The sequence below is a fragment of the Triturus cristatus genome, chromosome 5_1, assembly GCF_964204655.1.
Source record: "Triturus cristatus chromosome 5_1, aTriCri1.1, whole genome shotgun sequence".
In the NCBI taxonomy this organism is placed as follows: domain Eukaryota; kingdom Metazoa; phylum Chordata; class Amphibia; order Caudata; family Salamandridae; genus Triturus; species Triturus cristatus.
The window spans coordinates 96,477,666-96,549,754 of NC_140587.1; positions in this window are offsets into that span (position 1 = coordinate 96,477,666).

Consider the following 72,089-nt stretch of genomic DNA (forward strand, 5'->3'; position numbering starts at 1 on the left):
GATTGTTGGCTGATACTTTGATTGCCTTCTAGTGATGTAACACTACGACCTGTTATAATAGTTGTTGGCGTTTGACCTCTGGCTCCACGTAAACAAGTAAATTGTCTTTCCTTCTCGCTTATTCCTTTTTTTGGGTTGTAAGGTTTTTCTAGTAAGGGGTAGGGGTATCTTGGACGCTTGTGCTGCAACAGGATTATACCCCATACACCAAACTGGGTTCTTGCAGAATAAATCTTGTCGGCCAGGTCCTTTGTAGCCCAAGTTGTTACGGTTTCCTCGATGTCCATGTTGTGGGCACTCGGTTGGAATTCCACGGATATTAGATCTTGGGTAGTGATCTCTTTGAGATCTACTATTTCCTTAAACAGTTTTAGGAGGTTGCCTCGATTAAGGGTGTCTTGGAGCCCCTTTGTTGGAAAATCAGGCACAAATGTCACCTTGGATTCAAATGCCTCTGAATGGTCAGGAGAGTCTTAATGTTTTAAAGAAGCTGATCTTTGGGGGAGGGCGTCATAAGTTGCCAGATTATTACCACTCCTTGGAGCTGATTGTTGCTCTTGTTCATCCGTCCTCTCCACAGAATTACCGTTGGTTGTTTGTGTTGATCCTTTCTTTAATACCGTTTTTGGAACGCGGGGGAAACCCCATGAGATAGTGTACATTTACGTTTGTTTCCCATAATGGTAACACTCAAGGGGTTTGGCCCGATATTGCTTCGTGGGATTATATCCTCCTCATGTATTACGGTTATTATATTCTCCGATTGTTTTGGGGCTTGCTGCACGTTACTAGCTTCCTCTCCCTGTCGGGGCTTCTCGCAAGTTGCGCTGGCTTTTCTCGTGTTGCCTACCAAATGCGATGAAGGTGTTGATTGGGAAGGACCTGCATGACCAGGCTCCATTTTGTGGTCATGTTTGACTTGTTGTTTTCCATGACACTTTTTCTTGGGAGCCGGGGGTGATGAACTCTGTTGGTTTCCATATATAGGGGAAGATTTAGATGTTATGCGTTCTTGTGAGGGCGGGCATGCGATTTCTCTAGAACCCTGCCAGCCTTCCCTTAATGAGTTTTCTAAAACTCCCTTGGTTGATGGTGCCTGGGCTTCCTTTGTTTCGTCCGGAAATCTTCGACGTTTTTCCACCTTTGGGGTGACTAGTTTGAATATGGGAAAAAGGATTCCATCATCTGTTTGTTGTTGCTTTTTGTTCTTTAATCTGGCCTTCCTTGCCTTTTTCCTTTCCTTCTTGGTTGGTTTTCCCGCAATGGGGCTTTTGTTTGTGAGCTGAATTATATGCCTCTCCTTATCTTCGCTTCCTGAAATTATACCTATTTTTTCTTGCCCTGGGGCTTCTGAAAGGTTGCTTTTAGAGTCACCTGACGTGTCGTTGGTGTTTGGGGTTAACATAACTTGCTTGGCGTAGATTTCATTGCCTGGTTTGCTTGATCGAGTTAGTTTAACCTCCTCTAAGATGTCTTTTAGTGTGTCCGGGAGACTGGCTAGTTTTTCAATGATGCTCCCACAACCGCAACTGACTTGGAGTTTTTCGTTCGCAACACAGGACTCTGATTTCTCCCTGTTAATCAAATGGGAAGACAGTGTATCCAATTTCGAATTTATTCCAGAAATGTGGCCTGCTATTAGATTGATGAGGTCTATCTGAACCTCCAATTTGTCAGATTGATAGTTCAGCACCTTTATAGCTTGATCACGGGTGCCTAGGAGGGATTGGGCCCATAAACTCGAAGGATTCGACGGCTGATCTTTATACCAATTTTGCGTCTCGTCCGGCTCTGGGACTGGGTCCATCGTGCATACTGACGAGATTGTAATTGGAGCTGTTTGGCTGCGATGATTTTGAAGATTTTGTTCTCTTGGCATAATACCACTGTCATCCAGGGTTAGCCTTTTTTGCTTTTTGTTGCAGGGAGTCGAGATCACTATTCCTGGGCTTATCTGATTGTCATTATTGCCTGGATCTGAATTTGAAACTGGCTCTTGGCAGTCAATATTTTTTTATAATATTTCCATCAATTCCTCAAGTTGACAATCGGAAGTCAAAGCAAAAGAGTTATGCCAAGAGTCAGACTTTTTGGAAGACAAAGTTTGTAATTTGCTTGGCTTTGGGCTATCCTCCTTTGAGCTTTTGGATTCCCTTACAGGCATCATTTCTTTACTTTTCACTGCCAGTGATGGTAGTCTGCTCCGGTTTTCTTGATTTGCATTTACTGACAGATCTTCTATACATTCCTTTATTCCTTTGCTCTTTATTGGTTCCGTCCCCTTTAAGGGAGATTTGTTATGATGCACTTGAACTGTCGCTATGGCCTGGTTTGGGTGGTTTGTAAAAGTTAGCTGAGGCTGAGGCTGCAAGATTTGGGACCCCGTTGCACCGAAATTGTTGCTAATCCCACTCTTGGTACTGGGCGGAAACACCGTGTGTGGAATAATGGGGGTTGGTAATTTGCTAGCCTCAACTATAGGTGTCGACGAATAAATTGCTGACAGCGGGTCCTTTAGGTAGAAAAAATTATAAAGACCGGCCTTCCGCCTTGAGGTTGAAGATAGTTCTGGGGTAGGTGCTGAGACTAGTCTCTCTCTGGGGCACTCTGGTGCATGGTAAGTCATTCTGCGACAGAGAGTTAGGCTCCATCAGATCTTTTCTACAGTTTAGCTTTCTTTTTGTTTTTTTATTTTCCGTCGTTTGCCGTACTTTTCCTGATCTCATTCCCGGGTTAGGGGGGAGAATCCCCTAGTTGCCTCTACTGCACCCCCGCAACTAGAATGTAGGATACGGGCTGATTAATCAGGCCGCAGGTGCTGCCCACGTGGCTCCTGGTGACTCCGAATGTCCTCGAGTACCTGAGGGGGGCTATACACTGCTGCCCAAACGCTGTTATCCAACCAGCCCGCTCTGTTTACACTCCCTCCTGACCCCCTGACCTGGTTGGTCTATGATGGCAATGATAAGATGATTTATCCTATATTCTGTGGAAATATGGATTTTTCTGATCAGTTATGTCCCCTATCTTGGACCCCAACGGTTCCATGTAATGAATCACAAATACATGTATGTTCCCTCCAGTTCCAGTTATGAAGACGCAAACACATGTGCGTCCACCGTCAACATGTCCTCTGTCAGATCCGCCATGAATAGGCCGGATATTCCATTCCTAAGTATGAAAGGCCACCGGTTTTATATGGTTCACTTATGACATTTTTACAGTCCAGGCAAGTAGGCCCTGATTCTGTCATCGAACTCTTCTTGCCTTCTGCCTCTGAAAGCTCCAGTCTGAGCCTGCATCTGTGACCATGAACTTTGTCTCATTCTCTGCGCGGCTCACGAAGCCTGACATCAGCCTGCTGCCTGCCAAAAACTGTATTTCACCTTCGAAATTATCTGCTCCGTTCCCTGCCCAATGCATTCCTGTCTAGTAGTTTAAGTAAACATTCTTCCAGCTACCGAGCAAAGGCCCGGCTTCTCTGTCTTTACGCAAGTAATTCATAGCCCTATTACTACGGAAGATTTCCGCCCTCGCATCTAGTGTAGACACTTAGACGCTTGTACACGCACTAACAGTCAGTATAGTCAGTATAGAATAAGATTCTACTCGAAGAAACCTCTCTTTTGGATAACTTAGTTCTTTAAACATAGGATGTTAGATATGATTTGGGATTAGGTTGACTTGACCCTCCAGACTTCTGTCGCCACATGTAGAGCTAAATGTCAAGTCCCCTTCACCCCCTAGTTGCACGTCAATTACACGTCATGCTGCTGCGCGCGCATTTCTGCCAAGTATTTCTGCTGACATCGCGAAATTCTTTCATGTAACCACCCTCTTATGACATCACATCTGATGACGTTCTTTCATCACTCCCAGTTACGCCTATTTTTGCTACGCATGTGAAATGTTATCTTTGCTATCAATTGTTACGCCTCTTGCATTGGCCTCACTGTAATGCCTATTGTATAAAAGTGAATAATTATCAATAATGTATGTACTTCACTTCCTGAACCTTCGTGGTGATGGAACTTGGAGCAACCGATTATAATCGACCACTGGAATAAAGCCCATTCCGAACCTCTAATACCACGGATTCTGCCTCTTATTTACTGAGCTATTTTTTATTATGTTTCTGTATCAAATTAAGTCCCGGTAATTAAATTATTTACCACAGGAATGGCGCCCGAACAGGGACACTTTCTCATCTCACGCGCCGGCGGTGCGTTGCAGGCCCGGTCTCCTGCCACAGCTGGACGGACAATAACGCGTACCAGCAGGATTTCCTGTATCTCCCTCCGGTCAAGCGGGGGCGACTGAGGCTGCGATCAACACCCAGACGAGGCGGTGAGAAGTGCGAAGTATCCCGACCAGAGCCTAGCTGAGAGAGCAAGATCCGAGGTATACAGAGGCCCACCAGTTTCCGAAGTCCCAAGTCGAGTCCAGTGTCCGAAGTGTTCGAGTCGAGTCCAGTCCGGTTCAAGTTCAGTTCAGTTTCCGAGGCCTTCCGTTTCCGAGCTACCCGGTGAGTACCATTACTGGGGAGGCGTTCTGACGTGCACATAGGTTGTGCCGGTCAAGACGGGTTTGGGTACACAAATCCGGTCTGCACTGTTTCAGCAGTGTATCTGTACTGTTTAGCAATATATCTAGTATATCAAGTATATAAATTCAGAATAATTCAGTTAATGTCGAGTATCATGTTTAGTGATTAAGTTTTCCTTAGATCGTCATCATCATCGTTGCTCAGTTAAATGTTAAATGTTAAATGTTTTTAGTACGTTCTGCATATTGTGGTATGAATGACTGTTCATTATTGTGATTACTGTATTAAGTTTGTTCAAGATCAAGTATCAGATCAGTTTTCAATATGCCGCTCTTTTCGAAATTAAGACAGAACACAACAAGAAAAGGGGTACTCGAAGAAGCCGTTCCTATTCCTCCTAGGGACACTCCAGGGTACTTCATGTATCATAAACATGGCTTAGACGCTATATTATTTCTTGATTTATGGGTAGACTACACTAAGGAATTACCAGAAAGTCAGAGGTGGCCCACAGCGGGAACCTGGGATGCAGAGTGCATCATGAAAGTAGAAGAAGAGTTATGGAAAAGGAAAGTCAGACAGTCACAGAAAGACGCCGTTGAGTTATGGCGTAAAGAATCTCATAGACGTACAGAAAAAGCACTCCGACAGGAAGAGAAGAATAAAGAGAGTTCAAATAAAGTTCGAGAAAATCTATTAATTGAAGAAGGTATCCGAGTGAAATCAGAACAAGAAGACAGACAAAGAAATGCCCTTATGAATGGTATGTATCCCCTTCTGGCCGAAGGATTACCTAAGGCTACTCCGGAGATACCAAAAGACTTGCCACCCCCATTATTTCCAATAAAGGTACACCCCAAGGGGCATCCTAGAACCGCAGAGGACGTTTTTCTTTCCTCATATTTAGATGACGCAGCTCCCGAGTATGCTAATTCCGCCCCACATAGACCGCCTGCCAGGGAGGTTCAACGCCAAGATCCAGTATCTGTATCCCTACAGCAACAAGTTCTGACACAAGTTCCGGCAAGCACATCTGTTTCTGCATCTGTTCCTACAGCCACTTCTATAGCTGTGTCCACACCTATAGTTGCTGTATCACGTTCAACGAACCCTTTCACACCCGATACCCCAGACGGGGCTACCGGAGGTGCTACCAATATTTTCTCTACGCCACCCAGAATAAATAAACTTACTTTTCAAGAATCTGCACATTCACGTACCCCCAAACTCATAAATGCCCGTACGCTTAAAGAACTTCTTGTAGATTGTAGATATGACCCTGTGCCCGGCAAAGAGGACGAAATGATCATGGCATCATTACGTATCAGACGAGCCGCGGTGTATTTAGGGAAGTTACCAGGAATGACTGCGCATCTAGATAATATATACCATTTTGTCCAAACAGGGCGAGATTCTGAATGTATTAACAGAGCTATGGAATACCAGAAAGTGGAGATACAGGGGGAACTGTTACGTTTCCTCATAAATTGTGTGATCAGAAATCAAGACCGACCGGGGGTAGACCCGGAAGCAATGCAAATTCTTACCAGATGGAGCCAGAATATATCAGAAGGGAGACATGATAAGCAAAATTGTATAATAGCCATGTGCCGAAAGATCCGTAAAGAAATAGAACGCCTACACGAAGAAAGATTAGCGGTAGACCAGTTCGAACAAAGCGAGGAAGAAGGATTAGGACTGCCCACAGGACAGTCAGACACCATAGCCTATGTAGGTAAAGGAAGATCTTGTAATAGTAATAGATGTCTTATTGACCCGATACGTCCGATATGTCCAGATAATAACAGGAATTTCCAAACACCTATAGTTCATATAAGGTCTAACGAGCATTCATTCCAAGCAGCTGACAAATTACTCCGAGAACGAAGGGGTTATCATTTTCTCGATTCTATGGATGAACAAGAATTAGCCAGGTCAGCTGTCCATTGGATTGACAGTCCCGGAAAGTACAGTGATGATGCAGTAGCACGCACATTTTTGAATCTCACCCCAGATGAACAGCGTTTAGCTGGGATTTATATGATTCAACAACTTCTTATACTATATCAGAGTCAGCGTTCGGACCCTGGTCCCTTACCTGACATATTGACTGAATTACTCACGAATAGATGGAGAGGTTCAGGTACTAAGCTAATTAAAGAAATACTAGAATCAAGAAAGCAGTACATTCTTTTTGTATGCTCAGAACATGTCTCATTGCCCATTAAGGAAAGAACCACGTATTACATGGACAGACAGAATCCCTTACGAGAAGTACACCCAATAAAAGGCGAGGACAATGAGTTTAAACGTGTATTTGTATATACGCCCATATCGAAAATAGAATTGTTAGAAATGAAGAAAGTGGTACCCAGTCATGACAAAGACCCAGCGGGTTTTCACCGAGAAATTAAAGACATGTTACTCATGGGAGAGTATACCTATCCCGATATTATGACAATATTAAAGGTATTAATGCCTGCTGGCATTTATGAAAAACTCAGGGAAAAAGAGTGGGAGGTAGGAGACCAAAAGATAGACTGGTCAGCATTAGAAGCAGAGGAAAAGGCCCGAACTGCAGGAGCAGGGCTTGGGGATAAAACTAAAGCACTACCAGGTTTACTAGTACAGGTACTGCCACGTTTATTAACCACGAAAAAGGAAGACTGGGGTACAATTTCAGCCTGTAAACAGAAGCAAGATGAAGACACTAGTGATTTCTATGCCCGATTTGAAAAATGTTTTGGTATAAATAGTGGCATAAAAGCAAGTAGTGAATCATACCCACATCTGTTCGTGACAAAATTAGTTGAAAACGCCTTGCCTCAAGTAAAGAACAGAGTATTAAAATTCGAGAGTACCTGGCAAGGTAACACTCCATCACAAATGTTACAAATGTTACAATACCATCACAATAGAATTAGAGAGGAACAAGAACATGAACATAGACGCATGAAAGACACGAAAATGAAAATGCTAGTTTCCCAGACAGTTCCAGCTGAAGGACATAAAAAGGGTACGACACATTCCAGTGATTCAACAGGACCTATAAAAGGGACATGCAATTATTGTAAAAAGCCAGGTCATTACGTACACGATTGTCCAGTTTTAAAACATAATATCGCCATAGGTAATACAAAAGAAAGACCACGGCCACCTAGACAGGATCAGAATGAACAAGGAGCCCCGCAGCATGCACAGTCCATGCCAGCTCCACCACAGTCTATCCAGTTTGTGCCAGCTGCACCAGCGCTGCCTGTTGCTGCCACACAAACCACGACACGACAACTGTACCAGACCGCACAGTACGACTATCCTGATTATCAACGATACGCATGAACCAGCCCAGAGAGGGAAGTTGACTTACCCCTTATCGAGATCCCTGTAGACCAAGAAGGACCTTATGTACATAGTGAATTATTAGGCCAAGACAGAAAATTTTTACTCGATACAGGGGCAAGTCGAACAACTATAAAACGTAGTGAAGTTCCAGGGGCACCCCTCTCAGGCTCACAGAATATTTCCCTTGGTTTCTCAGGAAAACCTATTGTTAATGAAGTGTCACAACCTCTTCCACTTACGATAGGACCTTTGACCCGAACTACAGATTTATTGCTTACTAAATCATGTCCAGAAAACTTGTTAGGAATAAAAACCCTGAAAGCTCTAGGAGCTATAATATGTTGTTCTCCGGAAGGAGTACGATTGTTTTTACGTGATTTTAAAGGTCATTATGTGTCTAGAGACATGGATCCCCGATTGCAGACTTTACCTACACATCTATGGGCACAAGGCCCTACTGATGTTGGTTGCATGAATATTACACCATATCGAGTCACACTAAAGGCAGGAGTGGTACTACCACGAATGCGACAATACAAGTTACCACCAGATGCTGTAGTGGCTTTACTACAAATCATTGACGAGCTCATTGCCCAAGGAGTGGTTGTGGAAACAGACTCCAATGTATGTAATTCCCCGATAATTCCGATTCTTAAACGAACAGATCCGAAGGCCTCGCCAGTATATCGATTGGTTATTGATCTGCGCGAATTGAACAAATGCATTGTGCCACAATTCCCTGTGGTCCCAGATATCTCATCATTACTGACAGCTATTGATTCCGAAGCAACATTCTTTACTGTAATTGATCTCAAGAATGCTTTTTTCAGCGTCCCAATAGATCCGGAAAGCCAATATTTGTTCGGATTTAGTTTAAATGGACGTAGCTTTAAATTCTCACGCGCACCTCAAGGATTTACAGAAAGCCCCAGCATCTATAGCCAAGCACTGAAACGAGAACTCGACAGTATCCACATGCCAGTTAACACTGCTTTGCTTCAATATGTCGATGATCTGCTGATCACCGCGAGAAGCGAACCCGAATGTGAGAAAGCATCACTGACAGTTTTACAATTTCTAGCCGAAAAGGGGCACAAGGTGTCCCCTTCTAAGCTGCAATTCTGTGTCCAGCGAGTTGTTTATCTTGGACACTCGCTGTCCAAGGAGGGAAGGCAGCTTACACCCGACCGCATTCAGTTAATAGCTAACATGCCAATACCCAAGACACAAAAGGAGGTGCGGGCTTTCATAGGCCTCACTTCATATTGTAGGCAGTGGATCCCTCAGTATGCATTTCTAGCAAAACCACTCATTCAATTGACAACACAGGAGGCAGCCACATCGACTGTTCTCCCTTGGACTCAGGAACATACACAAGCTTTTGAAAGCCTAAAGAAAGCTTTATGTCAAGCACCTGTCTTAGCAACGCCATGTTACAGTAAACAGTTTACACTTTTTGTTACAGAACGTGAAGGTACTGCCTTGTCAGTACTCGCACAGGAACAAGCAGGAGCACACAAACCATGTGCTTATTTTTCTAGTACATTAGATCCCGTAGCTCAGGCTTTGCCTGCGTGTCTGAAATCAGTGGCAGCGACAGCTTTGGCAATCAGACAAAGCGATGCCATAGTGTTAGGACATCCATTGACAGTTCAAGTACCACATGCAGTAGAGGTTCTTGTAAATAGAACGCAAACACAACACTTGACTATAGCACGACTTACAGGGTATGAACTAACATTGTTTCAGCCACATATAGAAATCAGACGTTGTAACACATTGAATCCTGCCACACTTTTACCTGTAAATGGAACAGACCCACTAGCCCATGACTGTATTGAAGTTATTACAATTACGACGAAACCCAGACAAGACTTAACCGATGTCCCATTGTCAGACCCAGACCTGACGTTGTATGTAGATGGTTCATGTATGAGAACAAGTACAGGAGAGTTAGTGGCCGCTTACGCAGTCACAACAGATACTGAGATCATTGAAACAAATCGCATAAATACCTTGTCAGCTCAAGCCGCAGAGCTCATCGCTCTGACACAAGCCTGTATTCAAGCCACAAATAAAAAAGTCAACATATACACTGATTCACGTTACGCATTCGGAGTTGTACATGACTTCGGCGTGCTGTGGCGAGAGAGAGGTTATTTAACTTCCCACGGTGCCCACATTCAGCACGGACCCCTCATTCATGCCTTATTAGAGGCAATACATCTACCCACTGCAATATCAATCATGAAATGTAAAGCTCATACGAAAGTTACTGATATCATTTCTCAAGGCAATGATCTAGCCGACAGAACAGCTAAACAGACTGCTCAAACTCAAACATCCGACATGACAAAGACAATAGTTCCGACGCTGACACATTGTATGACAGTTAAAGATCCTACTCTTGACGTAATTGACATACAGACACATGCTACACCAGACGAAATAAAGAAATGGACTGAATTAGGAGGGATCCAAACGGATCAAGGATGGATGATGAAGGAAAAGTCTGTGTGGTTCCTTCCTGATTCAATGGTCCAGGTTATAATTAACACTGTACATAGTCCCGCACATCTAGGAGAAAAAGCTATGCTAGATAGTATTCAACACATTTGGTTCAATAAACATTTACGAGCAGCAGCCAAACAAAAAGTTCGTACCTGTATGATCTGTTGCCAGTTCAACCCAGGAAAAAGCGTTCCCGTAGAACAGGGTGGATTTCATCCTCCTGATCACCCTTTTGAAGTCCTCCAGATGGATTATATCCAGATGGAACGATGTCGAGGATTCAAATATTTTCTCGTAGTTGTTTGTGCTCTCTCCCGTTGGACGGAGGCATACCCGGTTTCAGATTACACTGCCCCGACTACTGCCAAACAGTTGGTTCGAGAATTCTTCCCACGATACGGTTTACCACGTGTTGTTCACTCAGATAACGGCCAGCCGTTCTCATCCGAATTAATGAAACACGTTTCACTTTTGTTAGGCTATCAGTGGAAATTCCACTGTGTCCGACACCCCGAAGCAGCAGGTCTCGTAGAAAGACATAATCAGACCCTGAAAATTAGGTTGTCCAAAATATGCAGGGAGAAAGGTGTCGACTGGGTAGTAGCACTACCAGTTGCACTCTTTTACACAAGAATGGTAGCACACTCTCGAACAGGGCTATCCCCGTATGAAGTGATCTTCGGCAGACCACCAAATATGTGGGGGACGCCTATACCACGCAAAATAACTGATATTAACTGTAATATGCTGACAGATTACTTGGCTTCCTTGATGTCTGCACTACAATCTTGTCGTTCACAGGTAGCTGCAGCTTTTCCTGACAACACTGAGGTGAAACCCCATGACGTAGTTCCGGGAGACTTGGTCCTCGTGAGGAACTTTGATCGAAAGACTCAGCTGGAACCTAGGTGGAAGTTGCCTCAGCTGTTGTTGCTCACCACAAGGACAGCCGTGAAGATCGAGGGCAGGAAAGGCTGGATTCATTCAAGTCATATCAAGAAATTTCATGGACTACAATCAGATGTGAATACCACACCCTGTGTGTCTTCACCCATTGACTCAAAACTTCCTCTTGTTGAAAGGAGTGATTCTGAACATTATAAACTAAAACTCAGGCCCAATCAGTCGAGCAATTTGATTGTTTAAGTCCTCTCCAAGGTGAAGCGGTTGAATTGTCTCTGACATGTATCCCTTGGACCTGAATAGAGAAAACACCCGAAAAATGTTGAAACGACAGGCGTACTGTAAATCACTGCGTAGTCATTGCATAGTGACATTAATAATTTTGTTTTTCTTAAGTCTTTTAATAATTACTGCAAGTATATTGTTGCACATATATTATCCTATTTCTAGACATGTTTACAATGTTACTACTGAACATTCTTTTAGTGAATTACCTCCGCTTGAGTTGTCTTATAGATTTGCGCTGCGCAATAACACGTTTATCAGTATGTTACATCATTCCCATCAGGTTAGCAATGCTACAAATTGTTGGATATGTGGCCGACTCCCTCCCTATCAGAATTATAAAGGAATTCTACCTCTCTTTCCATACCCGTTCACACACAACGGCTCCTGTGGAGCATGGTTCAGCTTAATTAATTCTCTAGATTCAAATTCTGCAGTTTATCAAGATAACTGGGTATGGGGAAATTTGAACTTAGTTTTGCTTAAAGTCTGCTATCCTAACAAGGAGGGACTTCCCCAGAGAACAGGAACTGATCTAGAAAATGAAGTGTATGGATTAGGTAATTTTACGCTTAATCTTATGATCCTAAATGTCGAATCCGAAGCTACTCCAATTTTGCCCGCTATGTCAATATTTCCAGTAAAGGGTGAACTATGTGTAAGGAAAAATGGTTCCATACATATGGGCCATAGTAAATGCACCACTGTAGTAGAATTTAGTGATCAAGGCAAGTCTACATTTAAAGCTTCCCGCCATTCCTATTTCATATGTGGTCAGACGGCATATGTACGTTTGCCTCTAGATTGGGATGGTACTTGCTACATTGGATTTCTTTTGCCACCTGTTTTTCTAGCTCCTCCTGATTATCACAGAAATACTCATTTAGTATATAATAGAGTAAGGAGAGATCTCCCGATAGTCGATTACACTGAAACAGCATGGGAAAAATACACAGATTTCAATAAAGGTCTCTTTCCCTATATAGGTACCGTTACTAATAGTAAGCTGATACGTAGATTAACTAGAACCCTTGAAGCAGTAGTGAACGAAACTATTTCCGCCTTAGGCAATTTAACAGAAGAGCAGTCTGCTATGCGGATTGTTGTGCTTCAAAATCGTCTTGTCCTTGACGTCATCCAGGCCGATAGGGGCGGAGCTTGTAGGGTCATCGGATCAAGCTGTTGCATTTTCATACCAGAAAATTCGCCATCTGTATATAAAGCCATAACTCGCCTTCATAAGATTGTAAGCCAGATACACCAGAACCCAGGCACCTGGACTTGGTCCGGTTGGTTTTGGAGTATATTATCTACCTTTGGATGGAAGGTCCTATCTTTCCTAGGTATTGGCCTTCTCATACTATTCAGTTGCTGTCTATGTCTACAATGTGGACCAGCGATCTGTGGTCTGTGTGCCACATCGTGTATTCCACCACCAAGATTTCATTCGTCACGGAAGAAGAAAGAAGAACAAATGATGTTATATGAACAGATCAATGGATTGATGAAGATTGATATCTCTTAACGGGCAAGTAGGGGACAAGGAGGGAATGTGGAAATATGGATTTTTCTGATCAGTTATGTCCCCTATCTTGGACCCCAACGGTTCCATGTAATGAATCACAAATACATGTATGTTCCCTCCAGTTCCAGTTATGAAGACGCAAACACATGTGCGTCCACCGTCAACATGTCCTCTGTCAGATCCGCCATGAATAGGCCGGATATTCCATTCCTAAGTATGAAAGGCCACCGGTTTTATATGGTTCACTTATGCCATTTTTACAGTCCAGGCAAGTAGGCCCTGATTCTGTCATCGAACTCTTCTTGCCTTCTGCCTCTGAAAGCTCCAGTCTGAGCCTGCATCTGTGACCATGAACTTTGTCTCATTCTCTGCGCGGCTCACGAAGCCTGACATCAGCCTGCTGCCTGCCAAAAACTGTATTTCACCTTCGAAATTATCTGCTCCGTTCCCTGCCCAATGCATTCCTGTCTAGTAGTTTAAGTAAACATTCTTCCAGCTACCGAGCAAAGGCCCGGCTTCTCTGTCTTTACGCAAGTAATTCATAGCCCTATTACTACGGAAGATTTCCGCCCTCGCATCTAGTGTAGACACTTAGACGCTTGTACACGCACTAACAGTCAGTATAGTCAGTATAGAATAAGATTCTACTCGAAGAAACCTCTCTTTTGGATAACTTAGTTCTTTAAACATAGGATGTTAGATATGATTTGGGATTAGGTTGACTTGACCCTCCAGACTTCTGTCGCCACATGTAGAGCTAAATGTCAAGTCCCCTTCACCCCCTAGTTGCACGTCAATTACACGTCATGCTGCTGCGCGCGCATTTCTGCCAAGTATTTCTGCTGACATCGCGAAATTCTTTCATGTAACCACCCTCTTATGACATCACATCTGATGACGTTCTTTCATCACTCCCAGTTACGCCTATTTTTGCTACGCATGTGAAATGTTATCTTTGCTATCAATTGTTACGCCTCTTGCATTGGCCTCACTGTAATGCCTATTGTATAAAAGTGAATAATTATCAATAATGTATGTACTTCACTTCCTGAACCTTCGTGGTGATGGAACTTGGAGCAACCGATTATAATCGACCACTGGAATAAAGCCCATTCCGAACCTCTAATACCACGGATTCTGCCTCTTATTTACTGAGCTATTTTTTATTATGTTTCTGTATCAAATTAAGTCCCGGTAATTAAATTATTTACCACAATTCTATGATCCCTACCTTCACAATCTCCTGTGTTCTCTTGATGGGCCCCAGGTATTGTGAATTTTTTTTCAGATGGCCTCTCTCTTCATATACTGCACTTTTTAGCTGACATGCACAAGTTCATATATGATCTCCAAAGGATCATCGTGGGAACTTCTGGACTATCGCATATCTTTGCATTGTCGGTCCGGCCAACTAATGACCTAATATCACTGTGCACTATTGCAGGACTTTGACTTTAGGCTCTTGAATGAAAATGCTTTGGCATTTAATGGCAGCTGTGTTTTAACATTGTTCCAGGTGTTGAAAGGTTTTTGACATCATACGCTGCATTTATTCTAGTCCTTCTTGCTATTTTGGATGTGGGATGATGATCATTGTACAAGTATTCCACCATTTTTGCTAAAAGGGCGGTGGCGCAATGCTGGGGGTAAAAACGTCGCCCACTGTAAAGAAGTGGCTCCGGGACCTGGTGTTCTGTAAAACTCAACTACACACTTATGAGGAGGAACTGCCAGAATCCTCTCGTCCAAAGGATTTTTGGGCCCCCTTGACGGAGTACCTGATGTCCCATCCTGACATATTGTGAGCCCCTCAAACGTCTCCCATAGCTTCATTAGAATGGGGGTGGGCCTTTGGCTGATAGGTACACAGCTATGTGGAATGGGCTCCGCCTAATGCGGACTCTTACTTGGTTTATACTATCAAATGCAGATTTGCTGTCCACAGTGTACTGTCTCTATGCTGCTGTTCCACTAGGGATGGATGGGGGACGGTAGGGGGGATGTTGTAGGAGTTATATGTTTCCTCTGTCTTCAATGATCCTGTATCGTAGAATGTATGCCTTATTTGAAAATTCAATAAATACATTAAAAAAAGTATTCTACCATTTTAAGAATTCATTTCTCACTGCTTGGGATAACATTGTATCCTTAAGTACTTCCTATGTCTGTAATTCACCAAGGTCAGTCCGGTCCTGATTTCACTACTGGTGATCCATTGTTGCACGAAATTTTACCACAGTTTTACGTATATTTATATATGCAGGACCTTCATCTTTCACAGAATAGATGCTAATTTAACCCTGGTGTCTGTTCTTGAGTGACAAACTGCTGCTTGTTGTTCCCAGTGTTGACAACCGCTGTAAATGATTGCCTGTTTTTTTTTTTATCTAACACTCAAAAGGTAGTTCTCTGATGTTTGAAGACAGGCTTCGTGGGGAGCTTCAAGCCGCAATGAATGTGCAAGCGGGGAGGAGTTTTTGAGGGGGCAGGAGGCCAAACTTTGAAGCACCAACTAGAAGAGGCTGACAGTGCTCCGTTACATACAAAGAGGTAGGTATAGTTAACTGAATAAACTAGAAGTCGCGTCCCCACCATTCACAATGTTGTCATCAAGCGTCCTCAGTAATGTTATTCGTGATGTTATACAACATATAATGAGATGTAGTGTGTGAGGTCATAAGGAGTGCATGGTGAGGGCACGAGTTAGTTTCTTCAGTTAACTAGAACTGGTGAATATCAGTGGTTTTTATTGTTTAAAATGTTTTGTTTTAACTGACATTTTCCCCAAGTATAATGCTACTTTAACATTTGTTGTTTTATTCAGTGTATTTATAAGGTTTTTTTTCCATGCAAAGAAAGATATCACTATGCACAACTATACTATCACTATGACGTTTGTTTACTTCACTGATTTCAGCATTTAAAAGAAAAATGTAAAGTAATAGATCATTACCATACCTTGCTATACTAACCCCGCGCAATGCCTTCAGCTGCACCCAACCCTCTGGACAGCCAACTCGCATGGTTGAGCAATGCCCTAGCTCCACCTCTTTTATTTTTTGTGTACTCCGCTTATCCGCGGTTTCCCCACAAATATACATGGGGGCCATGCTGGGCTTTGTAGTGGATCTGAGGTTCCACTGAATCGAGGGGTAATTTACCCCCTTGGACTCCCCTACAAGGCCCAGATGGTCAGGGTACCTACCCTAACCCCTTACATTTTCTTTTTACTAGGAGACTGGTACTGAGTGCTAAAATGGGGCAGCAGCGTTTTCTTCAGGATACGGTCAGCCAATCAGATCGTATAGTTTGAGCTTGCAGATTTGTAAATCCTCACGGATCCTTCATGAAGGTACAGCGATGTGAACCATAGACACATTTTGACCTTTAATTCCTCAAAAGCTAGTGAAGGGACTTACACCAAATGACAAAAAGTACTCTTTTTGGGTATAGATCTAGCTTTCTGCAAAATTTGGTGCAATTGCATTCAGTCGTTTTTTCTGTTCAATTTTCCTATGGAAAATTGCATGGGGATCACGTAGGACCACCCCTTTTCTCACCCCCTGATTGACAGATCACCCCAAAACTTCACAGGAAGGAGCTTATGTGGATGAAACATTTTGGGGGAAGTTTTGTGAGGATTCGTCAAATGGCGCCACAGTTACCAGCAAAAGAAAAAATACATTGTGTGTGATAACGTGGTCCTAACTATATCTACCCAGTGGCGACCGCCACTGGGTAATATATATAAATATATATAAACACACAAACACACCCTTATATACACATACATACTTGGAGGGAATGTGGGTCAATTCCCTCTTACCATTTGTCATTAGTTTGTTTGAGTGGCATTCTTTCTTGGCTTCCATTCATAACAACATACAGCATGGAGAAATGGATTAGCCCACTTGACCCATTGGCTGTGTTGCCCTTATGAGTGACAGCATTTTGCCTGATCACTTGCACATCACCTGAAAATGAGTGTGCTTTAGTGCCTTGGCATACCCGCATAATGAGAATGAGTGGTTTTGAATGCACACAAGACATGATCATGCATGCACACACCAATAGAATGACACGGCCACCAGCAGAGTCATTGTGATTCACAGACACTGCAAAAGTATTTTGCTTTTTACGAATGCTGCTCAACATTGGCAAAAAGCATTGGCATAGCCAGTAAGTATAAAAGCCAAGACCTACTGGGTTTGCCAATGTTTGTTTGTAGAGTGAGGATGACAGAGTGAGTGTAAAGACTTACTTAGTTCAACACCACATGCTAATTTACCCATGGTCACTAGTGGTTTGAACTGCGGTTGTTTGTTTCTAGCTGGAGGTCTGCAAGTTTGTCAAGAAATGAATGCAAACAGTGAGTGTTTTCCAAAATCCAAGTCTAACACTGGTTTGTCTACCGCCTGCGGAGGCAAAGGTTTATTTGGCCAAGCAGCGGAGATATCCAGAGACAGTGACTTTTTCTTGGCTGACCCATTTGTGTGGTTTCTCTTGGTATGTTTGTGAGACAGAGGGTTTTGAAGTTGATTTGTTCATTCAGTGGGAATATATGTGGTGTTCTCAGTTTGGGATTTATTGGGTACTGGAGTTTCTTCACATCTACCAATCTGACTGCAGAGTGGTGGATGGTTAAAGCGTCATGAAGTTTTTCTTTCTCGTGGGTTGATGCAGAGCTTGCGATAAAGGAAGTGCCCTCTACTCCTTGCTGAGAGAAACATGATGATTTGGGAGCTGGATGTGTGATTTGACACTCACCTCGCCATCCTGGAGTTGCAGGCTGACGAGGTGAGTGTATGAGCGAGAAGGAGAGAAAGCTGGGTCTTTCGTGCACTTTCCTTGAACAAAATGGACTAAGTGTTTTTTAATACGCCCAGGGAAGGGGAACAGCGCTATGTTTATACGCGCTATTCCCAGTTGCTTAAAGACAGAAGTAACGGTAACAAACCCTAGGGGGGAGAAAGGCAACCCCAGTAGTCAGGATAATAGTACCTTTGGAAATATATGTGAGGCTGAGCATGCGACGATTGAATGGTGTGATGGCCAATATAATATACAATATTTTATCAAGATAGGTATGACGAGATACTTACAGTAATACCCAACAAGCAGAAGAGATGGTTGTGGTTAAATTGTGTGCTCATTGATATTAATGTATACGTTGTGATATGGTTTTTAATTGGACGTTTTCGCCCCTTAGAGTTATATACCCGCAGCCATTGGGCGACCAGGAATAGAGTGGACGAGTACACTCTCATACAACATATACCCAATTGTTAGAGGGGTACAGGTATGCAAAAGGCGAGCAACCACGTGGTAAATATTCTTGTTTTGCTACAGGCACCAGAGTTCAATAGCACATTCTTTTAAAAGAAACATATCTTTAAAAGAAATATGGATTAATGCGGTGGAAATGGCTGATTGTGTCTCCCTCTGGTGCAGACAAAAAGTATATTGGTCTAAACAAGAGGTGCAGTGTGGCCAGTCTACCCTAGCCCTGATGAAATTGCCGCAAGCTTTCTGCGGCAATGAAACATGTTGGTTTTTAAGTGAGCAAACACACAGCACGGAATAAATATTAGATAGCTAGTGTTGTTTTGCTCGGTTTTAACGTGGATTGACGAGGATTCTGATCAGACCCCGTTTCTCCTATAAGGGTTGACTTTGTTTTGAGCACGGATACACATACCATAGCTCAGTGTTTACACACAGCACTACATGGTGTTTATTTACAAGAGGTTTTTGATTATTTTCTGGGTGGCAGTTGCTAATGATGAGAACGTGAGGTAGCAGGCGAGTACCTGTCTGCGTATCCTCCATGGTGTTACTTCCGTGAGGCACTGCCATCCTTTTTCAGTAGATATTATTTGCACATGGTCTTTTCTTTCCTTCTTACACATTCCAGGTAGAGGGAAAGTGGGGGAGGCACTTTACACACAGACACGAAGAAGGTTTTTTTTAAATATGAGTGACACCAGACCCTATCTTTGGACGGCATAAAGGTTGGCCGCCTTATGATAATTTGAAACAAAGATGTTTTGCTAAGTAGACCCACCTGGAACACCGACAGGCCGATGGAGGACAGTCCTCTCCTCCGGGTAGGTGGCTGCCACTACAGGTGGGCTGCTCTACGGGGCTACGTCTCTACTGTCTCTTACACAAACAACATGGCAAGCAACAAAGGACTCAAATCTCAAACACAAAAGCAACTGGCAAAATTTGCCTGGTCCAGGCAAGGGGAAGATGTCGCTGCAACACCTGAAGATGATCCCAAAACCGCACAACCCCGCCCGTCAGCGAAAACTCCTACCCTTGATGACGTCATGGAGGCAATTGCGGGAGTACGTACATCCTTAGAGACACGAATAGACTCAGTAAATATCGAAGTAACTCTTCTACGGGTGGACCTCAAGAAAATGGACTCTAGAGTCAAAGATGTGGAATCCACAACGTTGGCCCTCGTCTCTGACACCTCTGTGCTGCAGCGTCACGTTACTCAACTCAAGGACCAGCAAAAACAGATGGAAGAGCTTCTGAACGACTATGAAGGGAGGGCAAGACGCAACAACATCCGAATCCTTGGAGCCCCGGAAAGAATGGAAGGGCCTGCCATGGACCTCTTTGTGGAAGACCTAGTGTTTAACAAACTCCAACCTAAGCGGCTCTCCAGCTATTTTTCTATTGAAAGGGCCCAAAGAGTTCCCGGAGGACGTCCAAAGCTGGGAGCTCCCCCACGCCTCATCTTTGCAAGAGTCTTCAATTTCCGCAACAGGGACGTCATCCTGCAGACTTCACTAAAAATTGACAACGCAACATAACCCTTTTCCCAGATTTTACAGTTAAAGTCCAAGCCCAAAGACGCAGCTTCACAGCGGTAAAGAAAGCACTTCGGGACAAAGACATCAAATACTCCAGGATGTTCCCGGCGAAACTTCGGATAGAATCTGAAGGTAAGACCTGTTTTTTTCTGTCCCCGGAGGCACCTTGGGAGTGGCTGGACAAATAGGAAGGCCGTCAGCTGGCCGCAACAACAGAAGCCCCAGCAATGGCCAACATGCTCCCCCGTGCCCAGAGAGCGGCTCCCGGAGGGAGATTCAGATGGAGCACATTGACCTGGGTTATGCTACCTCACAGTTCTTGCTGTTTTATTTTTTATCATTTATGCTCTCTTTGGGTTCCAGAGACCTGCGGCATAGGGACTACACCAATCTGAGTACCTATGAACACTATCACCGGAGCAGGACTGTTCATATCGGGCATACACTTCACAACCTTCTATCCGCCTAAAAGCCAACATAAGGATGGGACTAGAATTGCATGGCTCTAAGTATACCATGAACACATTAAGCAGACAAGGCGAGGGGTGGGGGTGGTTAGTCAGGCACCTCACACATGGAGGGGTGGGCGACAGGCACTCAGCCTTGTTGGGGGGTGGAAAGTTTGAACTCCACTGACAGGGGGGCAGGGTGGGGGACTCGGAGGTAGGGAGGGGACATAGTTGGGGTTTTTATTGTTATTTGTTTTCTTGCACAGAACGTACCATTGAACGTATATCCGCCACACTTAAAAGCTACTGTTCTCATCAATATATTCTGGAAAGTGGCCCAAGAGAGGACCCGCCAACACTGTTATAGTGTCTCACTTCTCCCATAAAGGCCGGTCATATTGGCCTCCCACAGCAAAACAGCACGTCTCCTCCCGTTTTCTCTTTTCAAATATCACGATATGGCAGACTCCACAGTAACGGGGTTGTCAATAAAGAGATGGAATGTCAATGGCCTAGGTAGCAAGATCAAGAGGGGAGTGGTTCTACAATACCTTAAGCGACAATCACCAGATTTAGTACTTCTACAAGAAACCCACTTGGTGGGTAATAGTTGCAAAGCTCTCCACAGATGTCGATACAAGCTTGTGACACACGCAGGGTTTACATCAGGATCCCAGGGAACGGGAATTCTCATTCGTAAAAACTTAGCAATTACACCTACACATATATGGACAGATCCACAGGGTAGATTTGCGGTTTTAGAGGCACATGGGGAGGGCAAATCACTGAATCAGCCTATCTTCCTCCGGCTCTGGGGAAAATTGCATTGCAAGACCTGGGTAACACCGGGCACTCTCGTACTAGGGGGAGACTTTAATACGATAATGGACTAAACGATCGACAGACAACCCCCAAAACCTTCCCCCCGATGCAGTACATACCTGGCTGACTTCTCCCAGGCTATGGGTATGGTGCACATTTGGCGAGTACTAAATCCCGGGAAAGCTCACTTCACACACTATTCCAAAGCACATAAAAGCCAATTTCGGATTGATTATTTCTTCACTTCCCTTGCAGATATAGGCCATTTCCAACATCGCCAGGGGCTCCCAAGGGGTATCTCTGACCACTCTCCCCTCAGGGCCGACCTCACCTTTCACCAACAGAATACTCGAGGCCCCATAATCATCAATCCCTGGATTCTTACTTTCCCCTGACATCAAAGAGGACCTTGTTGAGCAGACGGAACATTATTTCACTGATAACGTTGGATCCGTTGATTCAGCAAATAGGCCTATAATCAGTAATTAAGGGGCGAGCTCTGGCACTAAAGATTGGCTACATCCGTAAACAAAATGAACAATTGACCCAATTGGAAAGTGACCTGCTCCTCTTAGAAACGGAGCACAGTACCGCTCCGAACAAGACCACAGCTCACAAACTCCGCAACAGCTAGAATATAAGGCTCTAGCCCGTGAAAAAACCCAGGCGAGACTTCTTCACACACGCCATCGAATCTATGAACTCGGGGAAAGAGCGGGACATTTTTTAGCGTGGCTAGAAAGGCGAGATCAGGAGACACGATGGGTCCCCGAGCTTTTGCTTGATGACGGAAGGCGAGTAGTAGACCCCCGCGAAGTATCAGAGGTATTTGCGGACCACCTGGAGGCAGTCTATACCTCCAAGACAACCACCTCCTCTGCCGATTCCCGTGAGCTGTTGGAGGAAATTAACCTCCCCACTCTCTCAGAGGCTGATAGGGATGCCCTAGACGCAGACCTAACTGCAGAAGAGATCTGCAAAGCCATCTATGCTGTCAACTCCGGGAAGGCAATGGGACCAAACGGTCTTCCGATTGAGTTCCTCAAGGGAATGGCTATCAAGTTGGCTCCTCACCTCAAAAAAATGTATGACGAAAGTCTAAAAAGAAGAGTTCTTCCCTTAGACCTATGGTTAGCCTCTATAGTGGTCATACGAAAATCCGGTAAACCGGCCTATAGCTGTAGCTCATATAGGCCCATCTCCCTCATCAGTTCAGAAGCAAAGGTGTTAGCCAAACTTCTTGCATCTCATCTAATTGCAGTTCTTCCATCCCTGGTCCACGAAGACCAATCGGGGTTTGTACCAGGCCGAAACACAGCCTTAAATATTCGACGGGTTCACAACGTCCTGGGTAGAAAGCCATACCTATTCATGTAAATAATTATAGCAAGTGAATGAACATAACTAGGTGCATAGTAAAAGAATAACCATTAACCACCATCAAATTATGAGAAAATGAGAATATTTTCTTCCACACACAAATATTAGTTAGAAAAATATATTTAATGTTGATCTTTTCACTTTTTATCCATCATTCTTTTTTTACTTTACTTTTTTTACATATAATTCATCATTTGAGCATTTATATAGACAATATAGATATATAAAGTTGATAGAAGCAATGCGGTAGATGGAAAACTACGCGCGTTTCGGTTATACAGCCTTCGTCAGGGAACAGTCTATTGCTTAGAGCTGTGTAAGATAAATAAACAACATATATTGTGATGGTTACAGTTTTATCATTATAATGCATATACACCTAGATTTCAAATATTTATAGTCTTTTTACATTTTTATGGACACATATATACATATATACATATAATACATTTATTGCGGCTAGTACTAGATCCTACTTTTCAGCACAAAAGAAGAGAACATAAGAGAAATCATCATATTTATCTTATTTTATAGGACATAACTTGATGCATTATTATCAAATTATACTAAACAGACATAACATAGTACTACATCAGAAAACAACAAAAAACTGAAAAACAAACCAACGATATATACAATATATACATTGATTATAACCTATGCAAATTAAGTTATACAAATCTGTACATAATGTCCAATCCTATTGTATACATGATATAGGAACAAAGAAAAAATTAAAATAAAAATTAGAGATATTTATATTGAAAAGAGAATAAAGAGATAGAAAATAATGAGAATCAACATTTACAACCTACAAAGAATGTTAAAGTAAAATGAAAAATATATAAACACAATTAGCGTGATGTAAATTTAAGTAATGAAAGATAGCATAAGAAAATAAAGCATCTCTGAAAGGAATAGCTGTAGTAAGTTGGAGACATAGAAAAACCAGGGAGGAAAAAGGAATCAATAACTACGGACCACAATGTAGAACTGAAAATAGACAGTCTCAAAAAACCCGTCTCAACAAGCACATATTAACCAACAGTGCAGTTCCATTTTACTCACTTACTTAATTTAGGTATAGAATTCTTATAAATGAAAGTTCTAGATGGAACTTCGAATATAAATGGCTCCGAAGTGATAGTGGGACAGGGCAAGTTCAAGGAGGACTTTCTGCATAAACAATTGGTAAAAACATATAGAAAAATGTGAATGATTAAATTGGGTACAGATACCCAATACGATGTATTATGAATAAAAAGAAGAACAGGGGGCATATAGGCAATGATTTATACTTACTATTTAGTGATTGCTCATTTGTATCAGTCATCTTATATGTGTGCTAATCTTATTTAAATCATTACTCCCGGCAGCTTTCCGATATGGAAATTCAGCAAAGATGTCAATAGGTACTCTATATAACGGAAGGGATGAAAAGATAAAGCCAGACCGTCTCGTTAGTTCATATGGTGAGAGTATGTAACTAGATATAGCTAACCATAATTATATCTATAAATTAACTTACACAAAGGATGACTCCTGATAAGTCCCAGTATGATTGAAAGCTCTGTAGCGACAAGCAGCCAAATATGAATGCGGTAATAATTATTAGAGAGAGAGGATAATATAGATATTACCACCCGAACCTAAAGACAAAATAATATATATATAAATAAGTGAATATGAAGTAAACCGTCTATTAGCTAAAGTTTTAGCCAGACTATGTGCCAGGCGAACGTACCTCGAACTGTTTCCGAGTAGATATATGAACAACTCCGGTATGATTAAAGGCTCTGTAACGACAAGCGGCCAAATACAAATGCGGTAGTGGTTTTTCAAAGAAGAAGATAATACAAATATTGCCACCTGAACCTAAAGACAAAATAATATATATATAAGAATAAATGAATATAAGATAAACCGTCTATTGACTAAAGATGTCGCCAAACTCTGTGCCGGGCGAACGTACCTCGTACTGTTTCCGAGTAGATATACAGACAACTCCGCTCGATATGGGAGAAGTGCTTCACTAAAAGGGTATGTATGTGATATCGTCCTATATAAGCGTCTCGGCTAATTCGCGCGCCAAAACAACAGAGTTAGCATAGAGTCCTCGAGGGCAAACTGTATTCACTAGAATAGATAAAGAAAACAAAAAACGGACACAAAGTATCGCGTGGAACAAGTCTTAAACATTTGTTTGTGAATCAAACAAAGACACATGCCTAAAAATTGCCAATATACAGGCTACAGGAGAATTGTACTTATGTTCCCCGAATAAATAAGGCTCATGATTTATTATTATAAATGATAATAAATAAAGAATGTGAAACGAATAAATAATCTAAACAGATAGAATTTAATATATAAAAAAATAAAAGAAAAGAAAATAAATAAAAAATGAATGAAAAAGAAGAATAAAGCTAAATAAGAGATGAAGCGTATTTGACAACAATCGGTGAATAAGCTACATTTGGGACAAAAATAACGGACTACAAAATGGAGTCCTTTTTGCAAAGATGACAAATTCCTGTATATAACCATAAGGAACGGGCCACACATTGATTAGATAGAATCGACTTAGCAATGGGTAGATATATGTACACAAATAGAAATGTGCACAATCAAACCACCTGCCGAGTCTCCAACAAAAAAACAATAATACACATATAACTCGTTGTAACCAATATGGGGACATCATGATGTATGGCACAAAAACGGCGCCATATTGAAATGGAGCAGGATTATGCTTAATGTAAGGAGATTGCTTTTATGCTGTAAATTACATCTAGCCAATATAAACTTTGTGCTTTCTGCAAGATATCAAACAAAACACTAATAACATCTAGATAGAAGTGAGATGTTTATCAGTGCTTAACGCTAGAGAGTTATGAACCCATTCTCTAAGGATTAACCATAAAGAGAAGAGTAAATATTAGCCTGCTATAGTCGAGTGGCACGCTATTGTAGATAGTGTAACCAAGTCAATATATATAAGGCCAAAACATCTGATTAGATGATAGCCTGGTCCCAGGGTATCTCCAAATTCAGGCCCTTTTTGACTGTATCAAGGTAAAATATCCAGAAAACTTCACGTTTTTTTCTTATTTTTTCCGAGCAGAGTCCTTCTTTGTTTGTGATTTTTTCCAAAATAAACCAACGAATATTATCCACATTATGGTTATTTTCTAGAAAATGCATAACCATAGGGGAGGTTATTTTTTTGTTTCTGATGGCGGATCTGTGTTCAGTCAGTCTGGTGTTGCGAGATCTAGACGTTTCGCCCACATAGCCTTTGTTGCATGGGCATATTAGTAAGTAAATAATGTTTTTGGTCTTACAATTGCTCATTCCCTTGACCATGATAGTTCATTCATTAAAAAGGAGTTCTTTTGATTCAATTGCAAAAGGGCAGACTATGCATGTTCCACATTTATAGTTGCCCTGAATAGGTAGAATGTCTTCAATACTTCTCTGTATTGGCTTTTTCTTAATAGGCATGCGAGATCTTACAATGAGATCTTTAAGATTTTTATTTTTCCGGTAGGCAAAAAGAGGTTTTTCCACTGTATCAACTTTAGTTCTATTAATGTTGAGTAGATACCAGTTAGAGCAAATAATTTGGCGGATCTGCTCATTCAATAATGAATGACGTGTTATAAATACCAGATTTGCTTCTTTTTTTCGACTGTTATCTTGTAGCAAGTGCTGGCGATCATAAAACCTAGCACGTTTATACGATTCTCGTATAATTCTGTGGGGGTAGCCTCTATCAAGAAACTTCTTTTTCATGTCAGTTGCTTTTACATCATAATCCTCAACATTAGTACAGTTGCGCCTAAGGCGCAAAAACTGACCAAATGGGATGCTACTTTTTTGTTTTGTTGGATGAAAGCTTTGGTAATGCAACAACGTGTTGCGGGCAGTAGGTTTTACAAACAGATCAACATACAACTGGCCATATTCATGCTTTATTAGGATGTCCAAAAACTCAATATGGGTATTGCTGATGTGAGATGAAAATTTAAGATTTGGGCCACAAAGGTTCAACCAAGCGATAAATTCGCCCAAGGTGTCTTCATTATCATCCCATCTGAACACAATATCATCTATATACCGAGACCAGTGTAATATAGATTCGAAAAAAGGAGCTACTTCATTAAAAATGAATTGTTGTTCGAATTTAGACATACAGATGTTTGCTATTGTAGGGGCGCAAGATGCGCCCATACTTACTCCTTTTATCTGTTTATATAGCTCCCCTTGAAATTCAAACGTATTTTCAAAGAGGATGATTTTCAAGCAGTTGATAATGAACTCTGTATTGCATTCAATATCATAAAGATCAATAAACCATTCAACTGCTTCAATAGCTCCATCACATGGTATGTTTGTATATAAACTTTCCACATCTAATGTGACAAGCCATTGTCTTTTGGAATTGAACGGGGTGCCTTCCAGAAGGTTAATTATCTGGCGAGTATCTAAAACATATCCAGGGATTTTGTGTATAGATGGTCGTAATATTGAATCTAGATATTTAGAGATAGGTTCAGTAATTGATCCAATAGTGGTGACAATTGGTCGAAAAGGGGGATCAACCTCATTCTTATGTACCTTAGGGGTACCATAGAGACTAGCCATTCTGGGCTTGTCTATATTCAAATAGATATGACCATGTTGTAAGGCTTTTGCAGTTAATTTATAGATTTTATTTTTTATCGTTTGAGTAGGATTTCTCGTTATTTTAGTATAAAACCTATTGTCCATCAGCATGTCCTCAATTTTGTCAGTATACTTTGCTGTGTCTAATATAGCTATCCCTCCTCCCTTATCACAGCTTTTTATCGTTATTTCGGGAGAGTTTTTTAACAAATTGAGGGCTTCATGTTCTTCAACTGAGATATTATAAGGAGTTTTTGGAACATATTTAGTAGCAGTAGTAAGTTTGTTAGAAACTACTTGCTCAAAAATACTCACCTCTGGGGCAATCTGTTCTAAGGTGGGGGTGAATGTTGATTTAGGTGCCAATCCTGAACAATTAATATCAGGGACCGCACTTTCTGTGTTTGAAAAAAACCATTTTAGACAAATTTTTCGAAAAAAGGACATTAAGTCATTAAATAACTCAAATTTGTTAAGACCCGAATGGGGCACAAAAGATAGTCCTTTCGATAAGAGAGAATAGGATGCTTGGCTAAGGATACAAGTACTTAAGTTAAAGATAGGGATATCTTTCATTGTCTCCAATACCGAGCATTCTGGGTTTCTAAGTATTGGTTCTGGTTTGCTGGTTGATGGCCACGAAATGGTGTCTGGTATTGTGCACGAGGTTGATACTGTTGTTGATATTGTTGTTGAGGTTGATACTGTTGTTGATAATGCGACTGATATTGGGGGCGCCAATTGCCTCTGCTCTGATTTCGTCTCCCTAAAAAAGGGCGATAACCTTGGTTAAACCATGGAGTATATCTGTTACCTCTGTTTTCAGATGTTGATATTATTACCTCACTATCGGAATCTGATGTGTCCGAGAAAGTGGTAACTTTTTTATTAAATGATCTATACTGTTGTTGATAAAGATTAGCATCTGATCCAGAGAGGTCAGATTGGGAGTAGTAGCCATTTGCAAGGTATGGATAGATGTATTCTTTATTAAAATTTCTTACATCTGTTTTGAGCTTATCTGTTTTACGCTTCATAAGATAATCATTATAAGAACTTAATTCAGCATCCAATTCCTCAAGTTTCTTTTTAGCATCCTCAATCGCCGTTGTAGATTTAATTTTATTCTCTAGTTCTGATATTTCATTAAGTAACTGTAGGAACATTTCCTTAGCCGTCTCGACTATTAGCATCATCAGGTCCCTCGAGCATCGATTGGCAATGAGGGACTATTTTTTCAGAAACTCTTTAATTTGGACAAACAGGCCTGGGATGTTCTTAATCTGTAGTCCAGTTGGAATAATTCCAGCCCGTAAGTATTCTAACATAAATTGGCCATGGAGTTCTATCCTTTTAGTTTTCTTTTTAAGTGCTAACAGCTTTTGAAGATCTTCACTATGGTTTGTATTAGGCATGGATCTGTTGTCAAAGTTAATGACGGCTCCTACCATAGATACAAAGTCATCATCAGAGAAACCGAAGGTTTTCAGATTAGACATATTAGTTAAGGAGTGGCAAAATTAACCTGCAGTATAGGTACGGGCAAGTAGATAAGGGTAAAGAGACTTACAAGAAAAATAATATATAAGTAGAAGAAAAAAAAAATGTGTTTTTTAAATAAATCGAAATCATAAATATTAAGAAAAACTAAGAACCAGGGATCAAAATATAATACAACATATAACATTGGGTCAGACATACAATGCAACTATATTTACTTTAGATAATATATTTTACAAATATCTATAGACTGAAATTCTTTATACTAACAAATATCAATTAATAACGAACCACATAACACATCAGTTAAATGGCGAGCATAAGTACTAACCGCAACCTGATTAAGATAACGTACATACCAAAGAATTGTTGGGACAAACATAAAACTCCCCTCATAGACAGGCTACGAGACTTACTGTTTGGAAAAAAGGGGACCCCTACTTGACTAATAGACTTGCTATATGTAGGGAAAAGAGCTATTTATGTAAATAATTATAGCAAGTGAATGAACATAACTAGGTGCATAGTAAAAGAATAACCATTAACCACCATCAAATTATGAGAATATTTTCTTCCACACACAAATATTAGTTAGAAAAATATATTTAATGTTGATCTTTTCACTTTTTATCCATCATTCTTTTTTTTACTTTACTTTTTTTTACATATAATTAATCATTTGAGCATTTATATAGACAATATAGATATATAAAGTTGATAGAAGCAATGCGGTAGATGGAAAACTACGCGCGTTTCGGCTGTACAGCCTTCGTCAGGGAACCGTCTATTGCTTAGAGCTGTGTAAGATAAATAAAGAACATATTGTGATGGTTACAGTTTTATAATTATAATACATATACACCTAGATTTCAAATATTTATAGTCTTTTTACATTTTTATGGACACATATATACATATAATACATTTATTGCGGCTAGTACTAGATCCTACTTTTCAGCACAAAAGAAGAGAACATAAGAGAAATCATCATATTTATCTTATTTTATAGGACATAACTTGATGCATTATTATCAAATTATACTAAACAGACATAACATTGTACTACATCAGAAAACAACAAAAAACTGAAAAACAAACCAACGATATATACAATATATACATTGATTATAACCTATGCAAATTAAGTTATACAAATCTGTACATAATGTCCAATCCTATTGTATACATGATATAGGAACAAAGAAAAAATTAAAATAAAAATTAGAGATATTTATATTGAAAAGAGAATAAAGAGATAGAAAATAATGAGAATCAACATTTACAACCTACAAAGAATGTTAAAGTAAAATGAAAAATATATAAACACAATTAGCGTGATGTAAATTTAAGTAATGAAAGATAGCATAAGAAAATAAAGCATCTGTGAAAGGAATAGCTGTAGTAAGTTGGAGACATAGAAAAACCAGGGAGGAAAAAGGAATCAATAACTACGGACCACAATGTAGAACTGAAAATAGACAGTCTCAAAAAACCCGTCTCAACAAGCACATATTAACCAACAGTGCAGTTCCATTTTACTCACTTACTTAATTTAGGTATAGAATTCTTATAAATGAAAGTTCTAGATGGAACTTCGAATATAAATGGCTCCGAAGTGATAGTGGGACAGGGCAAGTTCAAGGAGGACTTTCTGCATAAACAATCGGTAAAAACATATAGAAAAATGTGAATGATTAAATTGGGTACAGATACCCAATACGATGTATTATGAATAAAAAGAAGAACAGGGGGCATATAGGCAATGATTTATACTTACTATTTAGTGATTGCTCATTTGTATCAGTCATCTTATATGTGTGCTAATCTTATTTAAATCATTACTCCCGGCAGCTTTCCGATATGGAAATTCAGCAAAGATGTCAATAGGTACTCTATATAACGGAAGGGATGAAAAGATAAAGCCAGACCGTCTCGTTAGTTCATATGGTGAGAGTATGTAACTAGATATAGCTAACCATAATTATATCTATAAATTAACTTACACAAAGGATGACTCCTGATAAGTCCCAGTATGATTGAAAGCTCTGTAGCGACAAGCAGCCAAATATGAATGCGGTAATAATTATTAGAGAGAGAGGATAATATAGATATTACCACCCGAACCTAAAGACAAAATAATATATATATAAATAAGTGAATATGAAGTAAACCGTCTATTAGCTAAAGTTTTAGCCAGACTATGTGCCGGGCGAACGTACCTCGAACTGTTTCCGAGTAGATATATGAACAACTCCGGTATGATTAAAGGCTCTGTAACGACAAGCGGCCAAATACAAATGCGGTAGTGGTTTTTCAAAGAAGAAGATAATACTAATATTGCCACCTGAACCTAAAGACAAAATAATATATATATAAGAATAAATGAATATAAGATAAGCCGTCTATTGACTAAAGAGGTCGCCAAACTCTGTGCCGGGCGAACGTACCTCGTACTGTTTCCGAGTAGATATACAGACAACTCCGCTCGATATGGGAGAAGTGCTTCACTAAAAGGGTATGTATTTATTATTATAAACGATAATAAATAAAGAATGTGAAACGAATAAATAATCTAAACAGATAGAATTTAATATATAAAAAAATAAAAGAAAATAAAATAAATAAAAATGAATGAAAAAGAAGAATAAAGCTAAATAAGAGATGAAGCGTATTTGACAACAATCGGTGAATAAGCTACATTTGGGACAAAAATAACAGACTACAAAATGGAGTCCAATGGAGTCCTTTTTGCAAAGATGACAAATTCCTGTATATAATGGGTAAATATATGTACAAAAATTGTCCCCATATTGGTTACAACGAGGTATATGTGTATTATTTTTTTGTTGGAGACTCGGCAGGTGGTTTGATTGTGCACATTTCTATTTTTGTACATATATCTACCCATTGCTAAGTCGATTCTATCTAATCAATGTGTGGCCCGTTCCTTATGGTTATATACAGGAATTTGTCATCTTGCAAAAAGTAGTCCGTTATTTTTGTTTAGATTATTTATTCGTTTCACATTCTTTATTTATTATCGTTTATAATAATAAATCATGAGCCTTATTTATTCGGGGAACATAAGTACAATTCTCCTGTAGCCTGTATATTGGCAATTTTTAGGCATCTGTCTTTGTTTGATTCACAAATGTTTAAGACTTGTTCCACGCGATACTTTGTGTCCGTTTTTTGTTTTCTTTATCTATTCTAGTGAATACAGTTTGCCCTCGAGGACTCTATGGTAACTCTGTTGTTTTGGCGCGCAAATTAGCCGAGACGCTTATATAGGACGATATCGCATACATACCCTTTTAGTGAAGCACTTCTCCCATATCGAGCGGAGTTGTCTGTATATCTAGTTTTCCATCTACCGCATTGCTTCTATCAACTTTATATATCTATATTGTCTATATAAATGCTCAAATGATGAATTATATGTAGAAAAAGTAAAGTAAAAAAAGAATGATTGATAAAAAGTGAAAAGATCAACATTAAATATATTTTTCTAACTAATATTTGTGTGTGGAAGAAAATATTCTCATTTTCTCATAATTTGATGGTGGTTAATGGTTCTTCTTTTACTATGCACCTAGTTATGTTCATTCACTTGCTATAATTATTTACATAAATAGCTCTTTTCCCTACATATAGCAAGTCTATTAGTCAAGTAGGGGTCCCCTTTTTTCCAAACAGTAGACAGCCATACCTGCAAGAAGACGCGGTTATACTATCATTGGACGCCACAATGGCGTTCGATTCAATAGAATGGCCTTACCTTTTCGAAGTATTGAGAAGATTAGGTTTCGGTCTGCGATTCCGGCAATGGGTGGCATTGCTCTACACTGAACTATTGGGTCAAGTCCATGTTAACAATCACACATCACGTGTCTTTGCCTTACAGAGAGGGACCAGGCAGGGGTGCCCCCTGTCCCCCCTTCTCTTTGCACTAACCCAAGAGCCCCTAGCACACTGGATAAGGCGGGATGCCTCAATAAGGGGACTGAGATGGAGCGAAGATAAAGAGAACAAAATATCGCTATATGCTGACGATATCTTGATATATTTAGCATCCCCTCGAGCCTCTATTAATAGTCTACTTAACGTTATTACCAATTTTGGCAAATACGCAGGATATACCATTAATTGGTCCAAATCTGTATTATATGTCTTACATGGCCCCCCGCCCTGACTGCCTCGCGGCTATACGATAGAATTGGCTACTGAAGGTTTTAAATACCTGGGCATTTATATTACACCAGATGCCAAAAATTTCTACAATCATAATCTACAAGGCCCCCTCAAACGTTTGCAAGACAATGTCCAATACTGGAGATCGCTGCCCCGATCTCTTTTGGGGAAGGCAGCCTTATTTAAAATTTTAGCACTTCCCAGATTCTTGTACATACTTCAAAACTGCCCATTCCCACTCGCTGACAAGTTTTTTACCACTATTGAAGGAGAACTCCGTACACTACTATGGGACGGAAGAGCGCCTCGCATCGCCCTCCGGAAGCTAACAAAGTGGTGGTACGACGGAGGGATTGCCCTTCCAGATCTACACCTTTACTATTGAGCCTCGCAACTGGTGGCTGTTAACCACTGGAATCATGGGTCTCCGTCGGACCCGGCATTCCACCTAGAACAATACCAAACAGGGCAGGAGGGCTATCTGGGTGCTCTCTACAGTACGGTTCGAAGAGATCGCTATTTGGGACCCATGTCACAAACAGTTGCCATCTGGCATAAGGCTACTAGGCACCTGGGATGGGTGAACAAGTTCACAAAAGCTACACCGCTGTGGTCTTCTCAAAGGTTGGGATCGCTTTGTAATCATACAGGGTTCGATAAATGGGACACCATTGGCATAGTCAACATAGGGGACTTGATCGGTAAGGGAAAGCTCCTCACATTTAAAGACCTACAGACTAAGTATGACCTAGCACCAGGTGAGATCTTCCAATATCTACAGATCAGACATGCCCTTCTCACAAGTGTTCCGGACTTGTCTTCCTTGTCGGAATCCTCCCCCCTGGAGGACTGACTGCTCTCGGAACCGCTCTTGAAAGGGGCTGTTTCCTGTACTTACCGCAAACTCTGTAATAATTTGCCTGACTCTTTCCAAGCTCTTCGAGAGTGCTGGCAAACAGACTTAGGGCCTCTAGACGACGGAGAGTGGCAAACTGCATTAATGTCCCCATGGGAGACTTCAATAAACCATAGTTTTTGCCTCATACAACTGAAAATACTTCACAGATCCTATCTCTCTGGGGTACTTCTGGCCAAAATAGGAAACCGAAAAGATGCGCAATGCCTTAGAGGGTGTGGCCAAAACAGTACCTTTTACCACGTCCTATGGGACTGTCTCGTCATACATCCCCAATAGGACGGTGCCACTAATAAAATGAGACACACTGAGTAAACCCCTTCAGCTGTCACTGCAAATGGAGATTCTGAATATATGGGAGGCCACCGACCTGACAAATTTAGAGTAACAGTGGGTGGCACTGGGATATTACTGGTGAAGCGAGCTATCGCAATGCACTGGGGATCCATCACACAGCCACCAACGGTGGGGTAGGTGGCTGAAATGGATCGTTGCATGATTGCAGAAAAATAGGTCTACAAGCAGCGTGGCTGCCCTAAAAAATGGGGCAGGAAATGGGGTGGGTGGAACACTTACAGAAGGAAAATCTGTACTTCTCCATCAGAGGATATGGCGATGAGGAACAATCGAAACAGGGATCTGCTAAATCTTTAACTGTTTGTCATTTCTGAATATTGAACGGCACCTGTGGGGAGACCTAAGCCTTCCTGGCAGAAGGTATGGTAATGAGAGGACATTGTGACAGTAGTACCTCCAAATTTTCGAATACTTGTAAATTATGTATAATGTGACACTACGGTATACGTCAACCGCACTTGAATGTGATATCGTACTGATGATTCTGTGCTTTATTTCTAATGAAAAATTATATTTAAAAAAAAATGCTGGCTTCTGATTCATAAGTAGGCTTGTTAGTCCCTCCTTGGTACCGCCTTGTCTGTATTTGTTGCCGCCCATAACGACTGGACCTTTTACTTGGCTTGTTACACAGTCTGCATTATAAGTGGGTGTGCACAATTTTGTTTATTGACACTGATGGCGGACAATGGCGGCTGTTTTTTTTTGTATTTGCATGCTGAGCGTGGCGCCCACTTTAGGGACACTGCGCTCAGTCAAAATGTTATTTTTGAAGATTTGATGTTGAGTGCGGCGCCCGCTTCAGGGACTCCGCACTCGGTTTCTTTCTTTAAAATTTTTTTTTAAACTTTACTAATGAGCGCGCCGCCCGCTTCACGAATACCACACTCTGCAATACAAAACGTATTGCTTTTGCAAAACTTTGAACTATTGGTATTTTAAATAACAATGCCTTTTAATATTATTAAAGGCATTGCCATTTACAATGCCAATTACTCGAAAACTCACAATTGTGAGACCTATTGCATTGTAAATCCTTGTTTATTTGTCTCCTGAGGCAGAAGGTTGCCATGTAGGTTTTTTTCATATGGGTGGCTTTTTATGCTATGCAGAATATTTCCATTTAGATCCTTGGTTTCCAAGTTGGGTATGTAAATTGAAGAGGCCAGTTGGACAGTTAAGTGAAATGCTGTAAATGGGTAATCGGGGTATGCCTGTCAGCAAGTCATCTCTCGACTCCTGTCGTAAACTGGCAACAGCAGTAAAGTCAGACTCGGTTTGCTTCAGGATAGACATTTTTTGATTTTCATTTAGGGACCGAGGAAAGAGTTTGCCGCATTGGTGAGTTTATATTTGAGGAAAGAGATAAGTATTGTCTCAGATGAATGCTAGCTTGTCACTGGTTTCAAGATTCATGAGACGCTACTCCATTTGGTCAAATATTTTTGATGTTTTGGAAAGAAGAGGACAGATTTCTTTTTCTGTGAGTTTAGCATTTGTAGATTGTCCGACATCTAAATTGTCGTGTGGCAGGATTGTAATATTTTGAGGTCTTTCTTATAAGTTTTTAAGAACAATTGTATATAGTCTGCATATTAATGAATCATAACATTGGAGACTGCAATAGATGCTCCGAGTGGCCCTAGAAAATGGTATGATATTCACTCCTGATAAGACTAGAAACAACTACTGTCTCCCCTCGGTAGCGACTGATGCTGGGGAGTCTGTGCAGTGGGCAGCATGGACTGGGGTAATGCTAAAGAAACTAGGGCTGCACTGACTGACTACAGCTTCAGTAAAAGATGACACGAGAGATTGTTGTTTTAATCACGTCTGCTAGAGTGGCCTTGGTGATCCGTTGTCACAGAAGCCTTATGATAAAGAAAGACACATAACTATCCATTTTCTGGTAAGTTTGTTAAAAGTGAAACCAAAAAACCTGGTTAAATCCCCGCTTCCACGCTTAAATAGTTTGATCTTAGGTAAATATTTTATTTCACTAAAACGTTTTTTAAATTATCGTGTATAAAAGCACTTTCAAATATGTGAGTTCAGACTACCAGTTGTACAAAGCTATCACTTGTAATAAGTAATTCTCAGTGCAATGCTATAAAGTCTATAAAGTGCCCGAGTTTGTTGTATGATTTACATAGCAAATATTTTCAGGGCTCATATCGTGCATGTTAGACCTGGCACCTTGGCGTGAGTTTCCCTTCCACTTTTTGATGGTGTGCCTCGATTGTTTTGCTGGTGTTGTCCGCTCAGGGCACTGCGCCACGGCTAATCCGTGCCGCAGTGCAAGTGCTCCCTAGGTAAAGTGTACCTGTAATTGATGTCCATGATTGGTTCATTGGATTCACTGTCAGTCCCCAGTAAAGTGCACCAGGGGTGCCAGGGCTTGTGAATGCCAATGCTGCTGGTGGGCTTGCAGCGCTGGTTGCGCCACCCACAGAAAGCGGCTTTGTAAAATGTGTCTAGGGTCTGCCACCGCAGACCCTGTGCGCGGTCTGGGACCGTCGCGCTGACTGCGCAAGTGCCCCCACTTGCCAGTCCCTAAACCTTCCCTTACCTACATATTAGCCACCCCTCTGGTAGGCCCACGGGCAGGGTGCATTGTAGGCATAAGGTAGGACATGCCCTGATGTGTGTGGCATGTCTTAGTAGTGAATTACAGCCATTTTCGTTCTTCACTATTGAAGGCTACCTGCTCTCCATAGGCCAGAATGGGCTGCCGGGACCACGCCAACGCTGTGACCCCAGTGGACTCAGAGAGCATGGTAGGATGTCAAGTTTAGTATGCCTGAGCTCAGAATAATAAAATACTTCTTGTAGTCAAGTTTATTTTAATATCCTGGGTTTGTAAATACTACTTTTAGAAAGTTAGTATTTACTGACCTGACCATCTCAGTCCGCCTCTGCTGTGTGTGTGTGTGTTCTGCCTAGCAACAGTAAGGAGCAGGGTGGGGGGATCCCCAGAGACAGGTTGGCTGCCAGGTGGTGGGTAGAGAGGTGACACCTGGATGGGTGGGAGGAGTACACCTTGACTCTTGAATAGACCTGTGCTCTGCCACCACAAAGCCGGCGCCGCCCCCTGTGGAGCGGCTGATGTCTCTGCCCTGCTGCTGAAAGGAAAGAGCAGAGTCACCATAACAAAGTGCTCCAGAACTGGACTGAGCCAGGCCTAGGCCCCCTGGCGCTAAAGAACAAAAGAATCATGGTATAAAAGTAGGAGCCTGGCTCCTAAGAAATCAGAATCCTGTTTTACCACAAAGAACCTCTGCCCGACTAGAAGGAGAAGAAGACGCTGGAGGAGCTGGCCTGCTGCTTGCCTTGCTGAGAAAGGAGAGGAAGAGACTTACTGAAAAGACTTTGCTACTTTGTGCTTGAACATTCTCCAAGGGCTTGATCTGAGCTTGCCCCCTGAACTGAACCCCAGGACCAGTGGGTTCTCTGTGCTTTTGCTCGTCCTCCAATTCGAGCCGTGTGTGCATCCCGCTGGAAAGAGACTGCGCCCCTCATCGCCCCTCCTAGGGCCGTGACACTCAGAAGCTTGCCTGCCTCAAACCCGTGAGAGCCCCGCTCCGTCCCGAGCCGCTCTCTGTCCCCGGGCCCGGCCGCCTGCATCCCTGTCACCGCCTGCTACTGGAGCGCGCTGACCGCGCTATCACCCCTCCCGCCGGAAACCGTCCGACGACTGTGATCTACGCCGGGTCATCCAGCTGCACTGACCGTGCCCTGCGACCCCGCTTCGCTATCCCCGGACATCTCAGGCCGCGCCGCCCCCGCTGTGGAGACCCTCCTGCACCGCCGTGCTAAAGGGTCGCTGGCCGCGCCTGCCTACTTGCCCACACCTGCTGATTGAGGACCCAAGAACACTTCTTAAGCTGAGAGTCGCACCGACCTGTGCCGACTCTCCACATCACTAAGGAAGTTCCAGTATCGGGCTCGGGGCCCGCAACGCCTTATTTCCCCGTTCGCAGGAGCCGATCGCTGTGAGTACTGGAACCACAAGTAACATTTGCAAGAGACTACAAGGTCTCCATTTGAAGCTACGAACAAAGAACATTTGCCTGCTTTATAACCTGGTGGCATAGCGAAAACGTTATTGATCTTGTGATAAGTCTGCTGAGATATATATACCTATTTTTACATAAAGAAGCTTATTTTTCTACATATCCAAGGCTGGTGTCCGTTTCTGGGGGGATTGATGTATTTACTGTGTGTATGATTGTAAGTGCTTAACCAACAACGCCTGAGGAATCGCCTTGGCTGCTCACGCCACGCACCTAGAGGGTGAGCAAGGGTCATTCGCGAGGGGTTATCCTGCGCCCTGACGTGGAGGAGAGGGTTCCTGCTTGACACAAGGGCAACCTTGGGCCAACCAGAGATCCCCGACTCTAACATTGGTGGCAGCGGTGGGATTTCGGATTTGCACTTGTAATTTGCATACAGTGAATTATTAATCACCAGATAGTGAGAGCAGACCAAATAACGCAGCCACAGGTTTTCATTTGTTGAACTTTGTTGAGACATCTGCCGTTACTGCAACCATGCCTAGCTCACTCTCCGCTGGGAGAGCACTCTCTGTGATTTCTGGAATAGATGAGGTGGATTGGGAGAGACTGGAAGGCTACACGATGGAGCAATTGAAAGGCTACAGTGTAAAATTCAGAGTCCCCCATGCTGGATTCAAGAGGAAGACCCAGTACACCAAGGCGTTGAGAGCCTGGAAGGAGTCACGAGACCCACGGAATGCGGGGGACATCGTTCCACCCGACAACCTTGAGGAGCCCAGCAGAGTCCGGTCGCCAGAGGAGCTGGCAGACAGGGCAGCAGACAGGGCGCATGCAATGGAGATGGCAAAGTTGGCAGGACAAATGGAAATGGAAAAGCAGAAGTTGGCCCTGGAAGCACAACAACGCCAAATGGATCATGATATCAGATTGAAGGAGTTGGAGCTGAAGGCGAAAAGTTTGGACACCGCTCCTTCTGGTGGCAGCACTCCACCAGTGCAGGTAGAGTCCAAGGTGTACATCCCCAAAGATGTAGTAAAGGAGTATTTTAGAAAGGATGACATAGGGCAGTGGTTTAGAGCCTACGAGGTGGCCATGTCTTCACACCGGGTCCCTGAGAAAGACTGGGGAGCGGGGTTGTGGGGAAGGTTCCTTGCTGAAGGGCGTGACACACTGTTAGATTTACCCTTAGATCTCCAAGCCTCATACCCCCATATGAAGGAATCTTTAATGAACAGGTATGGGTTAACTCCGGAGCTATATAGACAGCGGTTCAGGGAGACGAAGAAGATCCCTGAGAGTACGTATGTGGAGTATGTGACCTTTTTCTGCAGAGCGCTGGATGGTTGGGTGAAGGGTAGCAAAGTGAATGATTATCAAGGGCTGCTTGATTTAATTGCATGGGAGCACTTGTCCAGTCAATGTTTTCCTGAGCTACGCCAGCACCTGATTGATAGCAAGCTGTCCAACCCGAGGAAGCTTGCTGAGGAGGCAGACCGCTGGCTCAGCACCAGGGTCCACAAGGGTCAAGTGGGAGACTCCGCCAAAGGTGGGCAGGGTCCCCAGCAGAAGAGTGGGGGGGACAGGGGTAAACAGAAGGGGTTCCAAAAAGGCCCCCAAAGTAATTCCCAAGGGAACCAGCAGAAGGGTTCTCAGCCTCCCCCACCCCCGCAGCAGAACGGGGCCCCGACAGGTAGACCTGTTCCAAAGGGGCCCTTCAATTGTTATAGGTGTGGTGACCCGGGTCACATTGCCTCTGATCCTAAGTGTCGCCTGTTTGGTAAGACCGCACCCACTGGTGCTCCACCCCGGCAAGTAGCTAGTGTTAACTTTGGGGAGGAGGTAGCAGTCCAGGAGGGTGGGGGTCCCGGGCAGATGACCCTAGTCTCGCTAGGTGACAGTGAGATGGTCCCTGAAACTTACTTGCCCTCTAACACTAAGAACTATGGGCAAGTAGTGACCATCAATGGAAAGAAGGTTGAGGCTCTTAGAGATACAGGAGCCAGCGTGACCTCGGTGAGGCAACACCTGGTGTCTCAAGAGCAGATTGTACCCAATGCCTACTGTAGGGTTGTCAATGCTGACAACATAGAGAGTCGTTGTCCAATGGCTCAAGTTCCCTTTGAGTGGGGGGAGGTCTCTGGTACTCTACAAGTCGCTGTGAGAACTGACATGCCTGTAGACTGTCTGCTAGGGAACGACCTGGAGAGCTCCCCTTGGGAAAAGGTGGAGAAGACAACGCATCTGAGGATGGTGGGTCTACCCGACTGGGCGTGCGTGACCACCCGGTCCATGGCAGCCAGTAGGGGTGTTGAGAGGGTCCTGGAGCCTGAGGGAGAGGTCCAGGAACCGGCCTTAGGGAGAAGGCGCGGGAGGCGCGGGAAACCGGCCCCCAAAGTTCCCATGGCCCAGGAGGAAGTAGACCCTGAGGGGGATGCTCTGGAGCCTACCGGGGAACAGATTGCCGAGCTGGGAGACCTGCCTGAGCTGACCCATTGGCAGCAAGAAGGAGGTCCCTCCAGGGAGGAATTCTGCAGGGAGCAGAAAGAATGCCCTTCTCTCGTGGGTATGCGGCAACAGGCTGCAGACCAGGCCAATGGTGTTCAGGCCAAAACACACTACGTGTACTGGGAGAGTGACCTCCTGTATTCCGAGCCTAAGGCTGCTGAACCTGGGTCAGCCCGTGTGCTGGTGGTACCCCAGAAGTTCAGAACCTTCCTACTGGGGCTGGCTCACGATGTGCCGTTAGCAGGACATTTGGGGATGGACAAGACCTATGACAGGCTTGTCACCCACTTTTACTGGCCCCAAATGCACAAGAATTCAGATTCCTACTGCAGAACCTGTCAGACTTGCCAGGCAAGTGGTAAGAGCGGAGGGAAGCACAAGGCTCCTCTGCAACCTTTCCCTGTGGTCGGTACGCCATTCCAACGAGTGGGTATTGATATTGTGGGGCCTCTGGACCCCAAGACAGCCCTGGGCAACAGGTTCATCCTGGTCTTGGTGGACCATGCCACCCGGTACCCTGAAGCCATCCCTCTGAGGACAGTGACGGCCCCCGTGGTGGGACGGGCACTGATGGGAATTTTCTCCCGAGTGGGATTCCCTCTAGAGGTGGTGAGCGACAGGGGGACCAATTTCATATCCACATATATGAAATCCCTGTGGAAGGAGTGTGGGGTAACTTACAAGTTCACCACTCCTTACCACCCCCAAGGAAATGGGTTGGTTGAGAGATTCAACCGAACCCTCAAAGGCATGATCATGGGCCTGGACGGTCCGATGAGGCGTAAGTGGGACGTCCTCTTGCCATGCCTGCTCTTCGCTTACCGAGAGGTGCCACAGAAGTCTCTAGGATTCAGCCCCTTTGAGCTTCTGTATGGTCACCCGGTAAGAGGACCTCTGAGTTTGGTAAAGGAAGGCTGGGAGCAATCTCCCAGGAAACCTCCCCAGAATGTATATAGTTACATGCTGGCCTTCCGAAACCAGACTCGGCGTTTCAGGCAACTTGCTGAGGCAAATCTGGAAGCCAGCCAGGAGGAGATGAAGCGGTGGTACGACCGGAATGCCACTCTGGTAGAGCTTCAACCTGGACAAAAGGTGTGGGTCTTGGCCCCAGTGGAGCCTTGTGCACTTCAGGATAAGTGGACAGGTCAATTTGAGGTTGTGGAGCGCAAAAGTCCTATCACCTACTTGGTGGACATGCAGTCTCCCAGGAACCCTTTGAGGGTCCTACATGTTAACCGCCTTAAGCCCCACTTAGAGAGGACCGAAGTGGGCATGCTGCTGGCCACTGATGATGGAATAGAAGAGGAGACCGAGCCTCTTCCTGACCTCTTAGTGGCCTCTGAGAGAGATGGGTCAGTGGATGGAGTTAACCTCTCACCCACCCTGACGCCCGAACAACAGGAAGATTGCCGCCACTTACTGGGGCAGTTTTCCGACAGATTCTCCCTGGTTCCTGGTGTCACAGATTGGTGCGTCCATGATGTGGACACAGGAGACAGCTTACCTGTGAAGCACAAGGCTTACAGGGTAACTGACAGGGTCAGAGCTTGCATTAAGGAGGAGGTCTCCAAAATGCTTGCGCTAGGGGTGGTTGAGTCCTCCAGCAGTCCTTGGTCCAGCCCCGTGGTCTTGGTCCCCAAAGCTGCTGCGCCGGGAGCCACACCTGAACTCCGGTTCTGTGTGGACTACAGAGGACTCAATTCAGTAACGAAGACTGACGCGCACCCCATCCCCAGAGCTGATGAGCTCATTGATCGGCTGGGGGCTGCCCGGTTCCTCAGCACGTTTGATTTAACGTCTGGGTACTGGCAGATCGCCTTGACCGATGGGGCCAAAGAGAGGTCAGCATTCTCTACTCCAGATGGGCACTTCCAGTTCCGAGTCATGCCATTTGGAATGAAGAATGCCCCTGCCACCTTTCAGAGGTTGGTCAACCAGGTACTGGTTGGGCTGGATGCGTTCAGTGCCGCCTACCTGGATGACATCGCAGTGTTCAGTGCCACCTGGCCCGAACACCTGCGCCACCTCTGGGAAGTGTTGATGGCTCTGCGCCGAGCAGGCCTCACGATCAAGGCAAGCAAGTGCCAGATCGGGCAGGGGTCCGTGGTGTACTTGGGACACCAAGTGGGGAGTGGCAAGGTGGCACCCTTGCAACCCAAAATTGAGACCATCCTGGCTTGGGAACCCCCCAAGACGCAGACCGCAGTGAGGGCCTTCCTGGGGCTCACTGGGTACTACAGGAGGTTTGTCAAGGGCTATGGAACGATTGTTGCCCCCTTGACAGAGCTGACTTCCAAGAAGCAGCCCAGGAACGTGATTTGGACTGACACCTGTCAGAAAGCTTTCGACACCCTGAAGACTGCCATGTGCACGGCGCCCGTGCTCTTGGCCCCTGACTTCTCCAAGGAATTCCTAGTACAGACAGACGCTTCAGAGCATGGTGTAGGGGCTGTTCTCTCCCAGATGACTGAGGAGGGCTGGGACCAACCCGTAGCCTTCATCAGTAGGAGGTTACTTCCACGGGAAAGTAGGTGGAGTGCAATTGAGCGAGAAGCATTTGCTGTGGTCTGGGCGCTGAAGAAGCTAAGACCCTACTTGTTTGGGTCTCACTTCCGGGTTCAGACGGACCACAGGCCCCTCAGATGGTTGATGCAAATGAGGGGTGAGAACCCGAAGCTGTTGAGGTGGTCCATCTCCCTACAGGGTATGGACTTTACGGTGGAACACCGTCCTGGTACAGATCACGCCAACGCTGACGGTCTGTCCAGGTATTTCCGCCTTAGTGACGAGGAACCCCCTGGGCAAGGGTAGTTCTCCCCACATTTCAGCTGGAGGGGACACGTGTTAGACCTGGCACCTTGGCGTGAGTTTCCCTTCCACTTTTTGATGGTGTGCCTCGATTGTTTTGCTGGTGTTGTCCGCTCAGGGCACTGCGCCACGGCTAATCCGTGCCGCAGTGCAAGTGCTCCCTAGGTAAAGTGTACCTGTAATTGATGTCCATGATTGGTTCATTGGATTCACTGTCAGTCCCCAGTAAAGTGCACCAGGGGTGCCAGGGCTTGTGAATGCCAATGCTGCTGGTGGGCTTGCAGCGCTGGTTGCGCCACCCACAGAAAGCGGCTTTGTAAAATGTGTCTAGGGTCTGCCACCGCAGACCCTGTGCGCGGTCTGGGACCGTCGCGCTGACTGCGCAAGTGCCCCCACTTGCCAGTCCCTAAACCTTCCCTTACCTACATATTAGCCACCCCTCTGGTAGGCCCACGGGCAGGGTGCATTGTAGGCATAAGGTAGGACATGCCCTGATGTGTGTGGCATGTCTTAGTAGTGAATTACAGCCATTTTCGTTCTTCACTATTGAAGGCTACCTGCTCTCCATAGGCCAGAATGGGCTGCCGGGACCACGCCAACGCTGTGACCCCAGTGGACTCAGAGAGCATGGTAGGATGTCAAGTTTAGTAGGCCTGAGCTCAGAATAATAAAATACTTCTTGTAGTCAAGTTTATTTTAATATCCTGGGTTTGTAAATACTACTTTTAGAAAGTTAGTATTTACTGACCTGACCATCTCAGTCCGCCTCTGCTGTGTGTGTGTGTGTTCTGCCTAGCAACAGTAAGGAGCAGGGTGGGGGGATCCCCAGAGACAGGTTGGCTGCCAGGTGGTGGGTAGAGAGGTGACACCTGGATGGGTGGGAGGAGTACACCTTGACTCTTGAATAGACCTGTGCTCTGCCACCACAAAGCCGGCGCCGCCCCCTGTGGAGCGGCTGATGTCTCTGCCCTGCTGCTGAAAGGAAAGAGCAGAGTCACCATAACAAAGTGCTCCAGAACTGGACTGAGCCAGGCCTAGGCCCCCTGGCGCTAAAGAACAAAAGAATCATGGTATAAAAGTAGGAGCCTGGCTCCTAAGAAATCAGAATCCTGTTTTACCACAAAGAACCTCTGCCCGACTAGAAGGAGAAGAAGACGCTGGAGGAGCTGGCCTGCTGCTTGCCTTGCTGAGAAAGGAGAGGAAGAGACTTACTGAAAAGACTTTGCTACTTTGTGCTTGAACATTCTCCAAGGGCTTGATCTGAGCTTGCCCCCTGAACTGAACCCCAGGACCAGTGGGTTCTCTGTGCTTTTGCTCGTCCTCCAATTCGAGCCGTGTGTGCATCCCGCTGGAAAGAGACTGCGCCCCTCATCGCCCCTCCTAGGGCCGTGACACTCAGAAGCTTGCCTGCCTCAAACCCGTGAGAGCCCCGCTCCGTCCCGAGCCGCTCTCTGTCCCCGGGCCCGGCCGCCTGCATCCCTGTCACCGCCTGCTACTGGAGCGCGCTGACCGCGCTATCACCCCTCCTGCCGGAAACCGTCCGACGACTGTGATCTACGCCGGGTCATCCAGCTGCACTGACCGTGCCCTGCGACCCCGCTTCGCTATCCCCGGACATCTCAGGCCGCGCCGCCCCCGCTGTGGAGACCCTCCTGCACCGCCGTGCTAAAGGGTCGCTGGCCGCGCCTGCCTACTTGCCCACACCTGCTGATTGAGGACCCAAGAACACTTCTTAAGCTGAGAGTCGCACCGACCTGTGCCGACTCTCCACATCACTAAGGAAGTTCCAGTATCGGGCTCGGGGCCCGCAACGCCTTATTTCCCCGTTCGCAGGAGCCGATCGCTGTGAGTACTGGAACCACAAGTAACATTTGCAAGAGACTACAAGGTCTCCATTTGAAGCTACGAACAAAGAACATTTGCCTGCTTTATAACCTGGTGGCATAGCGAAAACGTTATTGGTCTTGTGATAAGTCTGCTGAGATATATATACCTATTTTTACATAAAGAAGCTTATTTTTCTACATATCCAAGGCTGGTGTCCGTTTCTGGGGGGATTGATGTATTTACTGTGTGTATGATTGTAAGTGCTTAACCAACAACGCCTGAGGAATCGCCTTGGCTGCTCACGCCACGCACCTAGAGGGTGAGCAAGGGTCATTCGCGAGGGGTTATCCTGCGCCCTGACGTGGAGGAGAGGGTTCCTGCTTGACACAAGGGCAACCTTGGGCCAACCAGAGATCCCCGACTCTAACATTGGTGGCAGCGGTGGGATTTCGGATTTGCACTTGTAATTTGCATACAGTGAATTATTAATCACCAGATAGTGAGAGCAGACCAAATAACGCAGCCACAGGTTTTCATTTGTTGAACTTTGTTGAGACATCTGCCGTTACTGCAACCATGCCTAGCTCACTCTCCGCTGGGAGAGCACTCTCTGTGATTTCTGGAATAGATGAGGTGGATTGGGAGAGACTGGAAGGCTACACGATGGAGCAATTGAAAGGCTACAGTGTAAAATTCAGAGTCCCCCATGCTGGATTCAAGAGGAAGACCCAGTACACCAAGGCGTTGAGAGCCTGGAAGGAGTCACGAGACCCACGGAATGCGGGGGACATCGTTCCACCCGACAACCTTGAGGAGCCCAGCAGAGTCCGGTCGCCAGAGGAGCTGGCAGACAGGGCAGCAGACAGGGCGCATGCAATGGAGATGGCAAAGTTGGCAGGACAAATGGAAATGGAAAAGCAGAAGTTGGCCCTGGAAGCACAACAACGCCAAATGGATCATGATATCAGATTGAAGGAGTTGGAGCTGAAGGCGAAAAGTTTGGACACCGCTCCTTCTGGTGGCAGCACTCCACCAGTGCAGGTAGAGTCCAAGGTGTACATCCCCAAAGATGTAGTAAAGGAGTATTTTAGAAAGGATGACATAGGGCAGTGGTTTAGAGCCTACGAGGTGGCCATGTCTTCACACCGGGTCCCTGAGAAAGACTGGGGAGCGGGGTTGTGGGGAAGGTTCCTTGCTGAAGGGCGTGACACACTGTTAGATTTACCCTTAGATCTCCAAGCCTCATACCCCCATATGAAGGAAGCTTTAATGAACAGGTATGGGTTAACTCCGGAGCTATATAGACAGCGGTTCAGGGAGACGAAGAAGATCCCTGAGAGTACGTATGTGGAGTATGTGACCTTTTTCTGCAGAGCGCTGGATGGTTGGGTGAAGGGTAGCAAAGTGAATGATTATCAAGGGCTGCTTGATTTAATTGCATGGGAGCACTTGTCCAGTCAATGTTTTCCTGAGCTACGCCAGCACCTGATTGATAGCAAGCTGTCCAACCCGAGGAAGCTTGCTGAGGAGGCAGACCGCTGGCTCAGCACCAGGGTCCACAAGGGTCAAGTGGGAGACTCCGCCAAAGGTGGGCAGGGTCCCCAGCAGAAGAGTGGGGGGGACAGGGGTAAACAGAAGGGGTTCCAAAAAGGCCCCCAAAGTAATTCCCAAGGGAACCAGCAGAAGGGTTCTCAGCCTCCCCCACCCCCGCAGCAGAACGGGGCCCCGACAGGTAGACCTGTTCCAAAGGGGCCCTTCAATTGTTATAGGTGTGGTGACCCGGGTCACATTGCCTCTGATCCTAAGTGTCGCCTGTTTGGTAAGACCGCACCCACTGGTGCTCCACCCCGGCAAGTAGCTAGTGTTAACTTTGGGGAGGAGGTAGCAGTCCAGGAGGGTGGGGGTCCCGGGCAGATGACCCTAGTCTCGCTAGGTGACAGTGAGATGGTCCCTGAAACTTACTTGCCCTCTAACACTAAGAACTATGGGCAAGTAGTGACCATCAATGGAAAGAAGGTTGAGGCTCTTAGAGATACAGGAGCCAGCGTGACCTCGGTGAGGCAACACCTGGTGTCTCAAGAGCAGATTGTACCCAATGCCTACTGTAGGGTTGTCAATGCTGACAACATAGAGAGTCGTTGTCCAATGGCTCAAGTTCCCTTTGAGTGGGGGGAGGTCTCTGGTACTCTACAAGTCGCTGTGAGAACTGACATGCCTGTAGACTGTCTGCTAGGGAACGACCTGGAGAGCTCCCCTTGGGAAAAGGTGGAGAAGACAACGCATCTGAGGATGGTGGGTCTACCCGACTGGGCGTGCGTGACCACCCGGTCCATGGCAGCCAGTAGGGGTGTTGAGAGGGTCCTGGAGCCTGAGGGAGAGGTCCAGGAACCGGCCTTAGGGAGAAGGCGCGGGAGGCGCGGGAAACCGGCCCCCAAAGTTCCCATGGCCCAGGAGGAAGTAGACCCTGAGGGGGATGCTCTGGAGCCTACCGGGGAACAGATTGCCGAGCTGGGAGACCTGCCTGAGCTGACCCATTGGCAGCAAGAAGGAGGTCCCTCCAGGGAGGAATTCTGCAGGGAGCAGAAAGAATGCCCTTCTCTCGTGGGTATGCGGCAACAGGCTGCAGACCAGGCCAATGGTGTTCAGGCCAAAACACACTACGTGTACTGGGAGAGTGACCTCCTGTATTCCGAGCCTAAGGCTGCTGAACCTGGGTCAGCCCGTGTGCTGGTGGTACCCCAGAAGTTCAGAACCTTCCTACTGGGGCTGGCTCACGATGTGCCGTTAGCAGGACATTTGGGGATGGACAAGACCTATGACAGGCTTGTCACCCACTTTTACTGGCCCCAAATGCACAAGAATTCAGATTCCTACTGCAGAACCTGTCAGACTTGCCAGGCAAGTGGTAAGAGCGGAGGGAAGCACAAGGCTCCTCTGCAACCTTTCCCTGTGGTCGGTACGCCATTCCAACGAGTGGGTATTGATATTGTGGGGCCTCTGGACCCCAAGACAGCCCTGGGCAACAGGTTCATCCTGGTCTTGGTGGACCATGCCACCCGGTACCCTGAAGCCATCCCTCTGAGGACAGTGACGGCCCCCGTGGTGGGACGGGCACTGATGGGAATTTTCTCCCGAGTGGGATTCCCTCTAGAGGTGGTGAGCGACAGGGGGTCCAATTTCATATCCACATATATGAAATCCCTGTGGAAGGAGTGTGGGGTAACTTACAAGTTCACCACTCCTTACCACCCCCAAGGAAATGGGTTGGTTGAGAGATTCAACCGAACCCTCAAAGGCATGATCATGGGCCTGGACGGTCCGATGAGGCGTAAGTGGGACGTCCTCTTGCCATGCCTGCTCTTCGCTTACCGAGAGGTGCCACAGAAGTCTCTAGGATTCAGCCCCTTTGAGCTTCTGTATGGTCACCCGGTAAGAGGACCTCTGAGTTTGGTAAAGGAAGGCTGGGAGCAATCTCCCAGGAAACCTCCCCAGAATGTATATAGTTACATGCTGGCCTTCCGAAACCAGACTCGGCGTTTCAGGCAACTTGCTGAGGCAAATCTGGAAGCCAGCCAGGAGGAGATGAAGCGGTGGTACGACCGGAATGCCACTCTGGTAGAGCTTCAACCTGGACAAAAGGTGTGGGTCTTGGCCCCAGTGGAGCCTTGTGCACTTCAGGATAAGTGGACAGGTCCATTTGAGGTTGTGGAGCGCAAAAGTCCTATCACCTACTTGGTGGACATGCAGTCTCCCAGGAACCCTTTGAGGGTCCTACATGTTAACCGCCTTAAGCCCCACTTAGAGAGGACCGAAGTGGGCATGCTGCTGGCCACGGATGATGGAATAGAAGAGGAGACCGAGCCTCTTCCTGACCTCTTAGTGGCCTCTGAGAGAGATGGGTCAGTGGATGGAGTTAACCTCTCACCCACCCTGACGCCCGAACAACAGGAAGATTGCCGCCACTTACTGGGGCAGTTTTCCGACAGATTCTCCCTGGTTCCTGGTGTCACAGATTGGTGCGTCCATGATGTGGACACAGGAGACAGCTTACCTGTGAAGCACAAGGCTTACAGGGTAACTGACAGGGTCAGAGCTTGCATTAAGGAGGAGGTCTCCAAAATGCTTGCGCTAGGGGTGGTTGAGTACTCCAGCAGTCCTTGGTCCAGCCCCGTGGTCTTGGTCCCCAAAGCTGCTGCGCCGGGAGCCACACCTGAACTCCGGTTCTGTGTGGACTACAGAGGACTCAATTCAGTAACGAAGACTGACGCGCACCCCATCCCCAGAGCTGATGAGCTCATTGATCGGCTGGGGGCTGCCCGGTTCCTCAGCACGTTTGATTTAACGTCTGGGTACTGGCAGATCGCCTTGACCGATGGGGCCAAAGAGAGGTCAGCATTCTCTACTCCAGATGGGCACTTCCAGTTCCGAGTCATGCCATTTGGAATGAAGAATGCCCCTGCCACCTTTCAGAGGTTGGTCAACCAGGTACTGGTTGGGCTGGATGCGTTCAGTGCCGCCTACCTGGATGACATCGCAGTGTTCAGTGCCACCTGGCCCGAACACCTGCGCCACCTCTGGGAAGTGTTGATGGCTCTGCGCCGAGCAGGCCTCACGATCAAGGCAAGCAAGTGCCAGATCGGGCAGGGGTCCGTGGTGTACTTGGGACACCAAGTGGGGAGTGGCAAGGTGGCACCCTTGCAACCCAAAATTGAGACCATCCTGGCTTGGGAACCCCCCAAGACGCAGACCGCAGTGAGGGCCTTCCTGGGGCTCACTGGGTACTACAGGAGGTTTGTCAAGGGCTATGGAACGATTGTTGCCCCCTTGACAGAGCTGACTTCCAAGAAGCAGCCCAGGAACGTGATTTGGACTGACACCTGTCAGAAAGCTTTCGACACCCTGAAGACTGCCATGTGCACGGCGCCCGTGCTCTTGGCCCCTGACTTCTCCAAGGAATTCCTAGTACAGACAGACGCTTCAGAGCATGGTGTAGGGGCTGTTCTCTCCCAGATGACTGAGGAGGGCTGGGACCAACCCGTAGCCTTCATCAGTAGGAGGTTACTTCCACGGGAAAGTAGGTGGAGTGCAATTGAGCGAGAAGCATTTGCTGTGGTCTGGGCGCTGAAGAAGCTAAGACCCTACTTGTTTGGGTCTCACTTCCGGGTTCAGACGGACCACAGGCCCCTCAGATGGTTGATGCAAATGAGGGGTGAGAACCCGAAGCTGTTGAGGTGGTCCATCTCCCTACAGGGTATGGACTTTACGGTGGAACACCGTCCTGGTACAGATCACGCCAACGCTGACGGTCTGTCCAGGTATTTCCGCCTTAGTGACGAGGAACCCCCTGGGCAAGGGTAGTTCTCCCCACATTTCAGCTGGAGGGGACACGTGTTAGACCTGGCACCTTGGCGTGAGTTTCCCTTCCACTTTTTGATGGTGTGCCTCGATTGTTTTGCTGGTGTTGTCCGCTCAGGGCACTGCGCCACGGCTAATCCGTGCCGCAGTGCAAGTGCTCCCTAGGTAAAGTGTACCTGTAATTGATGTCCATGATTGGTTCATTGGATTCACTGTCAGTCCCCAGTAAAGTGCACCAGGGGTGCCAGGGCTTGTGAATGCCAATGCTGCTGGTGGGCTTGCAGCGCTGGTTGCGCCACCCACAGAAAGCGGCTTTGTAAAATGTGTCTAGGGTCTGCCACCGAAGACCCTGTGCGCGGTCTGGGACCGTCGCGCTGACTGCGCAAGTGCCCCCACTTGCCAGTCCCTAAACCTTCCCTTACCTACATATTAGCCACCCCTCTGGTAGGCCCACGGGCAGGGTGCATTGTAGGCATAAGGTAGGACATGCCCTGATGTGTGTGGCATGTCTTAGTAGTGAATTACAGCCATTTTCGTTCTTCACTATTGAAGGCTACCTGCTCTCCATAGGCCAGAATGGGCTGCCGGGACCACGCCAACGCTGTGACCCCAGTGGACTCAGAGAGCATGGTAGGATGTCAAGTTTAGTATGCCTGAGCTCAGAATAATAAAATACTTCTTGTAGTCAAGTTTATTTTAATATCCTGGGTTTGTAAATACTACTTTTAGAAAGTTAGTATTTACTGACCTGACCATCTCAGTCCGCCTCTGCTGTGTGTGTGTGTGTTCTGCCTAGCAACAGTAAGGAGCAGGGTGGGGGGATCCCCAGAGACAGGTTGGCTGCCAGGTGGTGGGTAGAGAGGTGACACCTGGATGGGTGGGAGGAGTACACCTTGACTCTTGAATAGACCTGTGCTCTGCCACCACAAAGCCGGCGCCGCCCCCTGTGGAGCGGCTGATGTCTCTGCCCTGCTGCTGAAAGGAAAGAGCAGAGTCACCATAACAAAGTGCTCCAGAACTGGACTGAGCCAGGCCTAGGCCCCCTGGCGCTAAAGAACAAAAGAATCATGGTATAAAAGTAGGAGCCTGGCTCCTAAGAAATCAGAATCCTGTTTTACCACAAAGAACCTCTGCCCGACTAGAAGGAGAAGAAGACGCTGGAGGAGCTGGCCTGCTGCTTGCCTTGCTGAGAAAGGAGAGGAAGAGACTTACTGAAAAGACTTTGCTACTTTGTGCTTGAACATTCTCCAAGGGCTTGATCTGAGCTTGCCCCCTGAACTGAACCCCAGGACCAGTGGGTTCTCTGTGCTTTTGCTCGTCCTCCAATTCGAGCCGTGTGTGCATCCCGCTGGAAAGAGACTGCGCCCCTCATCGCCCCTCCTAGGGCCGTGACACTCAGAAGCTTGCCTGCCTCAAACCCGTGAGAGCCCCGCTCCGTCCCGAGCCGCTCTCTGTCCCCGGGCCCGGCCGCCTGCATCCCTGTCACCGCCTGCTACTGGAGCGCGCTGACCGCGCTATCACCCCTCCCGCCGGAAACCGTCCGACGACTGTGATCTACGCCGGGTCATCCAGCTGCACTGACCGTGCCCTGCGACCCCGCTTCGCTATCCCCGGACATCTCAGGCCGCGCCGCCCCCGCTGTGGAGACCCTCCTGCACCGCCATGCTAAAGGGTCGCTGGCCGCGCCTGCCTACTTGCCCACACCTGCTGATTGAGGACCCAAGAACACTTCTTAAGCTGAGAGTCGCACCGACCTGTGCCGACTCTCCACATCACTAAGGAAGTTCCAGTATCGGGCTCGGGGCCCGCAACGCCTTATTTCCCCGTTCGCAGGAGCCGATCGCTGTGAGTACTGGAACCACAAGTAACATTTGCAAGAGACTACAAGGTCTCCATTTGAAGCTACGAACAAAGAACATTTGCCTGCTTTATAACCTGGTGGCATAGCGAAAACGTTATTGGTCTTGTGATAAGTCTGCTGAGATATATATACCTATTTTTACATAAAGAAGCTTATTTTTCTACATATCCAAGGCTGGTGTCCGTTTCTGGGGGGATTGATGTATTTACTGTGTGTATGATTGTAAGTGCTTAACCAACAACGCCTGAGGAATCGCCTTGGCTGCTCACGCCACGCACCTAGAGGGTGAGCAAGGGTCATTCGCGAGGGGTTATCCTGCGCCCTGACGTGGAGGAGAGGGTTCCTGCTTGACACAAGGGCAACCTTGGGCCAACCAGAGATCCCCGACTAACAGTGCACATGCTCTAAGATCCGAGACAGACCTTTGGCTCTACTCTTGCTCGGCTCTCCCTGTTAAACTGTTAGCTCGCCCATCTCTAGGTTCTAGCAGCAATGCTTCAGTTTTTGCAATTGTCTAGAACCTCCTGGAAAGCTTGCGTTTGTCCGCCAGGTAATGGGGAGTGGATGTGTGTATGGCCTTATGGGTGATGCCAGCAGTCTTGTTTATGTCCCTGGCTTCAATTGGCAGCCAGGGGATGGAGATGTGTGATGTGGTCATTTGTTTTGGCCCTGTAGAAGAAGCTTGCTCCCAAGTGTAGGATCGATTTCAGGGGGGTGAGATGGATTTAAATGAAGACCAGTCAAGAGCATGTTATCATGGTTGATTTGGGAGAGCACCAACAAATGAGCTCAAGATGTCAGATCTTGCTCTGGAATGTAGCAGCAGATTCCCCAGAGAAGACGTATATGATAGGGTGCATTTCTGGCCATGGTGCTGATTTGAGATTACAGGTTCAGCTTCTTGTCTAGGAAGACTCCTAGGGATTTGACATTGTCAACGATGGTGGGTTTACTGTTGAGGATGCTGAGTATGACCATCCAGGATTGTAATGGAAGTGTTAATTTTGATGGAGAGATGAGGAATTCTATTTTGGAAGGTTCAGTTTTAGGTGATGAGAGTTCATCCATTTTAAAAAGAGCTTAATCTGATGGCTAAGAGTGAGATGTCTTTGGTAAGGAGACCTTTAGATATAGTTATGTGTCATCATCATATTGATGATACAAAACCCCTGCTTTTTTAAGGAGACTCTATGTAGCTCAATGTGCAGGTTGAATAGTGTTGGGCAAGAATAGACCCATGCCTATTGCTCCACCGCCTAGTGTTGAGGGACAGTCATACATTTTTATCCTGTGAGATCTTCCCATGAGAAATTATTCAACCCAGTTAGGGACTACGTCATTAACCCCCATACAATTTTTGAGTGTGACTAGGAGCGTGTGATGGTTGAGTGTGTCAAAGGATGACACATCAAGAAGAGTGAGGAGGCACGAGGCTAGGATTCGATGTGCATCCTCAACCACCTGTAGTAAAGCTGTTTCTGTGCCGTAGCCCTGATAGAAACAGGATTGGTATTCATCTAGCAAATTGTTTTCTTTGATGTGTTGCATGAGCTACACACCTGTCAGTGATTGTTTGCGAGGAAATACAGGTTCAAGATCAGGTGATAGTGTTTTTTTAATTTAGATTAGTTTTTATTGCACAAACGTGACCATTGCGGGTATCAGAGCACTTTACAAATTTATAGAGAGCAGCACTGTGATAACAATAAGATCAACTATATAAGTAGGACCCAGAGAGGGGAGGGCATACTTTACAAGGTTCAAGTAGTAGAGGGGAAAATCAAAAAAAGCCAAAAATAACTTTAGAAAACAAACTTTGTATAAAATAGGCAATGTCAAGAAATGGTAGGGTACTGTCAGGACTAAATAAGTTGAAAACAAAGAAGTCGCTGGTGAAGGTAGTTATGAGTGTGATTGAGGGAAAAAGGGTATCCTAGAATCTAGGGAAGTAATATGTAGTTATAGTTATTGACGTCATTAGTATAGGCACAGGGTTCTTTGAGGAGAGCAGTGACTTGTTCAGTTTTGACACGGTTGGGAAATGTTAATTGACTGAGGGAGAGATTTACCAATTTTACCAAGTAGGGGAACATGTGAATATAACGGTCTTTATCAATGTTACCTGGGATTGGGTTCATATAGGGGTTGGGTTTTCATGACTGGTTTGAGTAAGTCTTCCTTCATAATGGTGTTAAATATTTGCCAAATGTCTTTGGATTTGCACATCAGGGGAGGGAGAGGGTGAATATCTTGACATGAAAACTATTTCACTTTGGAGTCAAAGAACTGAAGAAACTCTTCCACTTGTGTTGGTGCGTCATCAAATTTTATGGATGTAGAAGTAGAAGGGCTGTTAGCAGTATTGACCAGTTCATAGACTTGCTTATGGTCGTTCTTTGGCTGAGTCCAGGAAGGATCTAAAGTGATTGGATTTTTCACAAAAGTTATGTCTTTTGTATAGGGACTTAGCTTTTCTGAGACATTTGATGCAAGTAGTGGAGTGCAACGTCTCCATTTCTTCTCTAGAATCCTTAAGATTTTCCTTTCCTCATAAAAGGCCTTGTTGAACCAAGGGTCCAATGGTTTAGGTTGTTTCTTTTTGCTTTAAACTGTAGCAACATTATCAAACTGGTCAGAGAGACCTCCAAAACTGTGGGAGGTCAAGTTATTGACATCTGTGATGGGGCCAATGGGAGGTAGTACTTTCTAGGTAGTGTTGCTGAGTAATACCTTTGTCTAAGTTCCTAGTATCTTGAAACCAGGTAGTTACTTCTGGCCCCATGACACAATATATGACAGTCATAAGGTGAAAGGAGTAAGGAAGTGATCGGACAAGTATACTGGTTTCGGTGCATCCACTAGGAGCAGGTCTTCTTTGTAGATAATGAGGTCAAGTATGGGACCTTTGTGTGTTTTGCTATTTGGTTATGTTGGGTCAGACCGTGGTCAGAGAGAGTGGAGTCAAAGTGGTTAACTGCAGACACTTCTGTGGGTCTCCAGTGAAGAGTAAAGTCTCCCAAAAGTATCACTTTGTTGCTTTGTGCTATTTGTTCATTAATAAGGTCAATACATTGCTCGACAAAGGCTGTGTTATCATATGGTGGATGATAGATTGTGTTGATTCTGAAAGGTCGATTGTGTAGAGCACGTAGATCCATAGTGCAGCATTAGAATGTGGAAGATCACTGCAGTGAGTCTCTGAAGATAGCTTCAATACCTTCCCCAACTCTCCGTACTCAGTCCTTTCGTATGATAGAGTAAATTGGAGGAAATAGAAGATCAAGTGTTATGGGATATGTCATTGATCTAGGTCTCTATAAGAATTAAGAGAGTGAGGTTTAAGTGTGTAATGCTATCTGAAAATTCCAGCTTCTGCTTCATTGCAGATCTGCTGTTGCGGATCTCACTGTGTGAAGCTGAGGTAACTGCTTTGGTGTGAGGATTTTCTAGGGTTTTGTTTATGATAGGAATCATGTTCCTGTTAGAGGTCGACTGCTTTGGGTGGATCGAATATGTTGAAATGTAGGATCTTTGTAGCATGGTTACCCCCCACTTTTTGTCTGGTGTCAGTATGTTTTTGACCTAGTTTGCTGGGTTCCTGCTAATCACGACCTCTGCATCTGTGCTCTCTCCTCTAAATTGGTTCTGGTAAGTACTTTGGTACCTATACAATTGGCTACTGGTGTATCCTGTATATGGTACTGGCGTACCCAGCGCTTAGGTACACCAGGGGTCTCCCATGTGCTGCAGCATGTATTCTGCCACCCATGGAAGTCCACATTAACTGTCACTACAGGCCTGCCATAGCAGCCTGTGTGAGTTGGTGCTTGCACCACTCACAACAGATATAAGTTTCCTTATATCTGAGGTCACTGCACATAAAACCTGTAAGTCACCCCTATGGAAGGCTCTTCAGTCCGGAGGGCATGGTGCTTGCTTACAAGTGTGAGGGTGCCCCTGATGAGAAGGATACCCCTACAAAACCCTGAGTCAATTCCCCAGGCTTTGTAAGTGCGGTCAGCCATTTTAAGACATATAGTGGACATCAATCATTGCAAGATGTCTAACTGCATAATGGCTGTACCGAACCTGGTCATGTTCGGTATCAAACATTTTGCAATCATACCTCAACACAGATTCCAGTGTTGGAAGTAAGATCCCATGACCTGGGGGGCCCTTGGGGGACCCCCTGTACTCCTGGTAACAGCCTTTCAGGGTCTGCAAGCAAGCTAGTGCTGCTGCTGACCACAGACATGATTCTGCCCTCCTGCTGCTGAGCTGAGCTCGAGCAGGAGAAGGAAGAACAATAGGTTTCCTATCGCAGTGAGGTGTGACCACCTCCCAGGCAGGGCTTAGTTTATTGGCCTGGGGTGGGGGCGCTTGCCAGGGCCACCAGACTGCAAAAAGGAAGGAGCCACGGGAAAGGCAGATTATGCCGAGCAAGGGAACTGCTTTGACGATTGTGTGACTACAAGCGCCCCTTCCTTCCCGGGCAGAGGTCATGGGGCCTTATTTAGGGAACTTTCATGTCTTTTTTTTTTTTTGAAAACTTTCTTTAATGGCATTTATAGATAGTATAACACACGGGCACAGGCGATATCGGCATTATCACATACGTTTACATTTCAAGTGCACCCGTGCACAGTCCATACAATCGTGCAGCCTTCTGGCCCCTCAAGCCGTTCGTCGCTGTCCTGAGTGGGGCTGCAGATGTGTGCCCGGGCCAGCCTCTGGGTGCACCCTACTGGAGCGCGCCATGATCGCCTCTCCGCAGGGGTGCCATGCAGTAGGACTACCCCCCCTGTGAGGGGCGTCGCAGGGGCTATGGAAGTGCAGCCATTAAGTAACCATGAACTAACTGGGGGCGGAGAAACCGGGGAAAGGGAGGGTGCACTGTGTCGCCTTTCGGGAGTACTGGGAGCTGCGCGCTCATACGCTGGACCATCGTGTGGGAAAGGACCGGGGTAGTCGCGCACGCGGAGGTGAGGAGGGGGGCAGGGGGGGCGGGAGCATCCAAAATGGCCTATGAGGGCTCTGGTCGTGGGGCCCGGGGGGACAACCTCTGCGAGACCCCAGGAGCCCGGCCTGCCTGCGCACTACCCGGGATGGACTCCGGCGTTGCGGGTGCCCCCAGAGGGTCTATCAGTCTCGGGTGCGCCGCGGCCTCTGTCTCCTGCGTGAATGTGTGCATTAACATGGCCCAGGGCATTGAGATCGGGTGTTTGCGCATCCCACGGGCTTCCTCCGTTCTGAGTGTGGTTTCCTCCGCTCTACCCCACTTCCTGACAGCCCCCACCCATGCCGCTAGAGGGGGCCCTCCCGGCGCCTTCCATTGCATGGTAATGCATCGTTTAGCGAGGATCAAGATGAGGAAGGCAAACCTCCTCTCCACTTTCTGCTGCTTATGCCGGTCATGAATTCCCAGCGCGCACGCCTCCCATGTGTCCATGTCCCGGAATCCTGTGACCGTTTTTAGGGTAGCGTGAATCGTGTGCCAGTAACTGTAGAGTGTCGGACAGTCCCAGAACATGTGCCTGAACGAAGCAGCAGGCTCCAGGCATCTAGGGCATCCAAATACCCCGTCGGGGAAATATTTCTGCAACTTTTCTGGGGTTAGATACGCCCTATGCAGGATATGTAGCTGGATGTTCTTGAACCAGTAGTTACGGGACACTTTCTTGGTATACTCCAAAGCCCTTGTCCACTCCCTATCGTGCAGAGGCCTTTGAAAGTCATCTTCCCAGTGTTCTCTAAGGGTCGCCAACGTAGGGCTCCGCAGGGCCCTCACCGCTTTATATATCCACGTGACTAGATGGCGGCCGGGCCCCATCTGCAGCATCGCATGGATGACCGGGTGTGTAGGGGGCTCCACTTCAATCCCTCCCCACTGTCTCCGGCAATCTAATAGAAGCTGCCTATGTCGCAGGAATTGGCCCCCAGGGTGCTCGAAGTCCTCGACCAGTGCCTCGAAGGGCTGCAGGCCCTCCCCAGAGAACAACATCCCCACCTCTGTGATCGCGTAATCCGTCCACACTCGCATCATTTGCTCCGTGTAGTACGCCCGACCCCTAGGTAGCCCCACCAACGGTAACAGCGGGGAGTACAGGGGAATACCCCGGCTGAGTCGATGAACACGCGCCAAGCAGGCACGCGCCGTCATGACTTGGAGGGGCCGGGATGCCGGCGGCGCTGCACCCGGCAGCAACATACGGTGGACCGCTGGGGTCGGGATCCGCCCCGTCTCCGTGCACAACTCCTCTTGTGCCCTGCCTGCCGTCCAACGCGACACCCATTGTAGTTGGGCAGCGAGGAAATACGCCTCGAATGAGGGAGCCGCCAACCCGCCCTGATCAAGGGGTAGCTGTAGTTTTGCCAGGGCTATCCGCCGGCGGCCGTTTCCCCAGATAAGGGTCCCGAGCAGGGTATCCAATTCCCGGAACAGGGATCTCGGGGGTACCACTGGGAGATTGGAGAAGAGATAGAGCAGGCGCGGCACCAAAATCATCTTCGCAACGGCTATCTTTCCCGGAACAGCCAAGTGGAGATCCTTCCAGAAATGGACTAAGGATCGAATACTACCCATCAGCGTGCGGTAATTCCCCTCATAGATATCTTGCGGCATATGATATAGTTTAACGCCGAGATATCGAACCGCCTGGGGGCTCCACGAGACTGCTATGCCTCCGATTCGTATCGGACCCTGGGGCACGGTGGGTGTCAAGGGATAAACAGTGGACTTGGCCCAATTCACCCTAAGGCCCGTCGCCTCTGCGAAATCGTGCAGGATGCTTGATATTGGGGTCAGGTCGGTCGTGATGTCCCGGACGTATACGAGTACGTCGTCGGCATACAGTGATACTGCGTGGGTATAATTGCCGATCGGGATGCCCCACTCCTCGCTCGCCCCTCGCAGCATGGCCGCCAGCGGCTCCATTGCTAACGCGAATAGGAGGGGGGAGAGGGGGCACCCCTGTCGAGTACCGCGCCGGATCGGGAAGGAGTCCGAGATGAGAGGGCCTATACGCACTCTGGAACTGGGCGAGGTGTAGCTGAGCCGTGTGTAGGCCAGCAGTTGGGGTCCGACGCCCACTCGGAGCAAGACCTGAAACAGGTAAGCCCAAGAGAGCGTGTCGAACGCTTTTTCGAGGTCCAGCACCAGACACGCTGCCCGAGGGAACCGCTCCCGCACCTGGTCCTGCACGTGAAACAGCCGTCGGATGTTCGAAGATGTGTGCCTGCCAGGCACAAATCCATTCTGATCGGGGTGGACAAGCCGCGGGAGGATCGTGGCATACCTGTCCGCCAGGGCCTTCCCGTAGATTTTATAATCCGCCGACAATAGGGTTATGGGTCGGTAAGAGCCTAGCTGCTGCGGGTCTCTATCTGGTTTGAGGAGGGATACTATGACGGACTCGCGCATGGAGTGTGGCAGGACTCCCACGTCCAGAGCCGCTTGGAACTGCAATTCCAGCTGGGGGACCAGCTGGGACGCAAACGTCTGATAAAATTCCAGGGGGAAGCCATCCAGACCCGGGGCCTTGTGGGTGGCTAGCGCCTTCATGGCGCCCCGAATCTCTGCCGCTTTGAGAGGGCGGTCGAGGTCCAGCCACGTATCCCTGTCTATGCGGGGAAGCTGAATACGATCCAGGAAGGCCGCCGGGGCGGCATCCGACCCCGAGGGGCGGGGGCTAGCGTACAGGCGCATGTAGTGCTCCTGGAAGGCCTTGAGTATCTGCCCCTGCGAATACACCAGGGTGCCCTGGACGTCCCGGATGGCCGTGATGGTCGGGAGGCATGAATCCCGCTTTATGAGCCACGCCAGCAGAGCGCCCGCCCGCTCGCCCTCCGTATGGGCCCTAACCGCGTACGCCGCGAAGTTAAACCGACGCATGCTTGCCAGCGCTGTGGCGTATGCGGTCTCAGCATTAGCCAACACAGCCGGCGCGGCCCTCGCAGGGTCCGTCTCCTTGGTGAGTGCGGCCAGCGCCCCCTCCGTCCGCTGTATGTCCCCCTCCAGAACCCGCCGGACCCCTGCAATATGACGAATACAATTGCCACGCATTACCACCTTAAAAGCATCCCATTCTGAAGCTCGGGTGTTGGCAGTGCCAGTAATTTCCCTAAAATAGTGACTGATGTGGTCCGCTAAGGTTTGCCGGAAGACCGGGTTCTCGAGACTGTCCCTGGGAAGGCGCCAGGCGGGGACGGGGGGGTGCGGCGGGCGCCATTGCAGTGTGATCGTGTGGGCGTCATGGTCGGAGATAGTTCTGCCCAGGTAATCCGCGTCCAGAACAGCAGGGAGGATGGTGGGAGAACCAAGGAAACAATCCAGGCGCACTCTAAGGTCATGCGGCCTGGAGTGGAACGAGTAAAGTTTAGCGGTGGGGTTCCGAAGCCGCCAAGCATCCGCCAGGGACCAATGACGCATCCATGTGGTAAACCGTTTCGCCTGCGTTACAACGGGGGAAGAGGGGAGGGGCGGATGAGATCTGTCCAGGTTCACGTCTTGTACGCAATTATAATCGCCGCCCAGGAGCCATGGTGCCTGCGTGTATGCGCTTAAGGGATGGGAGAGCGCGTCCCAGAATTTGGATTGGTCGACATTAGGCCCATAGATACTGCCCAGCAAAATCGTCTGGCCGTCTAACCGGCCAAGCAACAATACATAACGACCCTCCGGATCTATTACGTGTGACAATTCCTGGAAGGGGACTCCCGGGCGCACCCATATGAGGGCACCACGCGCGAATGCAGAGTAAGTCGTGGCATAAAGGGTCCCCCGCCAACGCCTGCGCAGCTTTGTCACCTCCCCCGCCGCTAGGTGTGTCTCTTGCAGGAGTGCAATCTGTGCCTGGTGACGTTTGAGGTATGCGTAGACGGAGTACCGCTTGCGCGCTGTGTGCATGCCGCGCACGTTTAGTGTAAGGAATGTTATTCTACCAGCTTGCGCCATCAGGACATGTGCCTAGCGTGCGTCTCAGGACTGGTCCCCCGGGACCCCCAAGGGCCCCCCCAGTGCCAATCCCTCCATCCCACCCCCACGGATCCAGCGCAGCAGCATGACCTTTCATCGGCGCGCGGGCAGGGACACAGTGCAGAAGGGGTGTGTGTAAGGGGAAAGGGAAACAAGGGTGAGGCGAACAGAACGTGCCCCAACACACGGGACCTATCGTCAAGCGCGACACGTCCAAACTAACTCCCATGTTGCAGGGGAGCATGAACCTATTAGGAAAGGGGGGGGTCGGCTGGCGTCCGTCCTGAGCTCTACAAGCGGGCTATGCGCAGGATCTATGGCTAGCCAGTGGGGGAAAAAGTGGGCACTTCAGGGGGGGAGAGAGTGCCCCGGGCAGCAGGGATAACGCCAGAGGCGCCGGGCTTGCAATTGCATGGGGCGGGGAGCATTACCTCGGGCCGCAGACGTGCGGCCCTCCGCACGGAGCCAGTCATATCAGGTCGTCCGCCGTCCGCGGGGTGACTGAGGGCAGGGCTCCCGAGTCCACCCCGGACTGTGTCGCCTCACTGTCCTCCTCTTCTTCTGACGTGAAAACGTGAGGAGCCCGCTCCAAGTCCGTTGCCGGGGAGGCCGGGCAGAGGCCCGCCGCCGCTTTGAGGGCCTGGCGCCGTTCCTGGACGATCTGCTCCAAGTCCGGTGACCCCAGAGTGCGTGCCGGCCCCCCGGGGGTACCAGGGCGGTGTCTCTTCCGTGAGCGCTGCCTCCTGCGTCCTCCCGCAGCTGCTCGTTGTTCGACAGGGCGCCCAGCCCTCTGGGCCCCGGTACAGTTCTGTTCTGCCCAGTCGTGCGCCTCCTCCGGCGCCGTGAAGAAGTGTGTGACACCGCCGTGGATAATCTTCAGACGGGCCGGGAAGAGGAGAGAGTACTGTACGTTTTCAGCTCGAAGGCGCCGTTTCACCTCCAGAAAGGATGCGCGTTGGCGTTGAACCGCCTGGGAGTAGTCGGGAAAGATCATGACGGTTTTATTCTCGATGCGTAGTGGGCCCGCCTGTCTGGCCGCTCGTAGTACCGCATCTCGGTCCCTGAAATGGAGGAACTTGGCCAGCATCGGGCGAGGTGGGGCCCCCGGCCGCGGCCGACGAGCTGACACGCGATGCGCCCGCTCAACCGAGAAGTAGGCCGTGCGGTTGTCATCAGGGGTGAACGATTTCGTCCAGGTCTCGATGTACTCCACCGCATCGGCCCGTTCGATTCCTTCCGGCAGTCCAAGGACTCGGATGTTGCAGCGCCGAGACCGCCCCTCCAAGTCATCAACGCGTTCTTCCATGGTGGACATGCGACTCATCAAAGCTTGCATCGAGTCCCGGTGTGTGTCCACCATAGGTTGGATGTCAGCGACTGCTTTGGCATTGTCTGCAACCCTATCGGCTAGCTTCCGGTGGTCATCTCGGAGGAGACTGACGTCCGTGGTTAGGGTGCCCAATTGTTGCTCCAATGAGAGTCGTGACTGTTCAATCGCCACCAGGACCTGATCCAGCTTGATCGACAAAGAGGGCTCTCCGCTTGATCCAGCCGCTGCCGGGGCCCCTCCACGTGCGCCAGCCTGGACCCCCGACGCCGTCCCCGGGGCCGACTGCCCTGTCCTGGACTTGCCCATGGCGCCCACCCGGAGGGCCGCTGCAGGTGCAGGCCGATTGCAGTGTCCGAGCGAGATGTGGCCGCGGCCGGTACCGGACCCCCCGGCACTCCGCTTCTGCCTACCTCCAACTGTTAGTACCTTCGGGCCGTGTCACTCGTGGGGCAAGCGGGGCCACGGAGGGCAGATCAATCGCCCGGGCGGTGGAGGCCCCCTTCCACGGCGTCGCAACCAGTCCCTTGTCTCCTGCGGCCAGTGCTCTGCGCCGCGTGTCCCCGGGCCAAATGTCGCCGCCGGGTCAGTGGGGCCCGGCAGTCCAGGCACCTCTCGGTATCTCCGCCGCCGTCAGGGCGGGATCCGGGCAGCACCCTCGGGCCTCAGCAGATGGCGCGCACCTCCCTCGCCGATCTGCCCTCCAAGTCAGTAGGCCGGGGCGCCACTGGCCGCCATCTTAAGGCCAGGCAGGCACCACCGCAATCAGCACCCGAGGCCTCCCCGCATGGGTATCACCCCCCCCCCCGGGGGGGGGGGGGGGAGCGCCGCCGTCACACCGGACTGCCGCCGCGCGGGCCCACCTGAATCCCAGTCTCTCAGGCTCCGCAGCACGGCCGTCACCCGGTCCCTCTCTGGTCTCCACTCCGCCGCACTGGGTGACAGCGAAGGCAGTCCTCGTTGGTCGGCGTCTTCAATCTCCGCACCCCCCGGGGATCACTCCTCTCAGCAGCGCCGTCCGCGCTCCGCGTCGCCAGCAATGTCTGCCACTCGGGGGGAGGGGGGGGGGGACTCACGGGCAGCCCGCCAGCACCTCCGGAGCCCGAAGTTCTCTGCAGCCCCGCCTCCGCTCCCGGCACTCTGCTCCCGTGATATGCAGCCGGGGAGCAGGATCGGTCAACGCCAATGCCCTGACCGCCGATCGTCAGTGACCGCGGCAGCACCAGGCGGGCGCCATTTTGTGGCCGGCGCCTCCGTACCCGGCCAGCTCCCGCATCAAGGGTCCGGCGCCCGGGAGCCGCTCCGCTACCGGGTCTGCAGCGCTGGTTTCCCCGCTCCTCCGGACAGCCTCAGGAAGTCATGTGGCGCCCCCAGGCTTGCTGAGAACGGGCGAGGGTAAAGCCCGATCCCGGAGCTCTAGCAGGACGCGTCCGTCGTGGCGGCCATCTTGGCCACGCCCCCAGGGCTGTTGGGGAACTTTCATGTCTTAACAGAAAGTATGCACCAAGTAGGTCTTAAATAAGAGAATACATATCAAGTAGGTATTATAAGTGCATGAAATAGTATTTCATTTACAAGAAACATTGTAACTGAATATACAACAAGACCATTGAGTAAGATTAGGAGTGGTACATGGGATCAGTTCCTTTGGTCCTGACGAAAAGCCTTATGGGTTAGGCTTGAAACATATTGACCTGTCAGGGGTGCCACCCAAATACTGAATTTAGGGGTTTTAAGGGGTGTGACAGGTAGTAGCCAATGGCCTACTGACCTTTAGGGTGACTACACCCTCTATATGACCACTTCCAGCCACAGCCCAGGAAGGTAAGAGCGGTGGGGCCAGGTGTGGGAGGATTTCTACATACAACCACGAGGGAAAATTTATTATTTAATTTTCCCATGTGGTCGCATGTTGAAATTCCCACACGGGCTGCAGCTGACCACTTCCTGTGGTAAGTGGGCATAACCCTGACCCAGTGAGCCTCATTCCTCCAAAAATCAAGATGGTGGAATTTGGGTTTTCATGTTCACATCAGTTAAGCCACCTTAGGGGTGCACTAGCCTGATAGTGAACATGCATCTTAACTTGCTAATTTCCCCACCTGTCCTGTAGTCAAATGGGTCCAGGGCAGGTTGTTGGCATTTCCCCTCTTTAGGGAAGCCGGGGTCACATATCAAAGGCAGTAGAAGCTTTTGAAGCTTTCCGCCCTGATAGGCTGATACTTAGCCATCCTATTCTGGCTGAGGTGATAACACCTCCACCCTGATCAGGCTTGGTTTATAAAATTATGCCAACGCTGGGTGTGTTGCACTAGGCTTAAGACAGGCGTTCGATATGCTCACGTGAGGAAAACATGTTCAAGGCTATAGAGAAATTTGGCCTACCCCCGGAGTACTGCCGATGACTATATGAGGCCTCCACCCCGAGAGTCCGCACAGGTGGGCACTTGTCGCGCGAGTATTCGGTATTTAGGGGCACGCGTCAGGGAGGCTCCCTGTCCCCACTGTTATTCGTCCTAGCACTGGAGCCACTGGCACTTAAGCTACGCGTAGAGGCTGCCCAACTCATGATCCCGATTGGCAACTCCACACATCTGATATTTGCCTACGCGGATGACATAATTATATATGTACCTGACCTCATGGGGGTACTAGACCACATCCCTAGTACTTCCTCAAGGTTTAAATGCATATCGAGCCTTGCTATTAACGAAGCAAAGTCAAATGCTTTCTTCTTCTGAGAATATGCCCGCCTAGAAGAGATCAGCTTTGGGCCCCATTCTTTCCCGGTGGCACGCCACACTTTCAGATATCTCGGCATACACATATACCGGTCCCATGCAGACCTGCTGGAGGGAAACCTTACCAGAGCGATCAGGACGATATGCTCAAAAATCACCTTCTGGATTACGCTACCAATCTCAGCCATGGGCCGTGTGGCGGTGTAGAAAATGGTGGTTCTCCCCTGGCTGTTGTATTATATTGCCAATGTATTGATAATAGTACCTCCTGCCACCTTCCGTACCCTAGACACTATAATTCTAGACCTTATATGAGGTGACAGAAGGCGAAGAGTGAGCCTTAAAAAGTTACAACTATAGGCCTGTAGGGGGGGACTGGGAGTACCTGACCATAGGGCATATTATTATGCGAGCCAGCTACAATGGTTGTCCTACTGGACAGCGGGTCGCAACCTGCAGGAGATTGGTTACACAATGCGAGATATCAACCACGGTATTCTGCACGCACTGCTACTACCGCAGAACAAACTCCCCCTGAATCGCCCGCCTCTGCTGCGCACAGCGCTACTGTGCTGGAAGACAGTGTTACACTACACGTCCCAATGCACTCCTTTTGCAGGAAATATCCCAATAATAGGGATCCCGATTCATAGTGGTAGATTAACGAGGCTCAGGATAGGCGTCTGGCTGAATGAAGGAGTCAACACGGTAGGGGCACTATTCAATAACGGAATCTTAATGGATCATGTGAACTTTGTGCGGGAAACTGGAGTACCAAATCACTTATACCTGATACACGCCGCGATATCGCACTATGTCAGAAAGCACTGGGCCCCCCAGAGAAATGAACCCTCAACACATGAACTGATCAAGGCCCTATACTACATGGAGAAGGAACGCCATCTTATTAAATGGTTATATGTAGGAGTGCGTACGCAAGCTGCGATTTCACTTGCAGACTTACGAGCAAAATGGGTGGAGGATATCGGGCGGGAGATTCTGACAGAGAGTGGGCAGATATATTGTAATATCCCAAAAAAGTGGCCTGTAATGCAAAATGAGGCCAGTCACCTAGGTTCCGATGTGTCGGGCCGCGGCGTCACAGGCCACCGGAGGAGGCCGCAGAGGCGAGTGCAGAAGCGGAGATCCCAGCGCAGAGCCGCAGCAGTATGGGCGGGAGCACGCACCAGCCCGGGACAGACGCGGCGGGGAAGCGCTGGGGGCACAACGCTCATGTCACTGGGCCCGGGCACCAAAAGCAGACAGAGAAGGCACCGGGAGGAGCGGGAGAACACAATGGTGCCAGATGTAACTTGGGCCCAGGCTGGGTGGTTCAGCCCGTGAGCCCCCAACCTTGCCGCAGAGAGCTCCGGCGGCTCAGCCACTCACGGGGTATAGGCAGACCAGGAACCCCGGTGGACACTTCGGCTGCGGCGAGCCCTTAGGCAGCCCCGCTGGTATCGGAGTAGGAAGGGCTGGGCCTGACCAGCCCGCAAGGCGTAGGCCCAGCGTCACAGGCAGACAACAGATCTCAGCTCTAGAGAGGCTCCGGGAGGCGGGAACAGCACCGGATGATACCGCAGGTAAGGAGTAGACGGGGTATGCTGGTTGTGGCTAGTAAAAGGACCGTCGTCTGCAGGATTTTGCGCTTGGCCGGCAGAGCCCACTTAAAGTGCGGCCATTTTACGGCCGGCCAAGCCATGCCCCCGTCTGAGCTCTAATTTTGTCTGATCAATGACAGTTAGCAAAAAAGACCTAATTTCTTGTACTTTCTCTGTAGGCAATCTTGCCATCATATCCATTGTATCAATCTCAATACCTAAAACGGTTAATCTTGTGCAGGGACCTTCAGTTTTCTCTGGGGCTAAAGGAACACCCAGATCTTGTGTCAATAGTTGAAAATTTTGCAAAGCCAAACTACACTGATTAGTATGACCAGAATCAATGAACATAAAATCATCCAAATAATGGCAGACCATGGTATGCCCACTAAATTGAGTAAAGCACCATTGTAGAAATGTGCTAAACGTCTCATAAAGAGCGCAGGCAACAGAACAACCCAGAGGACCTTATCCACACAGAAAGCGCCATTAAAAAATATACCCAATAGTTCAAAATCAGAAGGTGTATAGGCAAAAGACGAAATGCTGATTGAATATCGCTCGCCAATTCAGGCCCAGTCCCCACTGATCTCACCAACTTCAAAGCATCATCCACTGAAGCATAAGACACACTGGCATTTGATGGAGAAATAAAGTCATCGATCGACTGACCCTCTGGCCAAGATAGGTGATGAATCAAGCGATACTCCCCAACCGACTTCTTGGGTACCACGCCTAAGGGTGAAACGATAACAATTTTGAAAGGAGTCTGTAAGAAAGGACCAGCTACTCTGCCAGCTCGCACTTCTGAATCAAGTTTCTGCTGCACTATCTGAGAAAGTTCCTTAGCGGATTTTAAATTGTCCGACCATCTCCCCTGCCTAGGTCTCTGATATCCAGTTTTAAAACCCTCTCTGAAACCCCAGTACAGCTTAGCAGCAGCCTCTACATCCGGATAAGAACTCAACCATTGCTGTAAAACCTCAAATCTAATTGGGGTATACGCCCTTTGGTGTATATTGAAATGATGAACCTTTCCCCCTCTGGAATCTCCCTTGATCACCAAACTTGGCAGCCGCCAAACATTGAGCGAGCGGATTTTTTCCCCCACATTGCTAACAGTCATGTTTGTCCCGACAAAATTGCCTGTTACAAAATCTCCTATTAAAGTTTCAGCAGGCTCCTGAGACCAAAGGTTGTCCTCTCCCATACCAACCCGCCCCAGCCTGTGCGGAAAGAGGTTGAAAGGGCTGATAAGTGACCGGCAAACCTCTTGCCATATGTGTTGTGGCTGGTGGGTGAGTAGAAGACATCTATTGAAGCCATAGTTCAGAATCTACATCCCCCCATGGCTTGTCATGAAATATATTTAACCTGGCTCTGAACTCCTCATCATATCTCAACCAGGCATATCCTCCAAAATGCATTTGGGCCTTACGAATGATATCCATGTACTTGGACATAGGTACTGCCCTATCTTGGTGCCGTTCACAATATATGCTCGCATATATGAGAAAAGCTGATGTCCAATTTCGATGGTTTTGGGAACCCTGGGCCTGTTTTTGTTCTGTCTGAAAGCTGGGACACCAAAGGCATCGCAATATCCATATAAGGAGGCTTTAGATGGATATTCTGATCATATTCCTTCTTGTCTTTATCAGAATTATCTACCTCCGCCACTTTCTTTGTCTGGATAGAAGCGTCTATCATACCACTATCTGTATCTTCAACCTGTGTACCTGGATTCTGTAATACCACTTCAGGTTGTGAGATCAAATCAGCACTCACAAACCCCTCCCCCACACCAATAGAACGCATTTTATTTTCTTTGTGGTCAGACTGATGCCACGTGTTCCACCACCGTGCCTTACCTGACGGTAACTGAGATGAACGTTTGTGAAATTCCCTAGGATCATCCGGCTGTCGAGGGCCGCTCAGCCGATCTCGATTCATCGTCCTGTCTGCCCTGGACTTCTGTAATATACTAAACACATTTGTTGTCCCCAACAAGCCCCTTTGCACCCCAGATTTTAAATGCAAGACCGTCAATGGATCAGCACAATCCCCCTCCCTCAACTCCCCCTCCTAAAATTCATCACTGTCATCCCCATAATCCAGATTGTCATCATGTATATCCAACCCAGCATTACTCACTCCCGGCTTTTCCCCATCACCCACACTCCCATCATATGACCTCCAATTATGCGCTGACATCCGCTTCAAATGTGCAGCTGAGAAAAGAACATCAGCGCGTGATCTTGCTTGAGCTTTTGTCCCACGTAGTGAAGCCATATCCTGCTCCGCTGACAGAAATCCAGTATCACCAGCAGAGACGTTTTAATGCATGGGCAAAGTGGGCTCCGGCCCAGGGCCCCAGCCTTTCAGGGGGCCCCCTGACAGTCAGCTCCATTCTCCAGAGTTTTGCCCTAATGATCTTGAATATTTCCTAAATAGTTTGCTTTAAATTCTGTTTTCCTTTCATTTATTTCTTATGTACCTGATGTGTGAGAGTCTAGTACAGCCATTTTGCAGAGAAATTTTGTGTTTATGTTTCATGCAATATACATAAAAAACGTTTATTTTAGATCAAAACAAGGCCTAACATATAAGAAATGGGAGGGCGTCACAGAGATTATTTGCAGTAATATTGGTGAGCTGCTGCTGTGTTACAATATTGAAAACACACCTAACTATCCCTTAATATTAGATGTAAACACATTCAGGGCCTTATTTATGAGAAGTGATGCATCGCTGTGTGAAAACAGGGATGCGTCACTTCTTAGTGCGCCCTCGTTGCGACATGATGGATGTGTCATATTTACTATATGACGCATCATGTCGCAAGGAGTTACAGATATGTCAGTATTTCTGACGAATCTGTATGCGCAAAAGTGATGCATTGCTGGGGTGTGTCTGAAAATAGAGGGCCTGCATCAGTCTTATGCCTGCTGTGTGGCAGGTGTAAGATATTGACGCAATGGCGTCCTAGAAGTGGCGCACTGAGTTCTCATAGATTTCAATGCGCCACTTCTACGAGGCATTTTGCGGGGCAACACCCACCCTGCATACATTATGCCTGGCGCAGGTATAATGCGGTGCAGGGGTTTACTAAGTGAAGCATCTGCCTAGATGAGTCACTTTGTAAATAGGGTGTAACTTTGCACATAATTCATGCTGCCGGTGCATCACAAAAAGTGACGCACCAGCGGCATAAAAGTGAAGCAAAGCCTCATAAATAAGGCGCTTAGAATTTGGACGAGTGTTCCTTTGCACTGTCAGGGACCTAATGAAATGAAATTGTGTATTTAATAAAGCGCGCAGCTACTCAGACTAGAGTGTCCTGGCGCATGACAGTGGAAGGAAAACATGCGTAAAAGACCCATCAGTTATCAAAAAGCCAGGTTTTTAAGTTCTTTCATGAAAGAGAGTAGGTCTGTGGTTAGTCTCAGACTCAGGGAGGCTATTCCACAATTTTGGGCCTAGAAAGCCGTGGGATCTGCCTCCAATGCGGGCACTGCATATTTTAGGCATGATGGCCAGGTTGGCATTGGAAGAATTTAGGGGTCTAGCTGTTGTGCAGCGATTAACGTGCTTATTTATGTAGCCGGCTCCTAAGCCATGGAAAGCTTTAAAGAAGATGGTCATCGCTTTGAAGCCGATCCGTTCTTTTATGCGGCGAGACTTAAGAATAGGGGTCATACTAGATCTGGGTTTAGGTCTCAAGATGGCTCTGGCCGCCGCGTATTGTACCACTTGTAGGCACTGGATAAGGGATTTGGGAAGACAGAGGTACAAGCTGTTGACATAGTCAAGCTTTGATGTCACCAGAGTCTGCACCACAATCTTTCTGCTCTCAAGCGGTAACAGTGGCAGGAGTTTTTTTTAGCATCCAGAGTATGCCAAAGCAAGTGCCATTTAGATTTGGAATTTGAAAGCACATAGAGAGTGTCTTGTCTATGACAATTTCTACGTTTTTGACTTTCTCCTTTTCAGCGGGCGGGGGCGGCAGAAGTTTTGGCCACCAAGCGCTCCAGTCAGGCGTTTATGGATTACCAAAGAAAACAACTTCAGTTTTGTTAGGATTGCACTTCAGCTGATTGATTTTAAGCCAGTTAAAAACCTATGTGAGGCAAGACCTAATCATTGCCCCGTCAAAGTCGGTTCCTTTTTCACACGTAAAAATCAGCTGAGTGTCATCAGCATAGGAAACAATTTTGGCGCCCTCTTCCTCTACCAGAAATGCAAGGGGGATAGATATATATTAAAAAGGGTAGGACTGAGAATGGAGCCCTGAGGGACACCTACATTCATGGCCAGAACTGGGGATGAGAAAGGGGGGAGCCAGATGTCCTGAGATCTATTTGCCAAGAAGGATGACATCCATGTTAAGACGGTCTCCCCCCCAGACCGATGTTGGTAAGTCTCTCCAGGAGCCTCTCATGTGGGACCATATCGAAGGCCGCCGATGTATCGAGCAATATCAGAACAGTCTTGCCTCCCTGGTCCAGCTTACCCTTGAGAAATTCAGTCACTTCCAGCAGAGCGGGCTCCATACTGTAGTTAGCCCTAAAACCGGATTGGGACTCATGAAGGAGCTTCCCATCTTCAATGTGTTTTTGGAGGGCCTTGTTTACATGCTTCTCTAGTACTCTGGAGAGTGTCGGAAGAAGGGGGATTGGCCTGTAGTTGGCAGGGTCCGTCGGTTTGGCGTTAGCCTTTTTTATCAGTTGAAGAATCTTAGCATTCTTCCATAATTTCTGCATGTTGCCTGAGAAGAGAGAAGCATTAAAGAGCTGGTTTACTGTGGGGTTTATGGTGGGGGCTAATAGGTTCAAGATATTCCCTGGACATG